The 72,089-nt window shown below is 34.9% G+C and overlaps 3 protein-coding genes and 2 long non-coding RNA genes across 12 annotated transcripts; 3 read left to right on the top strand and 2 right to left on the bottom strand.

The window, feature by feature from the left end:
• Positions 1–5,015: 5,015 nt before the first annotated feature.
• LOC104884949 (uncharacterized) lies at positions 5,016–13,997 on the bottom strand. The gene is made up of 5 exons (XR_007269923.2): positions 13,188–13,997; positions 12,941–13,092; positions 12,728–12,781; positions 12,083–12,137; positions 5,016–5,340 (listed from the first exon to the last, which is right to left on the bottom strand). It is a non-coding gene; the product is annotated as an uncharacterized LOC104884949 (long non-coding RNA).
• A 3,694-nt stretch (positions 13,998–17,691) lies between these two features.
• On the top strand, positions 17,692–21,431 carry LOC104884950 (uncharacterized). Of its 5 annotated transcripts, none has more exons than XR_007269971.2 (5): positions 17,692–17,797; positions 18,531–18,569; positions 18,779–19,015; positions 19,604–19,655; positions 20,973–21,431. XR_007269971.2 is itself a non-coding variant. In XM_010669659.4 (2 exons), the coding sequence occupies exons 1-2, from the start codon at positions 19,474–19,476 to the stop codon at positions 21,148–21,150; spliced, it is 360 nt and encodes a 119-aa protein (XP_010667961.1). In that variant the 5' UTR covers positions 19,413–19,473; the 3' UTR covers positions 21,151–21,345. The 5 variants fall into 5 exon arrangements, 1 of the variants encoding a protein (XP_010667961.1); XR_007269970.2 differs by adding an exon at positions 19,182–19,255 and having other exon boundaries at positions 18,531–19,015; XR_007269968.2 differs by having other exon boundaries at positions 18,531–19,015.
• A 1,891-nt stretch (positions 21,432–23,322) lies between these two features.
• LOC104903146 (uncharacterized) lies at positions 23,323–24,883 on the top strand. Its single transcript, XM_010691146.1, has 4 exons — positions 23,323–23,458; positions 23,553–23,788; positions 23,890–24,233; positions 24,337–24,883. The coding sequence occupies exons 1-4, from the start codon at positions 23,323–23,325 to the stop codon at positions 24,881–24,883; spliced, it is 1,263 nt and encodes a 420-aa protein (XP_010689448.1).
• Positions 24,884–28,840: 3,957 nt separating this feature from the next.
• Positions 28,841–37,941, top strand: LOC104903112 (uncharacterized). Of its 4 annotated transcripts, none has more exons than XR_008967502.1 (4): positions 28,883–30,167; positions 30,741–30,784; positions 36,633–36,697; positions 37,764–37,941. It is a non-coding gene; the product is annotated as an uncharacterized LOC104903112 (long non-coding RNA). The 4 variants fall into 4 exon arrangements; XR_008967501.1 differs by lacking the exon at positions 30,741–30,784 and having other exon boundaries at positions 28,888–29,510; positions 30,081–30,167; XR_008967500.1 differs by lacking the exon at positions 30,741–30,784 and having other exon boundaries at positions 28,885–30,167.
• Positions 37,942–45,999: 8,058 nt separating this feature from the next.
• On the bottom strand, positions 46,000–51,247 carry LOC104903147 (cyclic nucleotide-gated ion channel 18). The gene is made up of 6 exons (XM_010691147.1): positions 50,777–51,247; positions 48,998–49,210; positions 48,290–48,597; positions 47,512–47,623; positions 47,064–47,300; positions 46,000–46,737 (listed from the first exon to the last, which is right to left on the bottom strand). The coding sequence occupies exons 1-6, from the start codon at positions 51,245–51,247 to the stop codon at positions 46,000–46,002; spliced, it is 2,079 nt and encodes a 692-aa protein (XP_010689449.1).
• Positions 51,248–72,089: the final 20,842 nt, after the last annotated feature.

Genomic DNA, 72,089 nt, shown 5'->3' with positions numbered 1-72,089 from the left:
TGGTCAATCGCCGTTTTTCCTCATATGGACAAGAAGGTGAGAGAGAACGACGGTGCAAAAGAGGATGAGGGAGAACGACAGTGAGACAGAGGATGAGAGAGAACGACGGTGAGAGAGAAGAAGATTTTAGGGTTAATGAAAGCGGAGAGAGAACGACGGTGAGACAGAGGATGAGAGAGAAACAAGGGTGAGAGAGAAGAAGATTTTAGGGTTAATGAAAGAGGAGAGAGAATGAGGAGAAGGGAGGAGGGTGAGAGAGAGGATATGGACGTGGGAGAGATATGGACGTGGGCTGATTCATTTCAATTTTTTATAAAAACAAAAGCCCAAAAAGGGCTGCGTTTTTTTAAAAAACGCAGCCTTATAAGCCATAAAGGGCTGCATTTTTTAACAAACGCAACCCTTTATTAAAAAGGTACTCTAGAATTGATCTCAAAACACCATATGGGATGTGGTCAGATAAGCCTGCAGATTACTCAGATATGTGAGTTATTGGTTGTAATGTTACTATCATGAAAATGAGGGTAAGTTGGAACCAAGGGATAAAACGGAAGTGTTTGTAGGATATGAGGATGGAGCAAAAAGGTTATAGAATTTGATCCCCCTTTGAGGGTAGGGTTATACTGAGTAGAAATATTATCTTTGATGAAAATTATATGTTTAATCCTACTATGAAGTCTATTGTTGTAGCATATAGTGGTAGTGTTGATAAACAAGTGGAGCAGCGAGTCACTCATGATGAGAGTGATGATTATCAATACATTGTTTCTGAAGCACCACCATCTTTAATACCAAATGAAGAGGTGCCCAGCGTGGCTCGGGAGCATCCTATGAGGACAAAATTTGAACCCCCAAACAGGTATGGATTTGAAGATATGATGGCTTATACACTACAGGTTGCTGAGGAGGTGGATGTCTATGAGCCATCCACATACAAGGAGGCAGTTACATGTACGGAGTCTACCCATTAGCTTGCTCCAATGAGGGATGAGATGGAGTCACTTCATAAGAACGAGACTTGGGAGCTTGGCCTAAGCTTCCAGGGAGAAAAATTGTTACTTGTAAATGGGTTTTTAAGAAAAAGAAGGGGATAACATCTGCAGAGGGGGTCAAGTATAAGGTTCGGCTGGTTTTAAGAGGGTTCAAAAAAAGGGAGGGTGTATACTACAATGAGATATTTTCACCTGTAGTCAGACATACTTCTATCACGGTGCTACTAGTAATAGTTGCACATCAGGATTTTGAGCTTGAGCAACTAGATGTGAAAATAACTTTTCTACATGGAGAGTTGGAGGAGGAGATATACATGGCTCAACCAGATGGTTTCTAGGTTTCAGGAAAGGAAAATTGTGTTTGCAAGTTGAAGAAGTCCTTATATGGGTTAAAGCAGTCTCCGAGGCAGTGGTACAAGAAGTTTGGTAGCTACTGATGAAGCCAGGCTACAACAGGAGTTCATATGATTGTTGTGTGTATCGCAACAAGCTGACAGATGGATCTTTCATCTACTTAGTGTTGTAGATGATATGTTAATAGCTGCTAGGAACAAGTCGGATGTTCAGGAGTTGACGGAGCTTCTCAGTGCTGAATTTGAAATGAAATATTTGGTGCAGCTCTCAAAATTTTGGGTGTGGAGATTTATATGGAGAGGGCTCAGAAAAGCTTTTCTTGTCACGGAAAGGCTACATTGAGAATATATTGTCAAGGTTTGACATGTCAACAACAAAACCTATAGATACTCCAAGTGTTTCCAATAGTCATTTGTCTGTTACGTTTGCATCTAAGTCTACTGAGGAGAAGGAGTACATGAGTTAGGTTCCTTATGCTAGTGCAGTAGGAGCTTGATGTATATTATGGTTTGCACTAGGCCGGATCTTGTGCATGCAGTAAGTGTTGTTAGTAGGTTTATGGGTGATCATAGTAAGGAGCATTGGTAGGCAATCAAGAGGATCTTTCTGTATCTTAGAGGTACGTAAGATGTTGGTCTCATTTACGGAGGTGATATGACAAGTTTAGTTGCATGTTATTCTGATTCTGATTATGCCAGGAATGTGGATGGTAGGAGATCTATGACTTGTTATGTGTTCACTCTTGTTGGTTCTATTGTGAGTTGGAAAGCGACTTTGCAACCTACAGTGACTTTCTCAACTACTAAGTCAGAGTATATGACCTTGACAGAAGCAGCTGAGGATGGGAATCTGGTAAAAGGGGCTAGTCAGTGATTTGGGTCTAGATCGTGATCAGGCGACGATGTATTGTGACAGTTTGAGTGCAATATGCTTGGCCAAGGATCAAGTCCGTCATGAGAGGAATAAACATATCTATGTCAGGTATCATTATTAGAGGAGTTAGACAAGAATTAAGGTGAAGAAGGTAGGTACAACCGATAATCCTGCTGATATGTTCACCAAACCGGTTCCGCATAGTAAGTTTCAACATTGTTTAAACTTGCTCAAAGTTCGTGATTGTTAGTTGCTCTTGTGGGTATTTTGAGATAAATTTGTTCGCAGGGAGAATCTGGACGTTGTGATTAATGCATCTGTTTCTGGTTTATTGTGAGAGGATTCAAGTCAAGATGGAGATTTGTAGAAATCATGCCTTGAATCTGTTCGACAAAATGCGTCGAAAAGGCAAGTCTAGAGGTTCTCCAGATCGGGTCGGGCAGAGCCGCCTGATCAGGCCCGATACAAAAGTTTCAGCTGGTTGGTTTTGTAGGGCGCTCGATGGCGTCAGGCGTGTTTGCGCGATAGAATTAGCGAATAATGACTAGATATGGTCGGCCGATCGAACCCACGACTATTATGGGGTTTTGGGAATTACCGCCTGATCGAGCGAATGTCGCCAGACCCAATGGAACGATGGCTCGTTTTGACGCGAAAACGCGTTTTTGACGCGGGGGTATAAGTATGTTGTTAACCTAATTGTTTTAGACTACGAATTAAGTCTAATTCTCTCTGTAATCTGGTTTTCCTCACATAATAAAATATTCTCTCTTTCTCTGTCCGTGATCAAGCCAAATTGGTGAACCACGTAAATCTATTGTGCGTTTTTCATTGTTTTACATTCGGTTATTTCTTTCTGTCTCATGTCCATTACAACATGAACTATAAAAAGTTTTCACTAGAGGAAAAAAAGGACACAAGTGCTACGTATTTTGACCGTAGCCTTGGCATTTAAGAAGGGCTTCAGTTTTTAGCGCGTTAAGGGTTGCGGTCAAGACAAAAAGCCGCAGCCATCGGCACGTTAAGGGCTGCGGTTAGGACAAAAACCAAAACCCTTGGTGAGTAAAAGGCTATAGTTAAGGGCCAAAAACTCAACCCTTGGTGAGTTAAGGGCTGCGGTTTTGGCCCTTAACTGCAACCCTTTACCCACCAAGCAATTTTTGCCCAAACTTTTAGCCCTTGTGGGCCTGTGGCCCCAAAAAAATAATTTATTTTTTTTGCACTTCTAGCCTAAAATGATTCCCAAATAATTATATATATAGAAAAGTATCAATTATCATTGCAAATTATATATTTTATACAAATATATAGGATGTTACAAAAATATGGTACTGGAATTCAATTTGAGATCTCCATATTTTCTCTTATTGAGGAACAACATCCTCTTGTACATCCCATCCGGATCAATTTTCAATAACCTATATTTCTTATTAACCCGAAAACATATGGAAGCCATCAGACTCAACTCTATACTGAAATGAAAATTAAGGAGCAGGAGATGGCAGTTTGAGGATAACACATGTTCCTAAATTGAATTCATCAACCTATTTTAGGAACTCATTGAGTTGTTATCTTATTCCCAACAGTCTTGTTATCTAAACACAAAGGAATTAAAAAATATTAACTCGGAAGACAAATGACTTTTCATACACTAAAATAAAGGGAAAGACAAATCACTTTTCATACACTAGATACTAGAATTTTTTTTCGAAATAGAAACTCGATTTTCTTCAGCATAAGAGTCGAAATTTGAACATTAGACATACAAACTATAATTTTTTTTAGTTGCAAAATTTGATTGGTTAGTTTCTGTCACTTAAGTCTTTCGCCATTCTTTTTGTTTTTTTTTTTTTAATTTTGAAAGTTAAATTCTATGAACACAATAGAAATTTTATTGAATTTATTTATGATTTCTAATATTATAATTTTTTAGTTGATTTTTGAATTAAGGACAATACTTCATAAATTGTAAGTGGACACTTTGATTTCAAGTCAATTTTTTCATAGGTTGTAGTTTGTAAGGGATTGTTATAATTATATTTTTGGTATTTGTATTTGATGCCCCCTTTGATTTGTAAGTAAATTTGTAATTTAGAATGGGAATGGGGTAACATAATCTCTTCATTCGGGGACACCATAGCTCCCTCCTTCTCTTATATAATAGAAATATGTTGTACTTTAATTCTTGAATGATATTTTACATAAACCTTTTTACCTTGATAATTAACCGCTATTATATAATAGAAAAAAATAGGTCCAAATATATGTAAAAGTTTTATTATATATACGAAACACTATAAAAAAAGTAAATAAATTTTTTCATTGTCTAACTTCTAACTAATTTCACTACAAATACACCTTTATTTTTTATCATGGCCCACCATTAATTGTGAATGATTCTTGAGAATAGTGATTTGTAAGTAAATTTTTGTAAATGTTTTTGTATGTATTGACATTCTAGGTTAGTAGTTTTAGTTTGTATGTTAGTTTTAATTAGTTTTAATAAAGTTTCCTGCTTATTTGAGTGATTTGCATGATTTTTATAACATGATTTTCTCAATTGTATGAATGATTTGTAAAGTTTCTTCTTTTAAGTGATTTGTGAGTAAGTGTTGTAGATTAATTTTCGGTAGTTTTCTTTGAGTGTCGATTTTGATTTTGACATTCAATTTGCAATTTAGAAAGAGAAAGGGGGCAAAATAGGTATTTCAAAAGAGGACACCATTGCTCCCCCTTCCCTTATATAATAGAGATAAATGGAAAGGGGGGTGGGGGAGGTGAGAAGAAGCTGATTAATAGAAGATCAACCAACATCATAAATTAAAATATATTTGTTCAGCCACAAGTTTATGAGAGATACTCAAAGATGTAAATCACCTGATCAAAGGAAGAACCAATGCTGCACTCAATATGGTTAAGAATGTGCAAAACATTAGATCTAACTATTTCAGGTGGTAGTTCCTGTAGTATATGATGAACAACAAGTGAGACTGAAGAGCATTAGCCAAACAACTCTGCCAAATTCCTAGCTAGTCCAAGATCGATTCATTAGATCTCTTTGCAAACACCCTTCGTATCTGATGTACCATTTGCATTTTAGTTGTGCATTTTCCTGAACCAGCTATGTTTGAAAATCAACTTAGAGAGATCGATGAAATAATAAAAGAACAAACACATGCATGTTAATAGGACCTAGTAACCAACTCAACACGAGAAAGCAGATATGAATGGTGTTAGCACTAGCACGAGAAGAACGAAAAAAACAGATCAATGGAGGGAGGGGCGTGCTCCTCAAAGACAAAAAAAAAAGGTTGAATTTTGATACAGTTTCCAATGCTGAAATTTTTGTCAAAATACTCCTCAAAAACAAAAAAAAAAAAAGGTTAAATTTTGATCCAAATATTACAACACAACCAACTTGAACAGATAAGTACACAACATCAAACTGGATAGCAAGTTTGATAATTATTTTTGCAGCCCACAACTAAATGAACGTATGAAAATAATACAGATAACTAAATTATGAACTCCAAAATGTCGAATTTAATAGCCAAAACTGACATGAAATCAAATGATAAAGAACATAATCCAAAACTGACCACTTTAATCTAATTGACAACGACAAACTGACAAAAACAATAACTAAATGGTGTTTTATTATTCGCTCACTTGGACATAACTCTACTACCAATACTACTACTTATCACCGGAAGAATCTCTTATCACTCACGAGAGATCACAATACTGATCAAGAAGGGAACTAGAAAAAAACTACCTAAAAAACTACGTACCAATCTCCAATAAATAACAGTAGTCTAAATAAGCCCTTCCCAATGTCAAGCCTCTTGAAACTCTCTCCCACATAATCCCATGAGAATGCGCCCCAAACTAAATAAATAAATGTAAAATCAGAAGATATTCAAAGATAACTAATAAATAAGAAAAACACTAATCAAAACCTTTTCAAAAAAAAAAAGAAAAATTCAAAAGTCAATAAGAGACTTAACAGAGGAACCAAAGACCATGTATGAAATCACAGTGTTTCAAACACACAAAACATTAAACAGTTAGTGTGTTGGGTTAGATATACTCATATGTTTATATTTGTATATGTTGTTTAGCTTGGCCCATATCTTGTAAGGCTTAGGGGCCCAATGTATAGCTAGTTTTAGGTTGTAATACAAAAACTGATCTAAGGGAGCGGAAGGCAATACACAAAAATCACCATTAACCCCAAATCATACGACGACTGCCGCTGTAGTCGTGTCATGGTATCAGATCCACTCCGGTGAGCGGTGGCTGTGCGTAATCTTTTTCCGACGAACCTTGTCTGAGCCTCTGCCTTACTCGCGTGAGCATCGAGGGACCATCTCAGCCATGGGGGACGAAAAATCTCTGACAAAGGGAGCGAATGGGGAGTGGCAGGTGAACACCACCTCCCTGTTTTATCTAGGGTCCGGCGATCAGCCGGGAAACACGATAAGCCAAGTGGTTTTGCGAGAATTACGCGGCTTCGACGAGCCAAAATGACGGTAGAGCGGCTGGAGGCTCGGCCTCGGCTGCTGCTGGTGGTCAGCACGATGATGCTGCCGGTGCGGTTGGGCAGGTTCGGGGGACAGGGGGGTCCGCGCGAATGCAGTTCAAGAGGGTGTTTTTCATGCTGTTGGTCAAGTTATGAAAAACCTTGGCAATCTCACTTCCTCACAAATACAAACTCTTGGTGGCCCTTATCAACAATGAAGATAATAAGGGTGACCGAACGACTGGTGAGTTTGGTGATATGGGTTGGATAATTGATATAGGAGCTTCACACCACATCACTGGGGCTTTGTCTTGGTTGAGTAATGTGCGTGATGTGGATGGACGACCCGTCGGACTTCCCGATTGTCATACTGCCGTCGCAACAAAACTTTGCGATGTTTATCTTACACATCATCTTGTTCTACGCGATGTTTTTTTTGTTCCTGAATTCACTTGTAACTTGATTTCTGTATCGCATTTGGTTTCTGATAATCAATGCATTGTTCTATTCACTCCTTCTTTGTGTGCTATACAGGACCTACCTTCAGTGACTCTGATTGGAGCAGGTGAACGGCGAGGGGGACTCTATTTCTTTCGCTAGGTAGTTATGGTTCATGCTGTGGGTGACTCAGATTTCAGCTTGTTTGATCTCTGGCATCAAAGGTTAGATCATCCTTCGGAGAAAGTTGTTAAGATGCTTCCTGCTATTCGTTCTAGTCATCATAGGAAGAAATTGAATAAAGTTTGTGATGTTTGTCCTATGGCAAAACAGACGCGGGATAGCTTCCCTGTTAGTTCAAATAAAGCTAGTCGTGTGTTTGAACTAGTACATTGTGATTTGTGGGGGCCATATCGTGTGCCTTCTTCTTGTTGTGCAACTTATTTTTTGATTCTAGTTGATGACTATTCCCGTGCTGTGTGGGTTTATTTGTTGCAAAATAAAACTGAGGTTTCTAAATACTTTCTCTCTTTCTTAGCTATGGTGCATCGTCAATTTGATACTACAGTTAAAATGGTTAGGAGTGATAATGGCACTGAGTTTAACCGTATGCGTGGATTTTTCCAAGAAAGTGGGATTCTTTTTCAAACCTCTTGTACTGGTACCCCTCAACAAAATGGGAAAGTGGAACGAAAACATTAACATATCTTGAATGTGAGTAGAGCTTTGATGTTTCAAGCTCACTTGCATATCCAATTTTGGGGTGAATGTGTCCTTACTGCTATTCATGTCATTAATCGAACCCCCTAGGAGTGTTAGACAACAAAACCCCGTATGAGATGCTTTTTGGGCAGGCTCCTGAATTTGATTTGCTTCGTGTGTTTGGGTGTCTGTGTTTTGCTCATAATCAAAAAGCCAACGGAGATAAGTTTGCTCCTCGTAGTCGAAAATGCATTTTTGTTGGGTACCCCACGGGAAAGAAAAGGTGGAAGTTATATGACTTGGAGACGAGTGAAATTTTTGTGTCCCAGATGTGTTGTTTTTTGAGCAAAATTTTCCTTATGCCTCCTCTTCTATTTCGGTTGATCCTGCCCACGAGCCTTCTAGCTCATCTCCTTCTTTTCCCCTTGCTGCGTCTGATGAGCCCAGCTTGACGCCCCCTTCTAGCTCTTCTTCGGCCCAGACCTAGATCCCTGACCCAGATCCCACTGACCCTGCTAGACCCCCTATGACCGCATCTACTAGGACTCCTCTCACTGGCTCTGCTGACCAGCTCCCTCCTCTCACTAACTCTGCTCACTGCTGGCCCAGCTCCCTCCTCCAGCGCTGATGGTACCCTCCCATCTCTCGCTGATCCGGTCCCCTTGAACTCTCCTAGGCCCGTGTCCCGTGTCTTCTACTGCACCTCTTATGGGTCGTGGTCACCGTACTAAGGAACCAAGTGTGTTGTTGCGTGATTTTGCTGTTAACTCTGTGACGTCAGCGAGTCCCTCTCCAGGTTCACAACATGCTTCACGTCCCTCAGGTACTACTCCTTACTCTATAGCTCACAATGTGAATTGTGATAATTTTTCTCTCTGTCCCATCGTGCTTTGCTTGCATCTGTTGATAAGGGGGTTGAGCCCCGTAGTTTTAAGGAGGCTATGGCGTCTTCAGGCTGGCGTGAGGCTATGCAAAAAGAATTTGGTGCTTTAGAGAATAATCAGACTTGGGTAATGACTTCTCTTCCTCCTGGGAAGAAAGCTTTGGGGTGCAAGTGGGTCTACAAAATTAAGTATAACTCTGACGGCAGTGTTGAATGTCTCAAAGCTCGTTTAGTTATTCTTAGTAATCATCAGGTGGAGGGGATTGACTACACCGAGACATTTGCTCCTGTAGCTAAGGTAGTTATTGTTCGTGTTTTTCTTGTCGTTGGTGCAGCTCGTAATTGGGAAGTACATCAAATGGATGTACATAATGCTTTTCAGCATGGTGATCATGACGAGGAAGTGTACATGAAACTTCCCCCCGATTTCACTCCTAGCCGTCCAGGACAGGTTTGTCGGCTACAGAAATCTCTTTATGGTCTTCGTCAAGCACCTCGTTGTTGGTTTGCCAAGCTTGCTGCGTCTCTTCGCCAATATGGTTTCTCTCATTCATACTCAGACTACTCTCTTTTTACTTACTGTCGTGTTGGTGTCCGTCTGAATGTCCTTGTGTATGTTGACGATCTCATCATCTCTGGTAATGATTCTGGTGCTTTGGCTCTATTCAAACAATATCTTGGTGATTGCTTTTGAATGAAAGATCTTGGTCCTTTGAAATATTTTCTTGGTATTGAAGTTGCACGGAGTTCCGACGGGTTCTTCCTTTCTCAAAGGAAGTACATTCTTGATATCATCTCTGAAGCCGGTTTACTTCGTGCTAAGCCTGCTGATACCCCTCTCGAACAGAATCACAACTTAGCTAGGGCCGATGGCCCCTTATACTCTGACGCCTCTCAGTATCGCCGCCTCATGGGGCGTCTCATTTACTTGGCTTTCACTCGTCCGGATTTGGGTTATGTGGTTCACGTTCTTGCTCAATTTATGCATGCACCCCGTCAGCAACACTGGGAGGCCGCTCTTCGAGTTGTCCGCTACCTGAAAGGGTCTCCAGGGCAAGGTATTGTCCTGTCTTCTGTTTGTGACTTACATTCAACTGCCTGGTGTGATTCTGACTGGGCCAGCTGTCCTTTGACTCGTCAATTGGTCACTGGTTGGATTGTCTTCCTTGGTTCCTCTCCTATTTCCTGGAAGACTCGGAAACAACATACTATTTCTCGTTCCTCTGCGGAAGCTGAGTATCGTTCCATGGCTGATGTGACCGCCGAGCTCAAATGGTTACGTGCTCTTCTTGGTAGTATTGGTGTTTCTCATTCTGGAGCTTGCTCTCTTTTCTGTGATAGGAAGTATGCTCTCTACATTGCCCATAACACTGTCTTTCATGAGCGAACGAAACACATTGAGGTTGATTGTCACTACATTCGCGATGCTATCCATGCCGGGCTCGTGTCTACTACTCATGTCCCTAATACTGAACAACTGGCTGACATTTTTACTAAGGCCCTTGACACTCGTCAGTTTCTCTATTTGCTTGGCAAGTTGGGCATTGTTAATCCCCATGCTCCAACTTGAGGGGGTGTTGGGTTAGATATACTCATATGTTTATATTTGTATATGTTGTTTAGCTTGGCCCATATCTTGTAAGGCTTGGGGGCCCAATGTATAGCTAGTTTTAGGTTGTAATACAAAAACTGATCTAAGGGAGCGGAAGGCAATACACAAAAATCACCATGAACCCCAAATCATACGACGACTAGTAATCCCAAGATCAAAACTTTAGATTAAAATCCAAATAATGTTCAAACATAAACTTTCATCCAAAATACATCAAAATCAAACCGATAAAAGTACAGTTAGAAGCAAAAGGTATGAACCTCAACCGGAAGTCGAAGAAAGGTCAAAAGCTAGAATTTTACGTTGACATTTTATACAAAGATTCAGGTATCTAATAATGAGTGAAAAAAACTAATGCAGAAATTGTATAAGATTTGAATGAAAACTGTGGAACTTTGAAATCATATTATGCGATAATTATAAGTATAGTATAAGCCACAAATTAAGCAACAATGAAATAGACATATGAATGAAATATCAACAAGGAACGGCAAGGTATGTATTCTTGTTATGCAGACTAGTTGAGAGTTAGCGATGCATTCAGACATGGATTGGGCTAGGATTAAAAAAAAAATGACAACATGTGAAAAGTATTTGAGTCCTGGGAGAATTAAGCATGAATTAAGTAAGGAGAATTAAGCGATTAAGCATGAATTAAGCGAGGAGAATTAACCCAGAGAAACAAAGCCTGGGAGACACATCAATACCTTTTAAGGGTCAAGAAATCAGTCCACAATGACTATAGTAAATCATTTTACCAGCAAATCAGAGCAGGAATACAGTACTAAGTACTAAGAACAGCATATTTTTTCAAATATAAACTATATGAATGTTAAAAGAGGTCATAGAGTTCTCTTTAACAAAAATTTGGTGCCAATAACATTGTACATCAAGGCCCCATAAGGTAAAAGGGAGGCCAAAACAAGTAGCTACATGCCTACATCCAACATAAGCCTTACTATGGAAAACCAGGTGAATCTACTATACCCACAACACCCACAGGATACGGCAAGTAGGAAACATGGTAATGAATCGGAATCTAGAAGTAGTTATTTTATGCCAAGATAATCTTGTGTTGCATTGTTTTTGACTATTTTTCAATATCTCCAACTTTTTTTTTTCTCATTACAAACTCCTCATATTTACTATCTCCTTGTTTTATTTTGAAGCAATATATATCATAAGCACGTATCCATCCTAATTACTTATAAGACAGCAAGCTACAACTATGAGTATGCTTGTCACAATACATTTTTTTACTTTTTGAGTTCAAAAAAGAGCTTTGTTTTTTTAGCTTGAAAGACTGGGTGTTTAGTTTCATTGTAGTAGAATTAATTTGACAATAGTATGGAGTTTTAGATAGATGATCAAGAAATTAAAGTCTAAAAAACAAACACTTAACCATGGATGAACTTAAAGGCATATTAGGCCAAGAAATCCCACAAATATCAATAACTCACTAAATTCACAGACCTTAAGCATGAAGCAAACAATGACGACCAAGAATAATTGAACAAAACCAGCACCATGATCCCAAAGGGGGGCTACAATGCCCATACTAATTCCTGGAACGGTCATTTTCAACTAAGGGGGAAAAGGGGGATAAATAAGGTTCATTCTCGAACAATCAACTTCGGATAAAAGGGTTCTAATTTCCAAAACATAACTCAATAAAAAGCAGAAAATAGAGTGAGAATAAGACATACCTTTTCTCATACTCCAAATACACATTACAAGTTAATATGTAACGCCGAACAACACCTGCATTGTAACCAACCCCAAAATTCAATCACTTTTGTTTAATTCAACAGAAAGAACATATTCAATATCAGGGCCAGTTTTTAGTTTTCGAATCTGAAATTTCATGTTATACATTATAAGTCATATACTAGTTAACTTAATCATAGATAACACATACTAATCATGTTAATATTGAACACTAAAACATATATACTACCCTAATATAAAATCACTACTTTCAGATTCCGAAACCCAAAAGATTAACAAAGGAACACAATGCCTTTATATCCGCGTATAGATGGACATTTCAAGTGTATAGGGCATAAATAAACAAACTAGTCAAGTGTATAGATGGACATGCGTTTCTAATGAATCATTTTTCCGGAACAAATAATTAAAATGAAAATTAATCCACTGATGTATAAACTTGGATGCAATAGCTTGGATACCAACCAGCATAATGAAAAGCTCAAGACTTATCACAATTACATCAATAATAATGTCAAAAAAAGCAATCTCTATCTCAATGAGACGGATTTGCATGTTAAATTTTTGAAAAGAGAGATTATGCTCAACTAATGATAAACCCATGGTTGGTTTTCAGCAATTACCTTCGATTGTGCCCAACAAATCAACCGATATATCTGGCAACAAAGATACATCCCCTGCCAAACCAAGTACCGTCACGTTAACTTCCATAACCAATCTAATCTAATACAAAAAACTTCCTTAGCAAGAGCAATCAAGTAAGTTTGTTTTACCAGCTTTATGAACTTTCTAAAAGACATTAATGTTAAAAACGCCTGAAAACCTCCCACTCTCACCTATAATGAGCAGTAAATACATGATCATCGACAAAATAAAGTAAGATCAAGTAAAATCTCCAGCCCTAGGAGAGCCAAAAAGCTTCCATCATCATCTTTGACATCATTTCTCTTCAAAGCCTCATCTTATAACTCTTTCAATCCGTCAATTGCTACAAAAAAAATTAAGAAACAAACAAATATATATAATTCGCAGTTGAAAATTGAAAAATAAACGGAATTCGATTACGGAGAATTAAAAACTAACTCGGAAGCGCCAAGGAATTAACAGGAGGATTTGAAAGAGTGATAAGAGCAAATCCATCATTTCCAACCTCCATTGAAACTCGGGGTTTCGCCATTTTTACACTTTGTAATTAGGTATTTTTCTTCGGAGATTTTGCAGAGAGAGTAGAAAATGAATCATGAGAGTAATGAGATCAGCACGGCGAGCGCCGGGAGGAGGTGGAGCACCGGTGAACTAAAGTGTGTAGGAACGAGAAAACTGGTAACAAAATAATCTCACTTATCTGATAATCGTGGCGTGGGAACATCACTGCCCTAAAGTTGAATTTGCCCTGCAACAACACACAAACTCCTAGCAATCAACCTCCAGGGATACACAGTTTCTGTGTTTCCAGTGTTCATGGGAAAACAGATTGAGAAGAAAGAAAGCGGAGAAGAAGAAAGTGTTGCATTTTTCTGTGTTTTAATCAAACAATAAACCTCTGGATTTATAGAGAGAAGAAAACCAGAATGAGACTGAAAACGTGGGTACAAATGGTCACTTAGTGGGAAGAAAATGGCAGCAGCTATGGCATGAAATTAGGAAGGAAAATTCTACATGGTAGCCTCCTACTTTGAGTTTTTCTATTTGGTGACAAGCAAAAAAAAAAAAAATATACAAAGTGACATCATACTTTAAACAATTATACATAGTAACCCTAATCCACTTAAAACCTAGTTAACCACCCAATCAAAAGTGATTTACTAATCTACCCCTAAGTTAATTATCCTAATTCCTAACCCAAAATCCTTTTATCCCTTGTGTTTTTTTATCATCCTAATTTCTTCAACTTTTTCCGGCTACTGTGATCCCTCTGATCTCTCCTTTTTTTTCGATACAAACTCTATAGCATTATTATCAATCTGAGATTCCAATTGAGGTAAACTCGCTGCCTGCTACTATATCAATACGAAATTCTTTGTTGTCGTAAATTTGCTACTGCCTGCTACTAACGTTTTGCACCATGTTTTGAAGTTGTAATTTCATGAATGATCTCTTTTGAGAGCTAAAGGGTTAAAAGCGTTTTGTGTTAGTGATTTTCGTTGATCTTCCTTGAAGTTCAATTGAGTTTTCTGTTATCTTTCGATGCAATATTGGGTTCCCCTGTTTTGGATAGTTTTCCATTTTCGTGCTACATAGCAAAGGTGTACATTGTGTTTTACATTATACTCATCAACAACAATAAATACCACTGATCTTGATATCATCGGCTTTTTATGCCTAAAATTACAATCTTTATGCTTTTGGTTTTATATTTTGAATTGTCATGAATGCTGGATGATTGTGCATGATGCTAATAAAAAGTGATGCTGGATAATAATTTCATATTGGAGATGCTACAGTACACTTGTAAAAAAAATTAAAACTAATTTTTGGTCACTAGTGGAAAAAACTACTTTTGCTACTTATCAAATGCTTTGGTTGTCTAATCAACCCGAGCATTTGTGAAAATTTTAATAAAAAAAATTCACAAATGCTCGTGTTGATTAATCAACCGGAGCATTTGATGTCAAATGCTCCGGTTGATTAATCAACACAAGCCGTTGTGAATAACTGCTCCGTGCCTCTAGTCAATCAACCCGAGCATTTGGATGTCCTTTTTTTATTACTAATTAATTCCCCCTACTTCCGTGCCTCTTCTAATGAAATTACTGCTCTTCCCCAGTATTTCACCTTTTCGTTTTCTCCCTCCCTTCACTGGTTTCTCTTTCTCTCTCATACTATCTACATCTCCCTCCATACTCGGCCACCGAAACGCCATTTACTCCATTTCTGCCCTCCTTCTCTCCGTCTCCTTATCGTCACCTTGGTTTTCATGCTAAAATCCCTAATATGTTTGTAGAAGCTCTGAATTCGGATGGATCCCCCATTTCTAGGGTTTCCAGTTCAATTTTCACTCGCATACTAAAGTGATTCTAGATTGTTCTAACTCCTCTCTCTATTCTTGTTTTCTCTCCTTTTTAGATCTCAAACCATAATTCCCTAATCCTTCTCGCTTCTCTTTGAAATCAAGAATTAGGGAGGATGTTTGGCGAAGTTAAATCAAGAGGAAGATAAGGGCGAGGATGTTCGGCATTTAGAAATGACCGAGGTTCGATTTTTTTTTGGTAATTTCTTCCTTGTTTCTTTTATCTCGTTCTTGGTTCTTCATTTCCGGCTTTAGATCTATGTTCGATTCGTTAATTCACACAACACTTAGAACCTAATTTTTGATTTTAGGCTTTTAATTTCAGTACTTTCCTTTGAATTTTATTATGTCGAATTTGAGTTGAGGTTCGTTTCATACTTTGATGTTCGTCTGTATCTGAATGCAGCTGCTTAATGGCTAGTACTAGCATCAACGAAACCTACGTCCCTCCTCCTTCGTCCTTTACTCTTTCTTTCCCTCTTCAACAAAACTGCTTCTATGTCTCTCTCTTCCCCTCTTCACTCTCAGTCCGCTCCTTCGAATGCATGTCCAGGTAATTTCATTCGAAATTTGTTGCTGTAATTTATATTGCTGTATTTTGGGTTCCTTTTTTTGGTTTTCTAGATTTGGGGATTTTTTTAGGGTTTTCTTTGATTTCGTTTTGGGTTTTGTTTGTCAAAAACTTTATCACTTACCTTGATTCCCATTTCGGCCACTGCAGCAAAACCACTGCTGTTCCCATGCTGTTGTTCCAGAGCATGCCAAAAGACGGAAGTAATTGAGCTCATGCTGATGCTATTAGAGATGTGTTTAAATTGGAGTTTAATGATGAATGATTGAATGTAATGTGAGGTTTCATAGTACTTCTTTATTTGGCCTTTATGGATCTTTCTATTTTCTTAATTTGAATTTCTAGCATCCCAGAAAAATATGAAGTTTGGGGGTTGTTTTTGCATTTGATTGTTACTATTGAATTTAAGAACAAAAAGCAATAACCAAGCTAGGAGGTAAGTACCGAGAGAACTAAAAGCAAGGAGATGTGGAGATAGTTTAGAACAGAGTTAATTTTAGTCCATAGTGTGATTTAGCAAAGAGGTTTAGTGAGGAGGTTAAAGGACAGAATTGTCAAATTTATAATGATAAATTGACAAATATATGTGGGATGCCAAGGGAGGCAGAAGTGCGTCTTCTTCTTAAGTATCCATCAGTGTTTTGAAGTATATTGCTATTTTTCGGTAATCAACGAAGCATTAGTATGTGTCATCCTAATTTGACTTAGAACTATGTAGTTAATATTACGAATACTATTTCTTCTTTCTCTGATGCCTCTGAACTATCTATTTCTTCTTTCTCGGCCATTAGCTTACCTTTAATCTTTCATAGAGCTTTGGTTTGATAAGGTCAATATGGCTTTCTGTAATCTTTTTCCAAACAGTTTGAAGAAGGTCTTCAGTTTTTCGTCCTAGTTTTTTAGATCTAATCTAACGATGGTCAGTTCAATTGGACTCAACAGAATTGACAAATTTAATTTGTTAGTAAATCATTTGTCGCTGCAAACTCTGTTTTGTCGTCTTCTTCCGACAGCTGATATCCTGAGGACGGTATCGAGTATCGACTGTTGATGAAAAATTTTAGCCTATTGCTTTATAAGTTTACCTGTCACATTTTCGTTTGCCTGGAATATTATTTCTGAATATTACTGAATAACTATTTTGAATAACAAATTTTGATATTCTTGGCTAGTGTATTGCAATCCATGGTAGTTAATTACAAAACTGCACTCGAAATTTGCTAACATGTGCCAATTACTGAGATTCCTTCTTAAAATTATATTAATTAGATAATGCACCCCTATATGCTAAAGGATCTCTGCTTAGTAAACTGGAAGAACTTCAAGAGGAATATGACTTATGCCAATGGAAAATTCTGCTTGTAGGACTCTGTTTCTATGTGTCTGTAGTCTGTACTTTGAGTGAGTTTTTGTGTCAAGTTCGTTATCGCTTGCCTATTCTAATAAGCGATTATTTTTTTTAGCTGCATCCGAATTGAGTCCTATTTTTGGTTTCTAAATTCTTTGAATGACAGCAATTGTCGGCGAGTATGTCACTTTTGGTGTTTTTGAATTATATGGTGACAAGGCCCTTGATGATGCTCTTGATATTGCTATGAAGATGATTCTCTCAGTTCCTCTGACTGATTTATTAGCATATAAGAAGGTACGTGTAGATGTGTTGCTGTGCTGTATCAAATTTTCAGACTTTCTGTTTTCCCCCTTTTTCCCTCCTTTAACCTCTTTTTAAAATCAGATTATTAGTAGGTTGAAAAAATTCTATTTAGGTATCTGATGAATCTTTCTGTTGAGCATGCTTTTTCACATAACTGTTTATAGTTTGTTGTCATTTTCCTGCCAAAATTTCATGCTTCTCCGTGTTGAATTATTTCTATTGTTACCGTGATCATCATGTCGAATGTTGGATAATATTTATTTTCTGCTTTTACTTATGAATGAATCTTTAGAGACTATTGTTTTATGAGCGTGCACTGTGAATTCATCGGTGTACTATCTTTATGTTGATCAGATGTTGAAGGCCATCTTCGATAATATATATATATGTTTGAACACTTTCCCAACCAATTCTCTCTTAGCAGACCTATGCTCAGCTTGATTCTCCTAAGTGAAGAAGTAATGATCGCTTCTCTCTTTTCTTTTATATATTTTACCACTGTGATTGCATCAATGATTATAGGACTAAGTGCTAGACCTGGCAAAGTTGGTCCTGATCCGAAAATCCGGTCCGAAATATCCGATCCGTGGTCCGATCTGGGTCCGAATGAGACGGTCCGAAACTTGATCCGAATCCGAAACGGTCCCGATCCGGTCCGAATCCCGATCCGAAATAATCTTGATCCGAAACTCATCCGAAATCCGAATGATCCGATATAATCTTACCCGATCCGAAACCGACCCGACTCGATCTAAAACTGACCCGAACCGAAGGCAAACCGATCCGAAATTATTGGTTTCGATTAGGCTTTGATCCGAAATACCCGAAACTTACCCGTTTTTTTATAAAAAAAAAATATCATTGGCATAAGTATTCCATTCATTCCACCATAGTCCGATTCCGATCCGAAATAATAGTCCGAACGATGACCCAATCCGAAATGATCCGATCCGGTCCGATCCCGGTCCGAATTTAACTTGACCCGAAAATGGTCCGATCTGAATTGGTCCGGTCCGATTCCGATCCGAAATAATAGTCCGAACGATGACCCAATCCGAAACGGTCCGATCCGGTCCGATCCGAGTCCGAATGTAACTTGATCCGAAAACGGTCCGATCTGAATTGGTCCGGTCCGAATCCGATCCAATTGGTCCGATTGCCAGGTCTACTAAGTGCTAACATTCTTTGCAGACGTACGCAAAATTTAAAACTCAAGTAGCAGCATCACAGGTGAGCTTGTTATCTTAGGATTGAACATCTCGATCGGGCACTCCCCCTGCCCCATCTTAGCTACACAGTTAAACTTTTAACTTTCTCAATGCTAATATATATTGTATTTTGAATATACACAGTAAGATAAATATATATTGTATATTTTTGAAATTGGACAATAAAGGACAAAGGGAGTGACTTGTTATTGGTATTCTTGTGTGAATCAGCCCGTCGATCAACAGCTGCGCACTCTTGACTTGTTTGATATGCTTATGCAAGATGTAAATCGAGGTTAGATAGAGCTAATAGAGAAAGGTTCAATCACAATCTTGCAGAGTTCAAGAAAGAAGTCACTGGAAAGTCGATTTGTTTCTCTGAGCATACTGATGTCGAAACGATGAACTAATTTTTTCACCCTCTTGTGTCTATGTGATGGCTTACTTGCAGCTCCGCAAAGACAAGAGGTATGCCTTATCATTTACTTTGTGTTTCCCCATAACTTTCCTTCTATGGGTCACTCCGGAGTTGTTAAATTTGGCGTTAAATCATAAAATTAGATCTATTATTCCACATTTGTCATCTTTCATGGCCATTAGCTTAGCATGTAAAAGGCTCTTGTGGTTTGCCTAGGCCTGATAAACTCATAAGCAGTGAAATGCCAACTTCATCCCATCAAGCAATCCTGGCGCAATCTAGACAATGAGGTGCACCCTTCTCTTCATTCTTCCCCCTATTTATTTACCTTTTCTCATTTCTCTTGATACTACTACTTTAAACATAATCTTCCTACCTTCTCAATATGAGCTTTTAATGGAAATTTCAAGTGAAAGTCAATGTAATCATTCTTGCATAATTGATTGTTGGACTTTGTGTGCTTGATGTGCATGCCTTAAGACAACACCTCACGTCTCTGGAAACCTTAATGTCTTGGAGCACCTTGCGGCTTGCGCTTTTTAAACTATGGGCCCTTTCTGTGTGCTATATCTATCTATATTTGTGTGCTAAACTGCTTATAAGGTTTCTAGCCTTACAATACTCCATACTTGTGGCAGGCATCCATGTCATGCCAGAGATAGATGTTCCTAGTCATCATGCTGAATCATGGTATGTAATTTCCTTGTACGGCCTTTATCTTTTGTATATAATAAGCTTGAACCTCCATAAGTGAAGCTAGCCGGATAAGGAAAGTCCCGTTTCTGTTAATGCTATCCAGGCTATCAATTTACTTGCAACTGTTGGAAGCATATATATCTTCTGAAATATTCATATGATGTTTGGTTCTTTTTGTCAATTTAAATTGAAAGAATGACCCTTGTGATTTATTTTCCTTTTGGTTACTTAGTCTCCTACGTGACCTGGCTCAGTATCTTTTGTAGTTGCTTTAAACTGCCTCTGATGTATCCTTCCTTTCTTGTAGCTTTTAATTATATGACGAAATTAGAACCCATGAAAATACTTCCCTGCCATATATTATTTTGTGAAGATGCTTGTAGATGTTGTGTCTGTGCTGATAAGCTCAAAGTCTATCACTTGGGTTAATTATGATGATTATCAGTAGTTCTTATACAGTTGAATTCCAATCCCAATACCAGGACTTGTTCCTCTATGCATGGGTGTTTGCTATCCTGATCTCTGGCCTTCTTCTTGTAAAGAGCCATTTGATGTTTCTAAAAATTTTACTTTCGATGTGGTTTCTAGCATTTCGACAGGTCAGATCTTCAACTCACACTCTCATAGATATGACCTATAATAAGTCTAAATGATTGACTCTAGACCCTTAAATCTCACTTTAAGTCAGCATCCTCAGATGATTATCAGTAGTTCTCTAAGATCTTTTAACATATTCAGTAATGTTACTGAACCGGTTTCTAGTCTATGCTCTGTAGCTCATGCAGTCCAGTAGGATTTCGATTCGCATGAACGCTAGGACTTAGTGCTTTATTTAACCCCTAATATCCCGCTAATAAGCATCATCACTTCTTTGTTTTAAACAAATTTCTGTTGTGCCACCTTTTGGAAAGTTGATCCATCTTATTTTTTATCATGTTTCTCAGGTCTCTGCTCTTATCATCATTGAATGATCTTTTTGTTTTTTTAAAAATATGTCTAGAGTTAGTTGAGAAATTTTCGGAGTAGTTTTACATGTCAACAACTCAATATGTTCCTACTTATTATGTAATTATGTCAGCTTATATACTTCTATATTTTATTCGATTTTTAGCGTAATAAATAGTCTCCATTCAGGACTTTACTTGCTGATTATTAGGTCTTTCTGGATTTGGCTGAAAAGGACTAGAGAATGGTAGCATATCTTCGTGATCTAAGATACATGCTTTCATAATTTTGGTATTGTTTATTACTTTATTTTCGAACGTTATCTTAGGATTGTTGATTTAATTGTAAATTTATAATGTCTAACAGGTTGGTCCTGATTGGAAACGAAAGCAGTTTGCAAAGTATTGGTGATAGGATAGCCACTGGACAACATTTGAGGATGTTTGATGCACTTTACAGTTGCTTATATATTGCTTTGCGTTGCGTTTCTTGCGCTAGGATTTTGGATATGGTTTCAGGAGACAAAGGACCAGTGAGGATATGAGTAGGATGAATAAGTCTATGTTTATGGTATTTACTATACACTTTTAACTAATTATTGGTCTATAAGATGTAGATTCTCACATTAATTGCTACCCGGCTAAAGAAATTTATGTGATTGTTGGCATCAGTATTGGTTTGGCTATTTTAGTAAATTTTATGAGTGTGACATATATTGTATGTCATTTTCTCTGTGTAATTGGATGCTTCGTGGGTTCGCACAACTGCTCATATAAGTTTACTAGAAGCCTTAGAGGAAGGCATGGATAGTATCTCTGAAAGCAATAGAGAATGGCAGTACGTATGCTGCTGGCTGACAGTAGCTAGCTAAATTTTTTTTTATTATTCAAAAGTTGCAAATGCTCCGGTTGTTTAGGAAAACCGGAGCATTTGTAGCATCAAATGCTTCGGTTTTACATAATAACCGGAGCATTTGTTGATTTGTACCCATATAAAAAAGCTCAAATGCTCCGGTTTTACTCACAACCGGAGCATTTTAGAAACTAAATGCTCCGGTTTACAACCGGAGCATTTGTAAAATGCTCAAATGCTCGTATGACGTCTGCTACGCGTCAAATACGGAGCATTTGTGGGCTTTTTAACCGGAGCATTTGATGATTTTTCCACTAGTGGGTGCAATTAAAATAAATATGCTATTTGCTAATGTTGATATTGTGTTTTGCAGAATGGATGAAATTATGTTGAAATTCAGTTGTATGGGTAACACTGTTGATTTGATGATTGACGACATTGATAAAGTAATGTGGATTGATCTAATAAATGACTATGATGATGAGTTTAGGAAGAAAAACTATAAGATGCCTGAATTTCCTACCTTTCACTACAATTATAAGCAAGACGGAGTCAAAATTCATAATGATAATGATTTGATGAAAATGTTGCAGAGATTTAGTAAAAGTAAAGTGATATATATATATATATATATATATATATATATATATAATATATTATATTATATATATATATATATATATGTTGATTACCTAGATAAGCTAAGTGATTGTGTTCAAGCTGCTAGGAAATTGAAGTTTGATCAGGGGTTAGGAAAGGGTAAGAATGTCTTCGGGGCAACAAACACTGATCATAGTAATCCAGTTCCTTCCCCTGATCCAATTCCTTCCTCTAATCCCTTGCCTATTGTGAACAATGATGATATGGACAGGATAAACCATGCCACTGATGAAACTTGGGAAGATATCCAAAATTACTTGGATGAACACCCTAAACTAAAAAAAGCTTTGAGCAAAAACCCAAAGAAACTTCAACCTTGGAGGAATAAGAAAACCAGTACAAGACAAAATGTTGGTCAATCAGAACCACGTGTGATATCTCAAATAACATCTTTCTCAAATGCGCCACCTATCCTTCGACCTATCATCCCTCCACAGTCAAATAAGTCCAATACTTCAACCATTTTTTTGAAAAAGATACCTAAAACGACAGCTATTAGGAAAGGAATTGTCATCCAACCTACTCCTCACCTCACAGAACCCCATGAAGCAAAAAGTTTAGAAGATTTGGAAAATGATAATGATGATCAAACTTGGTGATGACTGATGGTGGTAGGAATATGAACAAAGGAAAAGGAGACCCTTTAGATGATTATGAGCATGACTCTCTAGAGACAGATGATGAGGAGAATTATGGTGATGATGAACATATAAGAATTGATGATAGCTATGATCCGAATGAAGATGAATTCTGGCAAAATGATGTGGACAATGATGAGTCATACTTGAAGAGAATTTACGAGAATGGAGAGTATTTTAGAGGGGATGAAGAATGGGGCAACATTGTGTTGAAACCTTGGATGTTGTTTAGTGACAAACAACATTTTAAGGGGGTATTGAGGGACTACTGCATTCAATGTGCGTTTGGGATAGTTGTTGAGAGGTCAACACCTAGGAGATTAACTGTAACTTGTCAGGACTTCAACTACTATTGGAGGCTGCATAGTAGCATACTCCCTGATGGTAAGACTTGGGCCATCAAGAGTATCAAGAACTGTGAGCACACCTGCAGGGGCTTAGATGATAGGAATCAATTGGTCAATGTGGCTTGGGCAGCTGAGAAGTTAATGGATAACATTAGGGCAAATAATGACATTCCTGGGAGGACTTTGAATGGGCTTATTTGGTAGAGGTATGCAGTTCAAATGGCTACTAGCACACTCTACAAGATGAGAACTGTGGCTTTGAGGGAAATGAATGGTGGCCATGATGAGTCTTATGCTTGGTTGCCCAAGTACTATGAGGTGGTTAGGAGCACAAACCCTGGTTCCATAGCCAACTGTGCATGGAAAACTAGACAAGGGCCACATAGGGGTCTAATATTCTCTAGTATTATTCATTAGCTTCAAGGGAGCAATTGATGGATTGGCTACAGGGTGTAGGAGCTTGGTTGGAGTGGATGGAGCTCATTTGAAGGGTAACTTCGGGGGAGTCTTGCTATCTGTAGTTGCCATTGATGCCAATAATGAGCTTTTCCCTTTTGCTTGGGCCATAGTCAATGCTGAAGATGAGGAGAGTTGGAGATTCTTTGTTTGGCATTTGAAGAGAGTACTGCAATCTTGCAAAAGGGGTGATGGGGATGAGTGGTGCATTATATCTGATAGACAAAAGGTATTCACTTTATTATGCTATTAATTTGGCATTTGATCATAACAGTTGCATTTCTATTTAACTAATATGTTTCCTTTGCTTGTAACAATTGTTCAATGTAGGGAATTGATGCTGCCGTTACTGCTTTATGGCCTACAACAGGGAGGCGATACTGTTGCAAACATCTTGCTAAGAACTGGAAGGGTGCATTCCCTGGGCCCCTCATGTACGCACTTTTTTGGAAGGCTTGTAGTGCAACAAGTCCATTTACCTTCAAGAAAGCCATGGAACAAATACAAAGGACTAATCCCTTAGCTTTGGTGTGGTTGTCTAAAATTGGAGATCAAGCAAGGTGGTCTCGACACCAGTTTGATCCCAATATATGCTCTGAAGAGAACAAGACCAACTTCGTGGAGAGTTTTAATGCTACTCTAGGAGTTGATAGAGCAAGACCTGTATTGACTTTGTTAGAAGGTAGTGGTATTCAATTGTTTACCTTGATTTATGTGTGTCTGTGTGTGTGTTTATTTTACGCATAACAATTTTGTGTTTTTATGTGTATGTATTAGGAGGGTGTGTATGGTTAGAATGTCTAAAAGAAGACAAGCTTGTGCCAATTGGAACGACAATGAACCTTGCCCTAACATAGTTAGAAGAATCCAGAAGTTTGTGTTAGACTCAAGAATGTGCAAAGCATATGAGAGTGGTCCAGGGGAGTTTGAGATCAGAGATGGGAAGTCCATGTTGCCAGTGAGTTTGAACAAGAGAACTTGCATTTGTGGTTTGTGGCAAATATCAGGCTTGCCTTGTAAGCATGCAATAAGAGCATTATTATATGCTAAAGAAGATCCATACATGTACACTAGCACCTGGTACTATGGGGGAGTCTACAAGCAGACTTATGGTCAGACCATTAAGTCAATTCCAGATCAAGATAATTGGCCAGAGATTGACCAGCCAAAGATTTTGCCACCAACATTGAGAAGGGGTGTAGATAGGCCCCCAAGAAACAGGAGAAGGGAAATTGGTGAGGAAGAAAAGGGAAAAAGGTCCACAACTATTAGATGCACCAACTGTCATGAGTTTGGTCACAACAGGTTGACATGCAAAGGATGATTTACTGCCAAGGAGAAAAAGAGGATTGCTTCACAGGGATATGCGTCCACATCTGGTACTAAGAAGAAGAAGGTGGTACAATCTGCAACTCAACCTACCCCTGAACCAGTGCAATCACAAGGAACAAACACTAGGAGCAAGAAGAAACAACAAGCATCATCATCACAACTAGTGAGAAAATCAACAAGACTTAACTAGTAGTTGCTAATATTAAATTAGAATGATGAATGATTAACTTTTATGTTCTTGGAAATAATGTGGGTCTTTAGTTGTCGATGAATGATGAATTAATTTGGTATATTTTAGTTGTTCTATTTAGGGTGTTTCAGGCAAGATATTTTAGTTGTTATATTTAGGGACATGATTTGTTTTGTAATTGCGTTTGTAAGTCTGGAAGGAAGCAGGTATGAGTGAAGAAAAACCACATTAGCTCTATCAAATGGTGACTTAATCTGATGAGTTGAAGTTGCTGCTCTTTTTGTTTGCACCCACATATTGGTTTAGTTCACCAGTTTCAATTTTGAATCTGTGGATGTAGCAAATTGAAGAATTTTGGCTGCTGGTGGTGATGTGTTGTTAGTCTGTATCTTGTCTACGAGATGATTAGATTATAGTCATGCTTGAAATTTGCCTATGTAGGAGTTGAACCTACATCTTTGCGTGTTGCCAATGCTCTCCCATATTGAGCTAATAGGCATATATAAACAACCCCTGGTCTAAGAAACTCTTCCTTACAGCTCTTATTATCTACTGATATTGGAACAAGTTCTTTACTGGTTTGTTGTAACTGGTTCCCTGAATTTTCTATGCCTGTGGTTACTATAGCATACTTTTCCGTTTCTGGTTCATTCTTGATTTTGTCTTGTCTGAACTGTTCAAGTTCTTCTAGTAAAGCATTAGCCCATGATTCAGAATCACGAAAGTGTCGTAATTACTGAGGCCGAGACCAGAGATAGCCAACTGCATATAGTTTTCTGCTTCTGAAAGCTCATTGAGCTGCACTTTAAGCTCAGCTACTCTAGAAGCCATTTGCCCATATTTGATTCTCCATGACTGAAGTTCACCATCACTTAAAACCAGTATATCTTTCAACATCTTGTTTTCCTTTTCCACGGTGCACACCCTCTCGACAAGTCTCTTTGCATTTACAAAATCATGCAACTATGCAAGATACAGAAAACATGTTATCCTTGAGGCACTAAGGAACCATTTCCAGTGGTTAGCTCCATATCAACCAATTCAATGCCATAAACTAAGATACTCGAACACAATAAAATCTTCGGCGTACCGGTGTCGACACAACCCGACAAAGATACGCGTACAGAGACACAACCTTGTTTCCATATCAGATATTTCTTGGACGTTATATTATTCTTTAATTCTGTCATTGTTTCGATTGGGATGGCCTTTTATTTCATTGAAGTTTAGGAAGTGACATTTGCGAGTTGGCAGATTGAACATGTGAGTTTTAGTAAATTGCATTTAGAAGAACGAGAGTTTAACACATGTGAACTAGTGATTGCTGATTGATCTGGGGTTTTTACAAGTTTCCTATGTACGTGCACCAAATAGTTAGGCTATGAATCTAGAATTATCCTCATTCTGACTCTTTCAGTTCCTGGCACCATTGAGGAAGGGCTGATATTTGATTGAGTTCCTTCCATGTATACTTGCTCAAGCTATTAAAAAGTTTAGTCAGAACCTATCATTAGTTAACATTTGGGTAAGTGTATGGCAATCAAGGAAATCTTTTTATTTTGTGGCTGTCTTGCAGTTAGAGTAATGAGAGTTCTGAACGTTCAAAGAAGTCTAAATGAGCCACGTAGTTTACATACTCATTCATATAATTTGGATAGAGCTCAAATTTAGGAGAATTTTAGGTTACTGCTAATTTCTTTGTTCGAGACCTGTTCATGTAATCATAATTCAGAAGAGCTTGAGCTTGTTTTCAAACTTAAGTAGCTTTTGAAAAGTTTTAATTGGAATCTGTATATAGAATAATGGAAGATTTATGGAATATCATCAATCTACATGCAGAAATTACATCAAAAGAATCTATGCATATTTTTCTGTGCAGATTGTGTGATGAATCTAAGAATAAAAATTAGTTGAGCACTGTGCTTGTCTACTGAGCTTGAAATCTTTTTGCATATGATTGCTTCTGTATTTCCTCTGTCCCTAAAATCTTTTGCTTCTTTCTTTTTTCTTCTTGGGTTGTCTTTCTTTGCGCCACTTCCTACACAACACTTACATCTACCTAAATGATTCCAAATCCAAACAATCATCCATATTGTTAATTCAGACCACATTCCAAATCCAAACAATCATCCATTTTATCAGCCAAAAACAAAATGACAGTTTAAAAAAAATAAACACTTACATTCACCTAAATGATTATGATACTAAAAATATAGCTGAAATGAGTGAAAAAAAATGAAATTCAGAACCTGAAAAGCACGATTTTTGTGGAAGAATCGGCCCAATTTCTCTTCACCTTTTCCATTTCCCTTCACCTTCGACTCAATCATAAAACACAGTTTTTGTGGAAGACGTTGTTATGTGAGAATTGGAAATTCTAGGTTAAATTTGGGGATTCTTTTTTAATTGTTCAATTAGATAAATTACGGATAATAATTCCAATCTCTTCAAACACGATCATGCTGCAAGCCATCAAACGTGATTTTTAGGTAGAGGATGGATTGGTAGGGAGAAGAGTGGAGGAGAGAGAGAGTTTTCAGTTTGAGAATGAAAACGTGATTTTTAATCAATAGGAGAGGGTTTTTTTTTTGGGTTTTAGGATAATTAACTAGAGGGTAAGTTAGTAAATTTACTTAAAATTATGATTAGCTAGGTTTTAAGTTAATTAAGGTCACTGAATACAATTAGTTAAAGTTGAAGGTCACTTGATGTAAAATTTTTTTTGGCCTACCACCAAGTAGAAAAACTCAAAATAGAAGGCCGCCATGTAGAACTTCCCAATTAGGAATAACGACACATTAAGGGAGAAACGATAACTTAATACTGGCTTAAAACGGTCATAAATTTGACAGAATGTTGACCCAGATGTTTAGTTAAGTTAAGTTTATTCCCCATGGCCCATGGCCCTGGCCCAGTCTGGGCAGGCACGCGCGTGTGGTAACTCCACTCACCACATACCCATTGAAAGTCTCTTTGCTACACGACTCAAAGGGTAGAGGAAGAGTAATGGTTATAAACCTTTATACTTTCTTTTATTCTTTCAATGTGGGACAAGAGACTCTTCACATTCTTTTGAAGCAAACTTTTGAGTTTCTTAAAAAACTTCTTTAAACTCCAACAATCTCCCACATGATTCAAAAGAAGAAAACAGAAAGAATCAAGGCTGAAAACAGATGATCTGGGCAATAGATAATGAGTTTTGAAGTATCAATGTTTTATGGACTTTAATTGACACTCAGTGCATACAAATAAGTCTTACTGTCGTAAGAGGTAGATTTCTCTTTGAACCTTTCACGAAGTTAGCAAAGCATAATTGCTCACTCAACCTTTTTAAAATCAAGAGACGTTCTCGCAAATATAATATAGGTGCCCCACAATTGACCTGGATTGTCATGAATGCTCTAGAGAGCCTAAGCCTTGGACTCTCATAGGGAATTGGGCGTGACCCTTACATTTACATAGGTAAGTTAATCAAGTTTGTACTGTTACAAACCCCTACATTTTCATTGTAGATTTGGCAATACATGTTTGTTTTGATGATTTTCATGATGTAGCTCCTCTAGCAAGAGTGAAACCATAACCGCTAGTAGATTGAATCTCATCATTATCTGACACCCAATTAGCATCACAAAATCCTTCAAGAATACATGGTCTCTGTAATAGCCCGTGTATTTTAAGCAGATTTAATTAAGGGCTAATTATTTATCTTAAATGAATTACGATATTTTGGTATAAGTTGACGGGATTTTCTTAAAGGAATTTAGTGTTTTAAGACAAAAGGAAAACTATCTTTTATATGGTATTTGCTTATATGATTTAGGATTGGTATTTTGAGTAAAAAAAAAAAAAAATGGTACTCTTCCTCAACTTAGTTAGGTGTCAAAAATATACAAAGATTCAAATAAACTCTTCTCTCTCCTTTGATCTCTGTCATCGTGTCCAAACAAAATGAGGACAACAAAACTCAAATACTTGAGTTGTCAAATTTCCAATACTTAATCTGATGCTTAAGTTTATAACTAGCAAATCCATCTCAAAAATTCTTTTGATTCAGCACTAGAAACTTTAAAGAAAACCCCAATTCTCAGTTTTCATTCTTACATTTTCTTTCTCAAAGAGTTGTTCTCCTCTCAAATTCTATTGCTGTGCTCATTCTCCGTCGGTAGGCCTTTGTCGGCGTTCTGCTGGTGCTGTGGCGCTGCCACTACCATCAACTGGGCTGCTACCCTTCTTTCTTTTTCCTTCTGTTCTGTCGATGCTGTTACTGTTTTCAGTGCTCGTTGCCGGCGAGTTGTCATCGTTGTCCTGGTGTGTTGCTGTTGTGGTCGGCCGTGTTGTGATGTTGGTTGTGGACGCTGCTTCTTGGTATTATTGTTGGTGTTTTTCTCATTCTTCAGAATCCTGATTCACATAAACCCAATTGGTGCAGGTTTTAGTTCAGCTTCTCTTTCTTTCTTTCTTTATGTATCAAGTTCAAGTGGTTATGAATAGAAAACTATGTTCTAAAAATTGAATCTTTATTCCTTGATTAGTACAGAGAGATAGTTTATTTTAAAGCTTTCCAATTCAAAGTTCTGATTTTGATTAAGTTAGTTACTAGATCATATTTTAAGAAGAAGTCATGTTCCAAATAATTAACTTACTGTATTTCTTTTCAATGGATTCAAGTGAGTTTTATAAGAGTAAATTGATGATCTTGTTTACAGAAATACGTTTTTCTTTGATTGGTTTACTCTCATGTGGGCAAATTGGTTCAAGAAGTACTTTATTGCTTTAGGAAATGATCTGTCATGAAGGTTTTTAGAATTTACATTGCAATTTGACTAGTTGGTGTCTAAATTAAAGTGATCAATATTATATATATATATATATATATATATATGGGTGTTCAATTAGTAGTATATGGAAGTGTTATAAAAATATTAATCGAATAAGTTATGGGTTTCTAATTAAGCCATAAGGTGTATTCACTATTCTAATGATAATTATTGTTGTTGAGGTGAATTATTGTGGAGTTCAAGCCAGAGTCGATGATCGAGTATCTATGATCTTGGAAGTTATTAATTGAGAATTAGTTGTGGTTGAGGTAACCTTTATGTTCAGCAAACTGAATTTACATGCCCATGTTATATTGTGTTTTCAATATCATACATTGCTTATAGTCATGGCCATGGTTATAGATGCATATCTATAAGTTAATTGTGAATTGATATTTGATGGTTATGAAAGAACAATATTTTGGTTATGTTATTGGAATTGTTCGGAAACTATGAAGTATTCTAGAAATGTGATTTGAGTATGATAATGAGAAAATGTTTTCGAAATGGTTTTAGCTGGCTTAGTTATGAACTGAGATGAATAGTGGGCAAGGTACAGGTGGAGTAAAATGATTCGTATATGAGTTAAGACTAGATAAGGTCGAATATTATGTTAAGTTATGTTATAAGCCTGTACTTGCCAGCGATTTATGTAATGTGATTAAGCTATGCCAGCGATGCATTTAAAAGATGAATTATTTCCGAACAATTACCAAGTTTGTTTCTGATATGAAAAATGTTTACGAACCAAAACCGTTCTGACGGGCTGAAGTAAAGTTACTGAGTTTTTCGCTCATTTTAGTTTTTGTTTTTGTTTTGTATTTTTCCTCTATAATTTGCAGGTGTATGTTCGGATTTCTGGATGAATCAAGAGAAAAAGTTTTCAGTTAAGAGATGGAAATTAAATTAGATTCGAAGTTAGATTTAGAATATATAATTGTTGAATATTAAGTTCTTATATGATGTTTAAGTATTGTATTGTCTTGGGAATCGAGTAAAGTATTATAAAATCAGGTATTGGTTTTGAGGATGATGTGTTGTGGGCCTTGACCCACAGGTCCAGGATCGTGTAAAAAGGTTTTGTTTCCGCTGCGAGTAAATAGTTAATTTTAGGTTATTAAGTGTTAATTGAGTTTAATGAATGGTAAGTATGATTAGCTAACAGCTCGGAAGTGCGGGCTGTTACAGTCTCCTTTGATAATGTAGACCCCAATTGGTAGTGCCATTTAGATACTTCAACAATCTAATCAAGGGAACCCAGTGCTTCCGATTAGGATTGTGAGTATACATGCTCAATCTACTAACAGCATAAGCTATATCAGGTATAGTATAATTCATCAAGAACATTACACTACCAATTATTTTTGCATATTGTTCTTGTGATATACTTCATCTTTTTCTTTTTCAAATGAATTTAGAATCATATGTGGTTTTCAAAGGAACACAATCAAATTGATCAAACTTCTTTAATATTTTCTCAATATAATGAGAATGATTTAAAGATATCCCATATGAAGTTCTAGTAATCTTTATTCCAAGAATAACATCCTAAATCCTTCATCTCAAAGCAAGAATTTAGGAAACTCTTCGTTGCCATCCTGGGAAAGACTATAAGGGAGAGCTAGTGATTAGTAACTACTGCCAAAAGAAGGGTCATAGGGAGTACGTACGAGTCCTACTCTAAGCATGGTAAGGAACATAAAAGCTAGGGGAGTGGTAATCAGGTTAGATCAGGTAACAACCAGTCAGGAAACCAAGGTCCTAAGCCTCGAGGACATCAGTGTAATCAAGGGAACTATAGTTAGCCTTCAAGTGAGCACCCCAACCAGTGTAAGCCTGCGGGAAAGATGTACGTGATGAGTCGAAAGGAGGCTGAGAAATCTGTCGACGTAGTTTTTGGTAATTTTTCTATTAACTCAGTCCTTGTTAAAACATTATTTTATTCGGGGGCAACTTATTCTTTTATATCATCATCTGTCCTAAAGAGTCTGGGGTGAGTAGATTATGAAGAAATTGACTTGTCTATTAGTATTCTAACCGGAAAAATCATAAGGTGTACCAAGTTGTTTAGAAATCTGCCTTTGAAGATAGGAGGCTGTGTATTTCCGTCTGACTTAATAGAATTTAATTTGGGAGACCTGGATGTGATTCTAGGAATGAACTGGTTAAGTGTTTACAAGCCCAATATCGATTGTGAGATCCAGAAGGTAGGGATAAGAAACCCTTTAGGAAAATTGACCTCCTATAGACGTTTTGGGAAACCCAAGAAGTTTGGAGTTATTTCTATTATGCAAGTGAGGAAGTTGGTGAAAAGTGGGTGTGAGTTATTCTTCTATAGTGTGCAGGATGTGAGTAAGGAAGTTGAATTAAAACTCTAGCATGTTCCAATTGTGAACGAGTTTATGGATGCGTTTCCAAGTGAGATTTCAGGTATGCCACCTGCTAGAGCTGTTTTGTTCACCATAGACTTAGTTCGTGGAACTGCACTTATATCTAAGGCACCCTATAGAATGACACCTCCTGAGATGAGTGAGCTGAAAATGCAACTGCAAGAACTATTGGATAAAGGTTATATTAGGCCTAGTGCATCACCTTAGGGAGCTCCCGTGTTTTTTGTGAAGAAAAAGGATGGTAGCATGAGGCTATGTATGGATTATAGGGAGTTGAATAATGTAACCATCAAAAACAAATATCCTTTGCCTAGAATAGATGACCTATTCGACCAGTTGAAGGGAGCGAGTGTCTTCTCAAAGATTGACTTACGTGCAGGATATCACCAAATGAGAATAGCTGATAAGGATGTACCTAAGACTGCCTTTAGAATGCGTTATAGTCACTATGAGTTCACTGTAATGCCATTTGGGTTAACCAATGCTCCTGCTATATTTATGGATTTAATGAATAGGATCTTTCATGAGTTTCTAGATAAGTTTGTAGTAGTTTTCATTGATGACATACTAATATATTCGAGGAATGAGGCTGAGCATGATGAGCACTTGAGGATCATTTTGGAGAAATTGAGGAAAAATAAATTATATGCCAAGTTCTCTAAGTGTGAGTTCCTTTTGGAGAAAGTAGCATTTTTGGGTCACTATGTGTCCAAGGAAGGAGTCTTAGTAGATGCCACTAAGATTCAAGCTGTGAGTGAGTGGCCAACCCCAAAGAGTGTGTCTAATATCAGAAGTTTCCTAGGTCTAGCTGGCTATTATAGGATATTTGTGAGAGATTTCTCGAAGATAGCGAGGCTTTATGAGCAACTTGATGAAAAATGGGTCAAAATTTGAGTGGAGTGAAAAGTGTGAAGAAGCCTTTCAGATTTTGGAAGATCGTTTAACCTCTGCACCTGTTTTAACCCTGCCTGATGGGAATAAGGGATTTGAGGTATATAGTGATGCTTCAAAAAATGTTCTAGGATGTGTGTTACAACAGAATGGGAAGGTAATTGCGTATGCGTCGCGTCATTTGAAACCTTATGAGGCTAATTACCCTACCCATGACCTAGAGTTAGTGGACATAGTGTTTGCATTGAAAATTTAGAGACATTACCTCTATGGAACGACTTGTAAGATACTCACAGACCATAAGAACTTGAAGTACATTTTCACCCAAAAAGACCTGTATATGAGGCAAAGAAGATGGCTAGAGTTAAGTAAGGATTATGACTTAGATATCCAATATCATGAGGGGAAAGCAAATATGGTTGCTGATGCCTTGAGAAGAAAATCGAGTCATAGCTTGAGTGCCTTGATAGTCCCTGAGGAGTTGTGCCGAGATATGCAAAGGCTGAGCTTAGAGATCTTAAATCCTGGGTAAAGTGAGGCAAAATTTAGCGCTCTTTCTTTGGGTTTGTCAGTTTTTGATGAGATCAAAGAGGGCCAAGTTGGGATGAGCATCTAGATAAGATCAAGGAGAAAATTAAGCAAGGTAAGGAAGCTGACTTTAAGATTCGTGATGATTGGAGTCTAAGGTTTAAAGGGAGGTGGTGTGTACCACAGAAGTGTATTGACCTTAAGAGACGTCTTGTGGATGAGGGGCATAATACTCCATATTTTGTGCACCCTGGGGGTGATAAATTGTATGAAGACCTTAAGGTTATCTATTGGTGGCCAAATATGAAGCGAGAGGTAGTTGAGTATGTGCCTAAGTGCCTAACCTGTCAGAAGGTGAAGATAGATCATAAGAGACCCATGGGGAATAAGGTTCAATCCTTAGAAGTTCCTGAATAGAAGAGGGATTCTATTTCTATGGACTTTGTGACTGCCTTACCTAAAACGATGAGTGGAAATAACACTATTTGGGTTATTGTGGATAGATTGACTAAATCCGCTGTGTTTATACCTATTAAGGAGACATGGAAAAAGAAGCAACTTGTTAAGACTTACATTAGGCATGTGGTGAGACTACATGGAGTTCCAAAAGATATCATTTCTGACTATGATTCTAGGTTTCTTTCGAAATTTTGGAAAAAGTTCCAATTAAATCTTGGGACAACATTGAAAATGAGTACAACCTTTCACCCTGTGACTAATGGTCAGACAGAGAGGACTAACCAGACTATGGAGGACATGTTGAGAGAATGTGTAATTGACTTTTAAGGTAGTTGGGAGGACCAATTAGATCTGATTGAGTTTTCCTACAATAATAGTTATCATACGAGCATTAAGATGGCACCTTTTGAGGCGTTATATGGACGGAAATGTAGGAGTCCCATTTGTTGGAATGACTTTAGTGAAAATTTAGTCTTAGGGACAGAATTAATTGAGGAAACCGTAAAAAATGTCAGATTAATTCAGGATAGAATCCAAGCTGCGCAAGATAGGCAAAAGAGTTACGCTGACTTGAAACAACACGAGGATGAGTTCGCCATAGGTGATAAGGTGTTCCTGAAAGTATCACCCACTAAGGGCGTCATGAGATTTGAGAAAAAGGGCAAGTTAAGTGCTAAGTATGTAGGCCCATATGAGATTTTAGAGCGAATTGGGAAAGTAGCCTATAGATTGGCATTGCCAATGGAGTTCGAGAAGATGCTTGACGTGTTCCATATTTTCCAACTTAAGCGCTATATCCCTGATTGAGCGTCATGTCCTAGAGCCTGAATGAATTCAGATCGATAGTAGCATCACGTATGAGGAAAAACCTCTCAAGATTCTCGACAGGAAAGTGCGTAGTACACGCAATAAGGACATCCACATCGCGAAGATACTTTGGCCTAACCACGAGTCTGAAGAGGCAACGTGGGAAGCCGAAGATGATATGAGAAAGAAGTATCCAAACTTATTCCTTAAGGTGAGTTACGAGGGCGTAACTCGTTTTCTTTAAGGGGGCTAGAATGCGATAAATTTCGCTCTCGTTGTCTATTTTGTGAGATTTTCATGCATATGTACGCCTATGTTGGGCAATTTGCACGTGCTAGTGCTAAAGAAGTAGATTATTCGCATAAGAAAACATGTTCATAAGTAACACAAGTATTTTAAGCTAGCAAAAGTGTGCACAAGTGGCACAATTCTTTTAAACTTTTGAAAAAGACGAGTTCAAGCTTTTGAAAGTATATGAGTCTTTCTGTCAAGTTTCGGGACGAAACTTCTTTTAAGGGGGGTAGATTGTAATTTCCCATAATTTTAAAGGATTTTATAAATATATTTTAGTATTTATATATTTATATTTAAATATAATTCAGTTTTAAATGATTTGATCATTTTAAAGAAGGTTGACTATTTTAAAAAGTCAAATGAAATTATTTTAAGGAATCAAGAAAGTTAAAAATATTTTAATTAAGCATGCTTTGATAAAATTTTAAATACTTATTTATATTGGAAAAGAAGTCTAAGTGGACTTGAGGAATCCAATTTTAAGTAGATTAGGAAAAAGGAGTTATATTGATATTAGGAGTTCTAAATTATTTATCCTAATCATCATCAATTTTAATTGAGCCCAATCTCCTTTTCCTAAGCCCAAAAGGAAGCCTTCTTATAAATATCCTAATAACCAATTATTTTACCCCACACAAATAATATTTTCTCTCTCCTCTTTCTCAAACCACACAACATTCTCTCTCTCTCCCTTAACGGTTTTTTTTTCTCTCTTCCAAGTTCTTTCTTTCTTCTTCTTCAAGTAACCTTTCTTCTTCAACAAGAAACGTCACAAAGCCTTCAAAATCTCCAAGATTCGTGCGCCGATGCTGCTGTCGTGGGTCCTCTGTTTCGGCGCCATTGGTTAATTTCTTTTTTTCTGCCTCAAGATTCCATTAAAGATTATGTGTTTATGCTTTATTTTAATGTTAATCATGATTATTAATCTTTATTTACTGTTTTAATAAATAATCTAGATATATATATCATATATATTATAAGAATAAAAATTCAGATTGGTTTATTATTGTTAGATTGAAGTTTTAATCATTAAAGCATGGATTTTTATGGTGTTAATTACTAGAAAACCATAATAGCATGTTGTATACTATGAGATTGGTTTAGATTATGAATTTAACCATGTTTACATATGTTTAAAAAAAGTTTTATGATTTTATAAGTTGCTGGAATTTCAGAAAAGATTTTATTAATGGAGTTTTAAGAATTTTAATTACTAGTATGATAGTACTATGCTAGGAATTAAAAGTAATTGAAGTTTTGATAGAAAAATTAACTTTTTAATATATTTAAAGGGGATTTTTAAATATTTTAAAGTTGTTGTACTTTTATTTAAGAGTATTGATTTTAGTTTATATTAATTTCTAGGCGGAGAATATTTTGTAGGAGACTTTTAAAGAATTAAAAGTGGTCTGCCGACTAGTTTACACAAGGTACGTACATGCCTGTGTGCTATGTGAGTAGTATCATGAGTTAAGGAGAAAGACATTTTAGTATCATGTATATGGACTTTATAAGTTCATATGTGATTTCTAGTATGATTGTTTTTTACATGTTTTATGCCTGTGTGCAAGCATGTTAATTATTAGATTTATTATGAGTAAAGATTGTCATGTTTGTATGGAATGTATGGATTAAATGCAAGCATGTGGATGGATACTTTATTTATTAATTCACATGGGGGAATTAATATAATTATTGAGATCGAATCATATTTATTCATGTGTTCCCTTACAAGTTTTATTTTCACTACTTTATGAGGATTGTGGGCCTTATTTGGTAAGTTGATAAGTTATGCCTTTTCAAAGGTAAGTTTCATTGTTGGCTAGGTTCAACAAATAAGAAAGTTGAGATCAAAAGAAAGTAAGTCTTGGATTGTAAGTTGTGATCACTTATTAAATCGTAAGATAAAATAAGTTCAGTTGTGCATGTTTGCTTTGTAGTTCTGTGTTACTTGTATGTGTGTCATAACAAGTAATAACTTGTAAAGAACGTAAAGTGTAACGAGGATATTTATAGACTTTAGACTGGTGCACGTCTAGAGTTGGACATTAGGAGTTGGAGTACATGGTGGTAGCCCATGTCCTTTTCTAGGAGATGGATCGATCACCATCCCTATTTATATTTAGCAAAAGTTCATCGATATCGCAGGTTCTAAAATGCGTTGTAGTGCCTAGTAGCACCCGTATTTCGTCTTCCTAGGTGAGGGCATTAGTAGATAAGACAACTCAAGTCCAATAACTATTCCATTTGAGTAATAAAAAGATGTTTAGAGTTTAGTTCAGTTAAAGTTATATGCAGAATGTTATATGATTATATTATTATTTATCCCTGCATGTTATTTATTAAGTATCATGTTAGGATTGCTTATGTTTTAGTATGTAGTAATCAGCTTAGCTGATTACGTACTTTGATTGTGATTGTCATCATGGCATTGCCTTATTGATCCTGTGATGACCCATTTTGGTGAGCATATTCATTAAAGCATTGACAATACAGGTTCGCAGATGTGCATCAATGGGAATCTGCAATGGAGAGAATGTGTAACTAGTATATTTTATTTTTTCTGCATTAGTAGGAACATAATTTATTAAGTTTGTTTGAGTAGACTCATTTAGATTGTTTGATTTCTATATACTTATTTATTTATTTATAATAAAAGTTTAAAGTTTAGTTATATGTTTTCCGCTACAAAATTCTGAATAAGCCGATATGTTATCACACGGGATAATACCTGGGTAATTCTCTACTTTTATATTATAAGGGTATTTCTGAAAAGAGAAAATTATCGGGGTGTTACAGTGTTCAACAGAATATATAGAGTAATCCAATTGGTAGAAGATATATAAGTTTCAAAAAACTCATACAATAATATAAGTGTACTTGCCGATTATGGGATGAAAGTATGTGACAAGGAAGCATCCCTATGTTCCTGGGTGAAGATTACTTAGATGATGATGATCCTGATGTTGATGAAGATGAGGAACCACAAATCATTATTAGTTTCGCCCATCTCAGTGCTTGATAGATCAAGCAATGTTTTAAATGTCTTAGTAATTCTAGTAATAGTGTGTAGATGGGATAATCCTTAGGAAACTACGTATCTATTTGAATTTAGTTAATAAATATCTTCTTAGAGATATTTCATGATTAAGCTTTATTATTTCATAATGAAGTAATTTTTATCCTATTATTCATTTTGATCTTTATATATATACATCTAGATCGCATTAACAAATTGTGAGCTTGAATATCGTTCATTGTTCATAAAATGAACAATAAACCCAAGGAATTAATCTTAATGAAAAGTCGTAGAGTTGTCAATATATTGATAATTTTAAAACAAATTACAATTAAAGAAAAGTATAAATTTTTTTTGAAAAAGGAGGTAAATAAAAGTACTTAACTATTAACTGAACCCAAAAGTTATTATAAAAATAACCATTGAACAAATTGGCTGATTATTTAAAGAAGCACAGCCATATCATACTAGCATAACGTTTTCATTTCAAAAAATCAAAATAAATAATGAAGCATATTCAAATATGGTGGCTGAATTTGATGATGATTGTTTAGGTCATCGTTTCACCTTCAAAGGCATAGAAGAAGACAAGGGAGCTTTTATTATAAATGAAAGAGTCAGATGAGTAGAAAAGATGGCATGGGTTTTTGGAGATGAACATGTGGTGGAGCCAAAAGATCCTAATCTAGTTGAATCAAGCAATACGAAGGTTGGTTATAACATAGACCTCTTATCCATCTATATGTGGCCTAAATTGGAACAGGAATCACAAGACAAACTGCTAACAGTTTGCAAAACGTGAGGAAAGGAGGTCTCCACCATCTTCAGCTTCCCAAAACCTCCAAGAATGAACTGGATCTATGCAAATAGTTTAGTTTTTTCTTGTACCAAGTCATCCCTCAAAGTGGTAAGGATGTAAGAGGGTCAAGATGAACATCATGAGAAAATAATTCACTTTAAGTGTCTGTGTGAATTATGGAACTTGTTAGTCCAAGAAAACTTCCTTTCTTGGATGTATGTTGCACTGGTCGATATGAGATATACTTGGGATAATAGTTACCAAAGCAATCTCTTCGAAGCAAAGTTCAAGTATTCCCTTGAAGATAACGACTATTTCGGAATTACCAAGAGCAAGGCAGGGTATGGGTCAGAAGCCAGCTAATACGGGGCTATGGTAAAGACATTGTGCAGGGAACACTTCAAAATGTTGTCTCTAAACGCAGTTCTTTTTTAAATAAAACGTTATTAATGACTTTATCTTCATAAAAGACAAGTCATAATACAAATGTAACAAAGGTACCTCAAATGGTAATCTTATCAATAATATATTTTCAATGATTCAATTGCTTTCACATAAGTTTATGATTCACAGAATTGAAGTAAGACGTTCATATGTCCATTTTTCTAATTATACTCCCTAAAAATTTGTTTCTAGTTCCCCATGAAATTAGGCACTTAGGAAAGAATTATGGGACGGACGAATGTATATATATATATGTGTGTGTGTGTGTGTGTGTGTGTGTGTGTGTGTGTGTGTGTGCGCGCGCGCGCGCGTGTGTGTTTGTGTGTGATCTCCAAAAGATTCTAAACTTAAATCAAAATGGATTACACATATCTCCCCATGTTTCATTAACCTGGTCCATACAATATGCCATATCCATCAAAATGCCCAAATCACAACAAGGCATTGAATGTCATATCTAGAGACAATGATGATTTTATCAAAAATGAATCTACTAGATGGATCTCCTCTATCCAAAAATAATTTGGAGATAATCCTGTTATGCAACAGAATTTGGAGAATAAAAGAGAACTCAAGGTCATCGAAAAAGGGTCCAATCTAGATCTCACAAGAGAACTAATATTTCCTAAACTCGAAAGGACTGATCAGGTTATATCTCTTCTAGTTTGTAAATCATGGGGCAAAGTCATCACAAAAGCGATATGGAAGCCTAACATTCTTTGGAAATATATCTCAAAAGGCTCTTAGACAAAGGAATGAAGAAGGAGTTTAAAGTCTATAGGATGGTGGATGGATCATCATCAAGAGTCTTAATACAAGACAAATCTGCGTGTCGGATATGGTATGATCTCATGATCTATGATTTAAATCCTTGCTGGTTATTATTAAATGAGCTGGCAAATGTGAATGTTGAGGAAACTTTAATAGATTTCACAGCATCATTACTACAAACAAAGGACAAAGATAACTGTTAAATAAGGCTTTACATAACAGTTTTGAGGTGTTATCCAAGCCAATGTAATGTAAACTAAACATAACAACTGATGAAAGTGTTATGTTTGCCAGAGAAAACATAACAGTCATTTATAATACACGTTATACCGCTAGATAACACGTTTTGTAAATAAGTGTTATGTTTGCTATTTATATGAGAAATTGAAAGAAGGAAAATTTAACACTTATCTTGAATAACTGTTATGTTTTCCTATAACATATATAACATATATTACCAATAACGGTTATCTATGATATTATTTTAAAAAAATAATAAAACTATCATTTCACACATATATTGTCCATAGGCCTTGCAGCACGCAGCACAACAATGTCCTTTTTTTTACAGGACAATACTATACCTGTATCTGTTGTATAATTAATACTCAACCCATACCAATAAATTGAATATGATATTCCAAACTTTTAAAATTTTTTATATCACAAAATAATTCAACTAATATTCATAATTTTAAACTTCTAAAAAAACTACTTTATATACATATCAATATCAATTTAAATCATAAACAAGATCAAATCTAGCCTATAGCCACATCCACATGATATCAGTATCCAAATCCGAAAACATAATGTATGTACAAAAGTGGATTAAGGTAAAAAAAAATTAGGCGGAAAGTTAAAACTCATTCATCATTTATGCTTTGTGTGGATCTCCGACATATGTAATGTAGAAGTCCCTAAGTTCATCAATTTTCTCTTGAGAATAGGTTGGACTAGTGCCTTCATAGTACTACAGTAAAGGTAATTACAAAATAAGTATTCATATATAAAAACTTGAAAAGTATTTAAACTTAAAATACAGATCGAAGAGAGTAAAAAAAAAAATAGCTTTAGCCAAATTCTTCTAATTAAATATAGTTTTTGTGTACGCCATACTCGTGCACTCAATTTCAATGGCCAACAACCTGAAGTTTACCATATTTGAAAACAACCAACAAAATGCCAAGTAAATGGCACACAAACCAAACTGTAATAGGAGTGGCCATAACATATATGCAAACAAGAAAGTAAAAGCTTTAAGTGAAAAAGGCGAGAAAACTAAGGTGAATTGAATATTTCATGACCCTTGAACCTGAAATCATGACCCCATTCTGATATGCAATGTGCTTCATCAAACGCAAAAAGACATATTCCAGCCTTGAGCAGTTTTGACCAAAAGCTACAAAGATGAGACAATAGCATAGATTTAGATTCAGACAAGTAGCATTTATTCAGTTTTCACAAGAAGGAAGATAAATGGGTTGGTCAAATATTTGAGCTTGTTCATGTAAGTCATAATAAACAACAAGGAGAAGTCTCCCTTTCTCTATAAATTATGCACCTTGAATAGAATTCAAAGATAGTAGCTTATGTCCAGAATGAATATGAGTAAGATGACGATAGGGGAAGAAAGAAAGATAGATAACATAAAAGAATACAAAACACATGATAGAAAGGGTATGAAACAAGAAAACTAATAGTAGCATCAATAGACAAACAAGTGATAAAAGTTCAAATGACATTGGAAATAACAAGCCCGATAGCTGATACATGCAATGGACCACATACAAGGTTAATAATGTAGTTTTAAAAAACTAAAAAACAAAAGAGAATCTTGTAAATTACCTGAGAAAAGACTATGATATCGCAAAAAAAAAACCCTATTGCTTGTTAAGAATTAAAGAAAAGCACAAATATAATCAACTATCTTTTAAAAATCACTAGACAAGCACTATATTTAATGTCAGAAAAAGCTAAGACAATTGTGTGGGTATGATCAGCAAAAAAGTTATACACAATAATCAAAATTTCAGTATAAGATATGAGTATAAAGAACCAAATTGTGATAGAAATAACAAAAAAATTTCATGTTACTCAAACTCAAGTACTTGGATCAGATAGGAGTTGTCCAAAGTGTAAGACTTGGCTATTAGATGTATCCTTTGCTTCTTTTTGTCTAAAATGAAGTATCAAGACTACATAACCATGTCAGAGTCTTGCATATCTGACAAAGGTATTTCATATTTGAGGTGATATGAGTAGCAAAAACGTCATGACATTCAGCAAATACCATTCTCTCATCTGGAAATCGCATAATACACACATAAAATTATGAAATGCCATATGTGATGCAAAAAGCACCTGTTTGCGATCGCACATGCTTTCTCTGGAGTCATGAACAACAAACTATAGAAGCCAGACTCAGCTTTGCTTTGCACGGTTTTATCAGTTTGAGTAGAGCCTTAGGTACTCCACTTGGATGCCACGTTGTTTTAAAGCCATTACCTATCAGTCATTGGTCAACAACTTATCAACTTATCAACAAATTGTCTGAAACTTGTATCTGGTAATGAGGAGAAGGAATATTGGAGCCAAATTCAAGGAAGTCAAAGTAGATTACGTGACAACATGGGAGGACACAAAGGAAGGGGAGGAAGACACTACAACAGAGGTGGAAGGCATGGGCGATCCCGGGACAGAGATTCACCTGATGGCCGTGCGAACAAAGTTCAGAAAGTAGCCACATAAGATTTTTGATACGATAATCTTCAAAAAATACTTGGATAGTATTTTAGCAGTCTTGATCTCAATTTTGGTTCAACATTTTGAAGTTATCTATTGTCTTATGATATTGTGTAATGACAGTTCACATTTGTAGTAAAGTGAACTTCCTAAAATTTTTCTAAAAAAAAAACTAGATGCCCCCATAGTATAGAATGAGGAAGACACGTAATCATCAAGAAGATCACCTGATCTTGCATCAAAGATAAAAGAGGGATGACCACAATGCATGTACTCCCGACAATCAAAGGGGGAACTTGATAGATGTATTGTGACTCAAGCAAAAAATTAAATAGTACTTGAAAGAACCAAAAACGTATACAAGGCATATAAAGTCACATATATCGACGTTTGCTTTGAATAAACCATGGACTGCAAATACTATTTAAATTTCCTGCTACGACCACAACACACTAACAACTGAACAATCATCAATGCAGCATCAAATCCCACACTTCCACCCAAAGAAGAACCTCTCGTGCCAATTTTCGAGCTAAAGGTGTAAACTTTCCGAACTAACATGTTAAGTTAATGAACATAAACTAGTAACACAAATAAGTACATTAACAACTCACGCAATTAAATTTCGATAATGAACTGATATTATGAAATAGGTTCCTCTTAAATTCAGCAACACATGTACTAACAAGCACCTTAAGCTAATTTTAACACTCCCATCTCATGTTTTTTTACAGTGTACCCCGGATTACAATATCAAAACCCACTCCACTTCAAGATCCTAAATCTGAAATACATAAAAAAAGTTCCCAACTTTATATAAATTGAACTAAGACCCTATAATTATATGTGAAGAACAAAAAACGCCAGAATAAAAAGAAATGTAACCTGAAATTCGAAACAGAGGAAAATTGGAGCTTGAATTCACTGGAGCTTTAGTTCGATTGTTCGAGCTTGAATTTGCTAGCCTTAGAGAAGAGTGAAGAACGGAGAAGACGCAGTAGAGGAGAGTGGAGGGTGGAGAGATGCAGTAAAGAAGGCAAGGGTATTCGCCGAGCTTCTTTATAAAAATTTGTGCTTTGGCTTTGACTGTGACCGGCGAAACATCGTCGGAGATTGAGAGCCGGAGGTAGAAACCTTGAGGGGGAACCAGAGATAGAAACCTTGAGGGGGAACCGGAGGTAGAAACCGTGAGGGGAACTAAGGGTACGAGTTACAGCAACCAAATAACCGTTCATAAGGAAGAAAAAGGGTTTACAACAACTTAGAACTTAAAAAGGGCAGTTTAGAGCAAAAATTCAAGGATACGCAGTAAGTGCTCCTAATCTTTAGTCATGACAGTTTTTTTTTCAATTTAATTATTATGACAGTTTTATTATTATTAATAATAAGCAAAGATAAGAGTTGTTATTATTCTCAAAAAAAAAAAAATTAAAGCATCACATAATAATTTCATAGCAAAGATAACACACATTAAGATAAGTGTTAAGTGATATATTATCAATACAACCTAAGATAACAGTTCTACGGCAAAAACGTTAAATTTATACTTTACATGACGGTTGCTTAAATAAGAGTTAATTTAGGGGTGTTATGTTTGCCCTTTTTTGTAGTAGTGACAGCTAGAAACAAAGTTGAAGGAATACATGAAAGGTTATTCTTCTCAACTAATTTTAGTCATTCTAAAAGGAGTTCATTGACCATCTTAGAACAATGGAAGAAGTCACATTCAGAATACTACTGGATTATATTGGCTATAACCATGATAAGTCCCTCTCTGTTCATAATTTGTGTAGTAGTGCTTAGTACAACACCCCATTAATCAGGAGGGCAATTTGTTACTATCATTTTCTGATTTCAAGTAACATTTGATGTGGTCAATCGAATCAAATCTCAAAAGATTTAATTTATGCTCTAACATAAGGGCCCAATGTAAGTATAAAGCCCATTAAGTGAGAATAATAGAGTTAAAAGTCAACAAGACCCAAAGGAGGGCCCTCCAAATTATCAGGAGATGAAAGTGAGATGTAATAGAAGAATAACAATCAAAAGAAGATAATCAAGAGGGGGATTCAACATGAAAACGAACGTTCATTAGAGGACAATAGTTATTCAGCGCAAGAAAATGGTTAAGGTGTGAATCAAATATGATTCAAATATTTTCCCTTCCTAAGCATTGCCGAAAGTTACATATTATGATTCTCAATAAATAGAGAAATCATAATCAAGCAGAAGACAACAAAACAACGCATCAAACTGCATTTCTTAATTCCCTAGCATAGCCTAGCTTTAGCATAGCCAACCCCCTTTTGGGGTTATAGTTTAGTTCTCTAGATTTTGCTTTGGCATCCGAGCATGTTTTGAAGCCATTAGACAAGGTCTCAAACTCTCCAATTGAACCAAAGAACCATGGAGGTAATGGCCTTCGTGTCTCCTTTTTAGTTATCCAACCCGACTTATCCTTTTGTGTGTTGTAACATTCATCTTAAGGTTTGTGGCATGTATGAGAATTTTATACTTTAATTAAGTGATCAGTAATTGTTTGCTCTATTTATTGCTTTTCGCCTGAAATTAATTTGTTGTAGTGTGATCATTAATTAAATTGGAAAAGAGTGCGTTAATAAAGTTTTATCCAATTAAAAATGGTAACCCCCATGGATTAAATTAAATCTCCCAAGGCATTCAATGCCACACTATTGAGTGTCCAGCCGGCCATTAACTTGTTTGCAAGGTCGACGAACTGATTTTGCACCAACACATTGATAATTAAATTTAAATTTGACTACAAAAGATAAAAAGTTCAAATTCAGAATTACCATTGAGAATTTCCTATATATTAGAAGCAAAGAAAAAATTACATATATAGTTTGTCCAAACCAATGATACGTGACATTCAAGGATTGTTGCCTTCCTCAATAGTTTGAACAACTATGAACTACTAAATTTCATAAACCAATTCAGCAAAAGTCAGGCATATCAGGTTTGAACATCTTTGGCATCTTCAAATCATCCGTTGAAGAATGCTCAATCGATTCCTTTTGGTTGAGATCTCTTTTAGTATCAGCAGCAAACTTGGAAGCCAAATCCGTCGCCCTTAGAGTTTGAGGATTATAAGAGTTGTCTCTACTAGAAATAATGTTACTAGTATCTCGTCCTTGATTATAGTAATCATCATCTGACGTATTTCCAAACATGTTTTCATGCAAAATCAACTCCTTTTCCAATTTTCTTTTCCTATACCTTCTCCATGCAGATTGAATATAGCAAGCCCCCCACATCCTCCATTGATGTGAATTGTACCTAAATGCATCTTGTAAGGCTTTACTATGAAGACGCTTAAATTGAGTGGAGAAAAATCGAAGATCCTCAGCTCCGAGTGCGAAAGCTTCAACTTCACTCAATGCCTTTACAGTTCTTGTAGATGAAGGAAGGTTGAGGTTTGAATTCGGCAATAATGCCCATGTTAACAATTCCTCTCCACAAAAATCACCTGGTCTTAGAGTGATGGAGTTGAAGAATCCAGACCTTCCACCACCTGTTGTTGAGCTTTCAAGTTGTCCTCTGATGATAAACAACATTTCATCCACAGGATCATCCTCTCTAAATATGTATGTTCCTTGCGTACTTAGAGTTGCAACAAGACGCTCACAAATAGCATCAAGTAGTAGTTCATCCATTTTGGAGAAAAAAGGTACCTATTAAGTTCAAACCATTGCAATATAGTTAAATTACATATAGAACTTTTAAAGTTTTTCTTATAACATAAACTTAGAAAAATTCCAATTTAATAAATGTAAGTATCAAAAAATTACAATGATCTTTTTAAATCAATTTCAAAATATCTTTGCATATATACATGTGTTTAAATTCCATTAAAATAGAACATAGTATATGCTATGATATGTTTTGAGGACATATTAAAAGTCGTCCAATTTATTAGAATATCTTATTGTAATTAAACAACATGAACCCTTGAATAATAATAGCACAAAGAAAGATAGATATACCAAGAAAGACATACACGTCGAACAAGGTTGAGGCATAAGTGACGTTGTACTTCTCGTCGAAGATCCAAAGGCAATGAGCATAAAATGGAAGCTTCATTAACCCCTCTTGTGGCTAACCATTTATATTGAACAAATCGATGAACCCTTTGTTGCAAAGCTAGTGGCAATTGACGATGTCTCATCCACTCCTCAGTATCTCTTCGTTTTATTCGCCATTCCTCAACTCTAACCGTCAATGATTGTAGATATGTCTTCAGTCAAAATGTAATATTAGTAGGCATAATTTTTAGAATTATGTGCAAAAAATTGGATTAGAATCAATGTTAGGGCTTAATAGTTAAATTTAGCTAGTAATTATCAATTTGCTTTATTCATGTTTATCATTTGATTTCACAAATGAATTACAATGATAAGGGTGATTAATGTATCCTATTTTAAGAGAAAAAATGGAACAAGATGAACCTGCATGTTGCCAATCAATAGGCAGAATAAGAACAATCCTCCAATGCAGACACAAATTGCAAAAAGTGTCTCCCCAATAAACGTGGTTGTTTCCAAATTTTGTCCATAAGAGCTGCAAAAAGTATTTACTATAACTAGCGAGCTTCAAAGAGGGGCAACAATTATCAATGACTTTTCTAATGTTTACCCATGATTCCATGAATACATGTTAGATTATAAGTAAATCAATTACTGGCAATTTGGCTTCTAGGCTCAAAGAAAAATCCAAAACATTTGCTTGTAATTAAGGGCATAGTCAACTTTGAGGAAAAGCTATTGATTTCATAGTGTAAGTATTACAATAAAAATCATGGTATAACAACCCACAAACCATCGTTTTTTTGGTAAGAGAACTCAAATGATATGAAATAAATGAGAAAATGACATGACATTCATATCATTATTGTTAAAGCCTATATCATTATACATGTTACACAATAAGTTATAGTATATTAGTACATGTTACATCCAAGATGCACTCATTTATATTAGTTGAGTGCAGACAATTTCATTTTTTTTATTTGTATAAAAAATGACATTGATATGAAATCTAGTAAATATTATTGTATTTTCAGAGTCATATATTTGAAAATCCTATAACAATTTTTCAATGTCGACAAAATTGTTTTTAATTAATACTACACATATGAAGGGAAATAAACTATACATGATAAAAAAAAAAGTGATGGTAGGTAGTGGTTAGAGATGGTGATAATAATTTCTTAAGCTGATTACGTACCTTAAATTCTTGAGGCCAAACCATAGACAATAAAGATATTTGGGAACAAAATTTGAGGAACCAACACCACTAGTAAAAGCTTCTTGAAACATTCCAAATTTGAAAGATGATTCATCATTTCTTGGGTCGCAATTCGTAACCAAGCTAGTATTATTTAACCAATATTGTCTATCCACGTCAGGCACCGTCGAACAATCAAGATATTTAGTTAGACATGCGGGAAAACGTTTTTTCTCTTCAATACATTGTGATCTCCAACATGAGTACTGCCGGCTGATAGCTGCTGTATACCAAATAGATCCCAAAACCTGCACTATCAAATCATACTAATAATCAGTTGGATTATCTATTGACCAACATATATATTGGGAGAAGTATCAGAGTAAACACATAAATTGAGAAAAGTATAAGAGTAAAGGCTTGTTACTTGACGTCACTTGATTTAACTTAATCATCCCATCCATTTCTTACCTTAAAAAATATATATAGTATAGTAACGTTTATAAATTCTTATACATCAATTTAGCATATTTTAGATTACGAAACTCAGTTTTAAGAAATAATAATTTATAAATTCATATGAGAGATTTAAACCCCATGGTATCAACAAAAGCAAATTTAGTTTGTCCAAAATTTTTTTAGTCGAGTACAGAGAAATATTGAATAAATTTTATCTCTTTAGAAAGAAAAATGAGTTTATATGCTTACATGACTGGCTAGCATGTAGAGGAGAAGGTTATATGCTGCTCCGGACCAAGCAGTCTTAGCGACAACCCCTGTAGTCTTAATTATTCGCTTATTTAAAGGGAACATGAGAAAAAATCTAGGAACATATTGAAATAATACAATAAGGGAGAGTGTATAGTTTGCTTGATCTGATTTTGTTCTCTTCATTTTCGGTATGATGAACCAATTCATTATCTGCACACATACTAGCAATTGCTCATTATACATAGGAGATATGGATAGTAATTTCAATCAAACAAACAATGTTTATGAAATAAAAGGTAAGAGTATCCATTGATACAAATACTAACTTCTTCATAAACTATCATACACTATGGAGGCTGCCACCAAAGATGGTTCTCTTCTAAATTTCCCTCCTAACTTAATAAATGAGTAAGAGATGAGTTGATTCGAGATTTAAGTAGGACCTTTAGTTGGACAATCGTATTATACATTTATAATTAATACTTTGTTTATTAGTGCCTAAAGTATCAATGATTGTATTACTCTATATCTGAAATCTTTCCCCAATTTCTCCGTCTCCGAATAAACTTATGACCATTCATATCCTTAATTATGTGTCAACTAATATTATACAAAGTTCTAATAAATACACAAGTTCCCTTATTATAAATTTGTTTATATTCCTTCATTTTAAAATAAGTGAAACAATTCTTTTTTTGTATGTGAGAGATTTTTAGGAGAAGTGTTTCATTTATTTTAGAGAGGGGCAAATATATATTAGTTAGATAATCGCATCAATATTAATTAATTTTAACCAAATAAAGTAAATAGGGAAAAAAATTATAAGGCTTAGGGAGTATACATTACATTTTAACAAACAACGGGCATTCTTCATTTATTAATTTTCTAATCTTCCACGACTCAAGTATTTCCTAGTTTAGGGTAATACTCCATCCATTTTCTAATTTCACACATTTTATTATTCAATTAGTCTATTTCAAAATTTTAGCCCATATTTTTCTGATATATAAATAGGAAAAAATATTATGATGTGTAATCTTGTGAAACATGGTACAATGTGAATTATTTTTGTAAATTTTGATAGTATGTAATTACAGATAATAATGATCATATGTGTGCGTTAGAGATCCTGCAAATATACAAGTGAGTAGAAATATGGGTGGGGTACCGCTCAGCCTCAATACCAACGATATGCAAGAAGACAACCCACGTAGGGAAAGTAAGGTAAAGGGCTCAGAACGAATAAATTTGTAGTCCATCCAAAACAAAAAAAGAACACTTCACCTTAAGATCGCTCTATTTTCATTTTTTAAGAACTTTTTTTAAGAGTTGTATTGGAAGGAACGTATGCTAAAGGGTAGAGAAGTAGAGAGACATGATAGGATATTAGTAATTAGTATATCGACTTAAAAGGAATTGAGACAATAATTTAGCGACAAACAAAAATGGAAAATGACCAATGTTTTAAAATCGAGACAACGACTAGCCTCGACATTCATCTCCATAAAAAATTAAAAATGAAAAATATGGAAGAAGTATTCATGTTATAAAAAATATATCATGAAATTTAATTTAGTCCCTTCCTATACAACATATTACGATTTACAAAATCATTCACCATACAACACGGTGTAATTCATGACCTTTTTTTTCTCATTTGCAGCACTACCTATTATGTGAATTTTACTTATTTAAAACACTTCAAATGAGGAATAGATGTGACAATTAACCCAAATCAATGGCGATGCCTATTAAAAAAGGTAGAAATGTTGATACCTGAGGGAGAGGCAAGGAAGCAGCAAAATCAATGACAAAATCTGACTTGAGATATTTCCAAGCAATCTCGTAAGGATCCATTACCAATTCTCCCCTCCCAAAAACCCTAGACCTACGAGAAACAAAAGCTGTGCGAAATTTGATTGCAATATGGAGGACATAGAAGAGATCGGCGAGGCTTCGAAAAACGGTCACCGAAGCAAGGAGGGAGGTGTCAGCGGTGAGGCATGCATGATCTGCTCCAACAGAGGGGAGAAAAAAATAGAGAGGGTCTATGAAAAGGGCAATGACACAAGTGAGGAGAAAAATATAGTTCCAACGTGTTACAATGTCGGAATTTGGGTCTAGGATTTGGTATCTCCATAGTAGTTGGTAATGGAGCTTTTGATCGTCCACGGAGGAGGATGAAGAGCCATTGACTAGTGGATGAGAAATCCGACGAATCCCACGAGTTGAAAGGAGTTTGTTCATGGAGGAACAATATCATGGAAATAAGGGAGATTTTCATAAACAAGGAGATAAGCAAAAAGTTTTCTAATTGTGAAGAGTACTATTGATGCGCATATAATGTATGTGAATATGACATCAAATTAACATTTGGAAGTCAGATATAGAATTATAATAAAGGATTTGAGGAAGTTTTGAGAAGATCTCTCTATCAAATTATATTAAACTTGAAGAAACAACGATAAAGTATTGTAAAAAGGATGGTTAGTCTAGATTTTGATCTTACAAAATGTGGGTATTAACTATTAACACGGGTGTATGCCTGTGAAGAGAAAGGGAAAAATATATGCATTAAAATTAAAGGTTTGGAGAAAAAATAGGACAGATATCTCAAGATAAAAAAAAGGTAGTTAGGCTTTTTGACACTTTTAGCTTTTATAAGAAACATCAAACGTAAAGTTCAATGAAGTATTGATATGAACAAACTTTTATACTACAAAATGGGGAATGTGAATTAAATGAAGAGGGATTGAAACATAAAACAAAATATGAAACAGATCATAGTCAAATTTCATATTTTTATATCTAGTGAGAAATATTGGAGAATCAACAAATAGAAAAACTACATATATTCTAGACAGTACACGTGAACAAATGTTATAAATAGTCACTCGGGTTCGATGATATAATTATATTAAAACAAGCTTTTATATATAATAAGGTTGATCACACTTTGAACAAATGGTGTGGCTAGCTAATATAAAGGTCCAAGCACGCCTAGTCATTTTACGGAGTCTAATCGCGCCTAGTGAAATTGTAACACCTCGACAATTCTCTCTTTCCGAAACTACCTTTTCAATATAAAATATAGAGAATTACCAAAGCATTATCGCCCGTGTGATAATGTATTGACTTATTCAGAATTTTGCAGCGAAAACATATAACTAAACTTCATACTTTAATATAATAAATAAATAAGTACTTAAAACCAAACACACTATTAATGTCTACTTCAAAACCAAACTTAATATAATATGTTCATACTAAAGTAATAGATATAACAATTTGTTACACAAGCTCTCCATTCCTAGATCCCCATGATGCAATATCTGCAAACTTTTAGATGTCAATGCTCTAAAAAATCTGCTCACCAAAATGGGTCATTACAGGATCAATAAGGCTAAGCCATGATCAACAATCACAAAAAAAGCACGTAATCAGCAAAGTTGAGTGTTACATAGTCTTACATAAACATTCCTAACATGATACTAATAATTAACATGCAGGGATCAATAATAATATAAAAATATAATATTCTGCAGATAACTTCTACTGAACTAAACTTTAATCATCTTTTTATTACTTTAATGGAATAGTTATCGGACCGAGTTGTCTAACTAAACTTCCCTTCACCTAGGAAAATGAAATACGGGAGCGACTCCATATTCCAGAATGACCTGTGTTATCGAGGAACCTTTGAAAAATAAGAATGGTGATCAATCCATTTCCCAGAAAAAGTCATGGGCTACCACCATGTACTCCAACTCCTGATTGTCCAACTCTAGACGTGCACCAGTCTAAAGTTTATTTCTATCCAAGTTACATTTTACGTGATTTATAATTTATTACTTGTTATGACCTACAAGTAATACAAAAATATGAAATCAAACATTCACAACTGAACTTCCTTTTTTATCTTAGGATTTAATAAGTGATCACACAACTTACCAACCAAGATTTCTTTCTCTTTATTCCAATCTTTCTTATTTGTTGAACCTAGCCAACAATCAATCTTACCTTTCAAAGGCATAAATCATCAACGTTCTAAATTATACCCACAATACTTATAAAGTAGTGAAAATAATACTGTAATGAAACACATGATTTAACATGATTCAATCTCAACAAATATATTAATTCCACCATGTGAATTAATAGCTAACGTTCCCATCTAACATGCTTGTATCAATATTCCATACAAACATGAAAATCTACTCATAATCAACATGTTTGAACACACGCATAAAACATGTAAAATCCAATCATACTAGAAATTACATATGAACTTACAAAGTTCCTATACATGATACTACAACTTTTCCTTCTTAAATCATGATAATATATCATATAACACATAGGTATATACGTACCTTGTGTAAATAAACTGATAGGCCACCTTTAATCACTTTAAAAGTCACCTACTGAATAATTTCCGCCTAAATCAACCAATATAAATCAAAGTCAATACTCGAAATAAAATCTAGCAACTTTAAAATATTTTAAATCCTCTTTAAAAATATTTAAAAGTTGTTTTTACCATTGAAACTTCAATAACATATTTTATCTAGCATAGTACTACTATACTAGTAATTAAAATCCACAAAACTCCATTATTGAAGCCCTTTATAAAATTCCAGCAACTTATAAAATTATAAAACTCTCTTTAAACATACTTAAACATGCTTAAATTCATAACCTAAATCAATATCATAGTTTATGACATGCTACTATGAACACCCTAAAAATCCATGCTTTGATAATTAGAAACTCACTCTAAAAATAATAATCAGATCTGAAATTTTATTATTTTAATACATAATATATACATAATCCAAGATTAATCATCAAAATAGTAAATTAAAGTTATTAATCATGATTAATACTAAAATAAAACATAAAAACAAGATCTTAAATTAAACCTTGAGGATGAAGAAAAGAAATAACCAACGAACCAAAGAACCAAAGAACCAAAGAGAACAAGGTGCTGGAAAATACAACAGTACTGACGGCAGTAAACATGCGGCAATAAGGAGGAGGTTTTGGTGTTCGTGACGTTTCTCGGCAAAGAAGAAAACGTTACTTGAACAAGAAGAAAGGAAACTTGGAAGGAAAAAAAACAGAAAACCGTGAGGAGAGAAAGATTAAGGGGGTCGACAACTTTGAATAATAAGGAGAGAGAATAGTTCTTTGTGTGGTAAAATAATTGGGTTAAAGTATTTATAAAGAGGCTTTTCCTTTTGGGCTTAGGAAAAGGAGATTGGGTTCAAATAAAGTTTAATGATGAATAGGATTGATGAAATAGAACGCCTAACATCAATAGAAATCCTTTTCCTAATCCACTCAGTGTTTTGGGTTCCTCAAGCCCATTTAAAATTCTTTTCCAAATCCAATTAGTATTTCAAACATTCATTAGTAGAATAAATGCTTATTGCTGCGGTCAAAAAGTGGCCTATTGCTGCGATTTTGGGCGCGCATCAATTAAGGGGGCAGCAATAGGTAAATAATATATTGCTGCAGTTTCCAGCGTAAACCGCAGCAATATTATTATCTTATATCCGAAAAATCCAATATATTGTTGCGGTTTCTAGTCAAAACCACAGCAATATTATTATTTTATATTAGAAAAATTAAGTATATTGCTGCGGTTTTTAGCCAAAATCGCAGCAATATGTCGTGATACTGGTAAAAACTTTTTTTTCATTTGGAAATTAAATTTGAAATATTAAAATCAGACAACTAACCCATTCATTATCCAATAAATTAGCAGACAAACTGAAAATAAATGCTATAAATTTCATTAATATATAAAGATAAAAAACCTAATTACATCAATATTACAAAACAATAAAATGACAAATGAAAAGGCAATGAAAAAATCCTAAAAAAAAGCTGTAAACAAATATAATAAAGCGCGAGATCTGTCGAATTTAAACGGAAAAAAAACGATCTAAAAAAAAAAAAAAAAGCAACCGAAAAAAAACACTATCTAAAACATAAGCTACAAACAGATTAAAAAAAATGAAAAAAAAAACTATCGAAAACGAAAAATGAAAAAGCAAACAAAAAATGAAAAAAAGCAACAAACAGATCCAAATAAATGGAAAAAATGGAAAAAAAAACGAAAAAGGAAACAAATCTAGAGAAGAATGCTTCGTCGGAGGCCGAAAACAAACGAGAAACAAATCTTGCGAGAACACGAACGCCGGCGAGCAGGTCTTCTTGGCGATTCTTTAAAGACGTCGGCGAGGATTTTACAATTGTTGAAACAAGAGAAAAAGACGTCGCCAGTGAGAATTAGGGGTCGTTTTCGCCAAATTGAGTGTCGTCTTCGCCAACTTGAGTGTCTCGAACAATCTGGGTCGTCGTTTTCGAACGTCGTCGCCGATTGCGAGGATGAGTGAGGTGAGAGGCGTGTGAGGGTGAGAGTGAAAAAGTGAGGTGAGAGCATGAGAGAGATGAAAATGGCGTATGCGGGTGAGAGGTGAGAGGTGAGAGGTGAGAGGATAGAGAGGAGACAGGAGAGAGATAACGGTCGAGAGAGATGGGTAAAGGGTGTGAAAAGCCTAAATGACTAAAAGAAGAGTGAGAAGGGTAAAAGGGAGAGAACCCTAACTGCCACTTGGATGCATGTGTTTTACTAAATTTAAAAGGTTATTGTTGCGGTTTTTTCTCAAAACCGCAGCAATATATTATAATAATTATTTTTTAATACTCTTTTAATATATTGCTGCGGTTTTTTCACAAAACCGCAGCGATTTATTAAAATAATATTTTTTTAATACTCCTTTAATATATTGTTGCGGTTTTTCTTAGAAACCACAACAATATGTCCTGGTCAAAGGGTCAACATTTTTCAAAAAATATGGTGATTTATATTTTTCTTTTTCTTTTTACGTGATATATTGTTGCGTATGGGAAAAACCGCAGCAATAAGCAATTATTCTACTAGTGATTTTTCAAAGCATGCCTAAACCAAATATTTTAACTTCCTTAAATCCTAAAAATTATTCCTCAAACTTTCAAAATAGTCAACCTTCTTTAAATAAATAAATCATTTCAAACTAAATTATGTTTAAATATGAATGTATAGATACTAAAATATATTTATAAAATCTATAAAATTACGGCGGATTACAAAAATAACATAGCCCAACTGAATAACGGAGCCCGAGTGCTAGTGATATAACAAAGCCCAAGTCCTAGCGAAATAACGCAGCCCAAAGGCTTTTTCTCTCTCTGATCTCTTTTTTTCTTCTTTCTTTTGCAACGCGTGTTTTGTGGAACACACCACACTAAAACGAAATATTGCAGCCATGCGCATCACTGAAAAACAAACGAAGCTGCGTGTTAAATATAACAGAATCCGTTTTACGTGTGTCACTATAGCTCCTCGCTCCATCATTTGTTCTCACTCTTTACTTCTTTCCTCGCTCCTCGATGCTTATTGCTTTCTCTCTCTCTCAAAACCCTAAACCTAATCTTCTCTTGATCAATATCAATGTTGAAACTAGCAAATTCAAAATCAATATTAACACCAGATAATTTAAAACAATCTAACGAATCATTGGACGATTTAAACACAATTTTCTTCAGATCTCGTGAATCTCAAGAATCAATATGATCCATCTGAATCAAACAAATCAAAGATTCATTGCAACATCTTAGTCTGAAATATCATGAAAAACATCAACATGAAGATGATATTATCGATAAATTCTTATAAACATGTATCATTTTCTTTTTTGAAACTTTCTCGAACATAAATAAGTGACCCCTGCATAAATCTAAGGTAACTCCTACTAAAGTATAAAATAACTCCATCATAAATCAAAACTAACCCTTGCTTAAGTGCAAATTGAGGCCTTGTATAAACTGCAAAGTGAGCCCTGGATATATATAAAGTAACCATATAATAAATGAAAAAGTTACTCCTTCCAAAAAATATAAAATAATTCCCAACATACAACAACAATAACCCTTACGTAAGTGTAAAGTAATCCCTGCATAAATATTAAGTAACCACCTATAATTAATATAAAAGTAACCCCTTGCATAAATCTAAGGTAACTGCTACTAAAGTATAAAGTAACTCCATCATAAATCAAAACTAATCCCTGTTTAAGTGTAAATTAAGGCTTTGTATAAACTCCAAAGTGAGCCCTGGATATATATAAAGTAACCCTATAATAAATGAAAAAGTTACTCCTTCCAAAAAATATACAATAATTCTCAACATACAACAACAATAACCCTTACATAAGTGTAAAGTAATCACTGCATAAATATTAAGTAACCACCTTATAATTAATATGAGAGCAACCCTTGCATAAATCTAAGGTAACTGCTACTGAAGTATAAAGTAACTTCATTATTAATCTAAAGTAACCCCTACATAAGTGTAAATCAAGGCCTTGTATAAACTCTAAAGTAAATCCTTGATAAGTATAAATCAACCCTCCAAAAAATGAAAAAGTAAACACTGCACAAAATATAAAGTTACACAACAGTAACCCCTGCATAAGTGTAAAGTAACTCCTGCACAAAACTTAGAATAATCCACGATCAATATTAAGTAACCACATTATATATATAAAGTTACCCTACTGAAGATAACTGCTATTAAAGTATAAAGTAACTCCATCGTTAATTTAAAGTAACCCCTGCATAAGGCATTACTACAAAAACACCTAACACAACATGCCTCTTGTCGCCTCTATGAAATGTATGACACATAAAGCTAACGTGTCACATTTATGTATAAAGTTAGATGCGATATGGTTGGAAAAATTATGAAATGGCCTATCGCGTCCCCTCTAACATAATAGGCGACGCGTAAAGTTTTCGTGTCAGGTTATATTATAAGTTTGATGCGGTAGGGGGCGGCTATTGCGTCTCCTCTAATATAACCAGTGATGCAAAAAGCTATTGTGTCACCACTGATGTAACCGGTGACGCGTCAGGTGATATGCTTCCGATATTAGTTATACGCTACACATTAGAATTGTTCCAAATATAATCGGAAAGTACTTATTGCATCTGCCTGATAAATATAGGCAACACATTAGTAATGGTAGAGCCACATAATAAAAATGCTACATTTGCTTTTTAACTGAAAAATCAAGACAAATCCTAAATGGCAGTTTCCTTTCAATCTCTCTCTCAAACTCAAACATTGCTTTCACTCTCTCACTCTCTATCTCTCTCAGTTCTTATCGTCGGTCAGCGTCGATCGACATTGGCCGCCTTGAGTCGTCGGTTCTCGTCGGCTTCCAAGGATTACTTTTTATGAAGATGAGCACACCCCTTAAATCCTCATCAACCATTCAAGTTCTCTCTCCTCATTTGGCCAAATCTCTCCCCTCTCTTGTGGCGGTGCCCATGTCATTGCTCTCACTTCACGTGCAGAAAGAATCCTATCTTTCAATATTTTTCTCAATATATTTGTAAGATTTTTAAATTTTTAACTTTTCTTTTGTTTTTAAATTGTGGGCAGGTGGGAAAGTGTTGAGTTGGGGAAGAGGAGCATCTAGGCATTTGGGAAAGCGAAAATTGCACCTAATTATTTGTACGCTAAGCTAGTGGATTCATTTGCAAACTTTAATATTTCTTATATTTCACTAGTAGACAAATGATTATATGCGTCGTATGTATGAGGATCTGATGCAAATGCCCAGGTGAAGCCGATTTGCATCGGATACCAGCCAATATGCGATGCAAATAATCACAGCATATGAATGGCAGGATAATTTACGTCGCAAGGTGAAGAGAACGTGACGCAAATGATGACTGAGATTTGCGTTGGATGGGCTAGAGGTGTGGTGCAAATAGTTGGATCCCAGAATTTACATCGCGTGCTTATGAGATTCGACACACATGAGTTGAGATAATGCGCATCTAAACACTCCTATTTGCATCACATTTTACTAAGGTGTGCGATGCAAAAGATCAAATGCGTCGGTCTTTAGGGTCCACCTGACACATATGTTAAGTCCCAAATCGCGTTACTCTTAGCGCTCTTTAAAAGGCCCATCACTGAACTCACTCTTACTTCTCCTTTTTCTCAACTCTCCTTAACTCTCCTTAACTCTCATCATCTTTCCCAGCAAACCGAACACCAAATCGCGTTTCCAACTATTTCGCTCATCTCCTCACCTCTCCCAGCACCGAACATCAACCTCCCTCCTCCACTCCGCTCTAATCTCCACCTTTGTTCGCTCCGCTCTCGACTTCCCCACATCTCTCTCTACATTATTCGAACTCCGAAGATGAGATTTTGTTGTTTTTTTGGGTGAAGATTATTGCTTAATTATTGCAGAAAAAATTATATCTGACATTTTTACAAGATGAAGGGTACAGGAGAACAAGAAACACCATCAATTTAAACGGCGACTAGGGTTTTCCTGTTTTTCGTCCCCTATCACAAGAGCTGCCTCCTGCTCTCGCCGCCACAAACTAGCGATGCTAGCTGTAACTTTTTTCGTTGGTGGTGCTTGAAATACATTGTATTTTTTAGTAAGTTAACATTTATATTTTTAGAAAAAAATTAGTTTTAAAAAGGTTTTATTTACGAAAAAGACTTGTTATTTACTAATTTTTTTTTTTAAAAAGGCTTTTATAAAAAAGTTTATGGGTATTTAAAAATAAATTGTAGTCCAAATAGATGTTGAGCCTGTTGGAAATGATTCAAACGTGGGTTAGTGGGTTAGTGGGTTAGTTTGCTAAGTTAGTGGGTATATTAGGCTTAAGAATAGGAGTTAGTTACTTAGCATGATGTTACTATTTATATCTTCTTTGTATTGGATTTTATTAGAGTGAAATTATTGAAGTAGTCTGTTGTTTTTTTTTTTTCACCATTGCTTTGCTTTCTTAATATTTACTTCAACATGGTATCAAGAGCCGATGGTTTTGATCCTGAGACAAAAACAGATCAAATAAGTTGTCGTGGTTTGTGTGTGGGTTGTTTAAAAAAAAAAAAAAAAAAAAAAAAAAAAAATGTCGTCTGTAGTTCGAAGTTTGGGTGAAATTTTTTAGAGAGTGTTTTGTTATGTTTAAGCAGAAAAGAAATGGGTGTTTTTTGTTTGTTTAATGTGTCGATGGATTCCTGTTTATTGGATTGTCGAGATCGTGAATATGCAAGTGGTCATTGTCATGGTCGAGGTAGAGATGGTCGTGGTCGTGGTTATGGTCGAGGTGGTAGTGATCGCCGTATGAAGAGGGTCGAGGTCGTGGTGGTTATAAACGCGTGAAGCGAGTTCATCATGGTCGTAAGAAAGTCGAAGAGGTCTTGATTATGCAAGAGTCAAGTGTTGTGATTGCGTGTGCAATATTTTGTTTTGGTGTCGAGATGAAGCCGTGTTCATGTCGAGGTTGTAAGTTCATGGTGGTGTTTGTGGTCGAGTTCAAGTCGAAGTTCGTCGTTGTATGGTAGCGTGTTCGTGGTAGTGTGTTCGTGGTAGTTAAATTTCATGGCAATATGAAATCATTGAAGAAGCTGTGGCATGAGAGTTTGAATCAAAGGGGAGTGTTGGAAATGATTCAAACGTGGGTTAGTGGGTTAGTGGGTTAGTTTGCTAAGTTAGTGGGTATATTAGGCTTAAGAATAGGAGTTAGTTACTTAGCATGATGTTACTATTTATATCTTCTTTGTATTGGATTTTATTAGAGTGAAATTATTGAAGTAGTCTGTTGTTTTTATTTTTTTCACCATTGCTTTGCTTTCTTAATATTTACTTCAACATGGTATCAAGAGCCGATGGTTTTGATCCTGAGACAAAAACAGATCAAATAAGTTGTCGTGGTTTGTGTGTGGGTTGTTAAAAAAAAAAAAAAATGTCGTCTGTAGTTCGAAGTTTGGGTGAAATTTTTTAGAGAGTGTTTTGTTATGTTTAAGCAGAAAAGAAATGGGTGTTTTTTGTTTGTTTAATGTGTCGATGGATTCCTGTTTATTGGATTGTCGAGATCGTGAATATGCAAGTGGTCATTGTCATGGTCGAGGTAGAGATGGTCGTGGTCGTGGTTATGGTCGAGGTGTAGTGATCGCCGTATGAAGAGGGTCGAGGTCGTGGTGGTTATAAACGCGTGAAGCGAGTTCATCATGGTCGTAAGAAAGTCGAAGAGGTCTTGATTATGCAAGAGTCAAGTGTTGTGATTGCGTGTGCAATATTTTGTTTGGTGTCGAGATGAAGCCGTGTTCATGTCGAGGTTGTAAGTTCATGGTGGTGTTTGTGGTCGAGTTCAAGTCGAAGTTCGTCGTTGTATGGTAGCGTGTTCGTGGTAGTGTGTTCGTGGTAGTTAAATTTCATGGCAATATGAAATCATTGAAGAAGCTGTGGCATGAGAGTTTGAATCAAAGGGGAGTGTTGGAAATGATTCAAACGTGGGTTAGTGGGTTAGTGGGTTAGTTTGCTAAGTTAGTGGGTATATTAGGCTTAAGAATAGGAGTTAGTTACTTAGCATGATGTTACTATTTATATCTTCTTTGTATTGGATTTTATTAGAGTGAAATTATTGAAGTAGTCTGTTGTTTTTATTTTTTTCACCATTGCTTTGCTTTCTTAATATTTACTTCAACAGAGCCTAAGTTTACTAGTGTTAAAACCCAAATATTTTGGTTCAAAATAAAATTAAAAATGTTTTGAAGAGAATCTAAAAAGGTTTAGAAAAGAAGAATAAAATTAAGATTTTACAAAAAGAAAAAAAAGATTTATAAAAAGAAAAAGAAAAAATTCCGGCCACGCATCTCATGCGGTTGTTTCATGAAGTTTTGGTTTTTACGAAGGTTTGGTTAGTTTTGGTTTTTGCTTCCTTTTGCTAATATTTTTTAATTATTTTACCTTATATACATATGTATTCTGAGATATTTTATATCTTTTCCTAATCTTAGTTGGATAAGCGTAAATATTAGTTATATCTTAGCTAGATTAGTTTATCCTTTTCTCTATATTTATCTTTTGGTTTCCTATTCATATTCCGATTCTACTTTTCCAACTAGTATAAATAGGGGTCTCCACTCATCATATTTTTCACACCAAATTTGAGAAATACATCTCTTTTCTCAAGTTTTAACTCTCTTTTCCTCTTAGCCTACCTTTTCTCTTCCCCTAGTATTATTAATTTTCAAGGTGCGTGTATTTGTAGATATTTAATAATTATTTTGTAAGTGTAGTATCATATTTTTTAGGAAAATATTTTGGATTGTAATACATGTTTTATGAGTTTTATTGTAACTGCATCTGTTTATTAACATGTTTGAATGTTTACAAATTTTATTTATGAACTTTGAATTATGTCTTTCGTTTAATATATTTATAAAGTTTGATCTTTGAATTTATATTCAAATATTTTAGAAGGAGTTTGATCTTTTGATTCATGTTTAAATATTTAAAAAGGAGTGTTTTTGAACTACTATTATTTTTCAAAGGTTAACCCTTGAGCAAGTTATTTTATTTATGCCTTTATATGGCTAAGTTTTAAGAATTATTATTCTTTTTAAAGGAGGATTATTTCAGAAGGATTTTTATTAGATATATGATCTTTTATGATCACAATTATAAAGAGGCAATGGCTTGTTATTTATTAGCAAGAACGGTAGCCATTATATTATTTACCGATGTACTTTTTGTATAAGTCATGTGGACAAGGTAGTAATCCCTCGTAATAGACTCAGTAAGGAATACTAAACTTGGGGGTGTGCACACTTTAGGCAAGGTACCTAGGCAAGGAAAAAGGATTTTTATTAAAGGTTATATACTTTATATTATACAAGTATTTCAAGACCAAAAGGTTTTTTTGAAATTAAATTTTCAAAAGTTTAATTAAATAAAGTGTTTAATATTCCGCATATACATGTACTCAGTATTTTTACTGACACGCTTTTGTTTGTTTTGTTTTATGGCTTTGTCCATGTGATGACCATAGTTTGGCGAGCATATTTTACAGCATACTTCATATGGGGGAGCTAGTGAGGAATCATAATTAGTCAAGGAGTTGTTATTTTATTTTCTTTATTCCATTGTTATATAGTTGTACAATAAAGTTTATATTAATAAAGAGAAGTTATTTAAGTTATTTCCGCTGCATTAGTTTAAAGTTCAGTTAGTAGTTAGTATTAAAGCCTTTAACGTTATCACGTGGCAGTAATACTCTCAAGTTTCTCAAGGAGTTTTATATTAAAATAATTTTTCCAAAAAAGGGAAATTTGGGGGTGTTACAAAGTGGTATCATTTTTCAGGTTCTTTTTGAAAATAAAATAAATAGTCAATGAGAGTATGGGTAGATCTAGGAAGGGAATATAAGATAGAGTTTTGCATTCTATTTGCATTTTTTTTTGACATTTGATAGTATGTGAAAAAATCCTTCTTTCTTTTTAAGCAAATATTTTTTTTTTTGAGGTATAAATATTTTCTGATTTATAATTTGAAGAATGGAATAGATATGTGGATTTATTTTTCTGAGGAAAGTTCTGGCTAGGGAAAGATTTGGTACTTAAGTTGGCTGTTTGTGCTGCACCTCTCTTTCTTGGGAACTCACTCGACTAATTATTCATACACTAAGCCTAGTACTCAAATAAACAACTCTTTTGTCATATACATACATACATATATATATATGTATTTTTCAAGAATATCAAACAAATTTTTTTTTATATAAGAATTTCAAATATTTTTTCGATTCATTTGAAATTATAGTTCAAATGTTATTTTAATTTTGGCTATTATTTCAACATGCAATTCTTATTTATCTTATAAATCTATATATATTTATTCGAATTATAAAGCTGAAACTTTATTGATTTTTTTGTTTAGTGTTTATTATTCTATTGGTAATATGATTATTTTGAATATGTTTTAAGGAAGTTTGACTTATTGTCAAGTTAATATGAAAAATCTTCGTATTTTTCATAAGCAAAAGAAAGAGTTTATTGTTTATTATAAGAATTGAGTTATTATTTTGTCTTTCATGACATGTTATTAAGAAGCTACTTGCAAGTTGTGAGATTACTATCTCTTACGATATTTTTTTTTGCATGTATATTTTCTATGAGATGAACTTGGTTATTTAATGTCTTATGTGACATGTATGCATGTGATCTAATTCATAAAGTGATTTATATACATTGTGTAAAGCATCAGTATGTTTATTTCTGTGTATTTATAAGTGTTAGGAGAACCTATGAGTTCAAAGTAAGCCAAGTTGACTATTTGAGATCCATTAAAGGTGAAGACTATTCTGGTTTATTCCTTTGAAGGAAAGAAGTTTATTAGTTATTTTTTTTAGTAGGAGTGAAGAAGGCAATACATTATGTTATGTGCTAAGAATTGTGAAATTAGTCATTTGAAGTTTTATGTAGTTGGATGATCTTTAATGTTTAGTGACATGAGTAAGGAAGAGAAATTTCATTATTTTTGGAAACAAGTAGGAGGTCAATGGGTTATATCAGCTTGGAGGAATTATTAAGATTTAGATAAGATATATATTTTGTTTATAGATATAGTCAACACCGTCTTAGCAATGATGTAGAGATAACCTTTGAAAGGTGACAAAATATGGAATATTATGAGGACCTTATATTATGATAACATACTTGAACTTTGATTTAGTTAAGGAATTTTCCCCTATGCTGAATCGCAAATATTTTAAGGAGTTATGATTGTTATAGTTAAGCAAGTTAAAGAAAGTACGAAGTAAGACCATATTTGAAACTTTAGCAGATTCCTTTAGATCATTTTTGTTTTCAAAGGTGAAGTAAGATACTAGAATTCCCCCTTTCAAAAAAAAAAGATACTAGAATTCCCCAAATGTATTCTAAGTTGATTTTGGGGATCATTGAGTGTCAAGAGGAGTATTATTTTTGGGAGTAGTCTTAAACTTTTGCTTGAATGATGGTGTATAGTTGTTGTTTTGGTAGTATGAAAGATAGAGTGATCATAAGGATTGAATATATCACTTATTGAAATAAATAAGTGACTCTAATAATAGAAGAAATATATTCTTTTGGGAAATTTGGAGCTTAATAAAAGAGAAAAAGGGATGAAACTAGTCAATCAAGGTTTGATTTTGGGAAGAATAGTCGTAATTTTATATTATGGATTTAAGCATTGAGTTTATATTATGTGAAGGAATTAATTTTATTGAAATGAAGATTGTATGAATTTTCAGGAAAAGATTGTTTATTTACTATCTCAAGTCGTAGTCGACTATTGTTTATTTTGTGAGAGTATTAATTATGGTACTTTAAGAAAAGTTTGAAGATGAATTTTGACGAGTTTTAGTTTTGAGGACCTAAGTAACGAAGTCTATTTTTCTTCAAGTATATGTTATGTTAGTATATATATACTAACAAGTTTTGCTTGTAAATAATGATAAATTGATTTCATTTTGATTTGCAATAAAGTAGGATCAGGGGTAATTTTTTTATGATATTCATTGTGGGACCTTCATGAGTTATATGAATCTGATAAAATTTTGAGGAGAAAGGAAATGCATTTTACAAACAAAAGGAAATAGTTGTTTGAATATTGTATTTTTGAGTAAAGCTTACTTTATAAATTTCTTTTGTTCTCACTATATTATAGCATTTTGATAATATATTAGTATTTGCTCAAATAGTTTTCCTACAAACTTGTCTTTAGTATTAATATGTAATTCTTGATTTGGAAAATTTTCCTACTCAAATTGTATAAACTTTATAGTTTGTCATAAACTATCTTTTGTACGTATTCAAATAGTTTCTTTATTATGTTGATATACTATTGAAGGCAATTATTTCTAATACCATGAAATAGAGGTTAATATTTTCAAAGTTAAAAAGATATTTTTGAAAGTTTTATCTCTCTAGTGATTTTACTATTACATTTCCAGCAACGATTTTTATATCATCGTTTGCATTACAAAGTTGGTAAATAATTTTAAGTCAACTTTTAAGCCTTAGCGAGTTACGGGGACGTAGCTCCTTTTAAGGGGGGTAGAATGCGATAGAGTTTCGCGCTTTTAACTTAAAACGCTATTTTTGACCGAATTTTTACTTATTTTATGAGTTATTAAATAAGCCAACCTACTTTAATAGAAATTTTTTGCTATATGTTAATTACTTGCTTTACCTCTTACTTGCTTGCTTCAAGTTTCGAGGACGAAACTTCTTTTAAGGGGGTAGTCTGTAATACTCCGTATTTTTTAGTAAGTTAATATTTATATTTTCAGAAAAATTTTAGTTTTAAAAGGTTTTATTTACGAACAAGACTTGTCATTTACTAAAATAGATTTTTAAAAAAGGCTTTTATAAGAAAGGTTTTGGGTATTTAAATAAAAATTCTAGTCCAAATAGATGTTGAGCCTAAGTTTACTAGTTTTAAAACCCAAATATTTTGGTTCAAAATAAAATTAAAAATGTTTTGAAAAGAATCTAAAAAGGTTTAGAAAAGAAGGAAAAAAAAAAATTTTACAAAAAGAAAAAAAAAGACTTATAAAAAGAAAAAGAAAAAATTCTGGTCGCGCATCTGACGCGGTTGTTTTATGAAGTTTTTGTTAGTTTTTGGTTTTTACTTCCTTTTTCTTATCTATTTTTAATTATTTTACCTTATATAAATATGTATTATGAGATAATTTATATCTTTTCCTAATCTTAGTTGGATAAGCGTAAATATTAGTTATATTTTAGCTAGATTAGTTTATCCTTTTCCCTATATTTATCTTTTGGTTTCCTATTCCTATTTCGATTCTACTTCTCCAACTATTATAAATACGAGTCTCCACTCATCATATTTTTCACACCAAATTTGAGAAATACATCTCTTTTCTCAAGTTTTAACTCTCTCTCCCTCTTACCCTAACTTTCTCTTATTCCCTAGTAATTATTAATTTTCAAGATGCGTGTATTTGTAGATCTTTAATAATTGTTTTGTAAGTGTAGTATCATGTTTTTTAGGAAAATATTTTGGATTGAAATACATGTTTTATGAGTTCTATTATGCACTGCATCTGTTTTATATGAACATGTTTGAATGTTCACAAATTTTAATTTATGAACTTTGAAGTATGTCTTTCGTTTAATATATTTATAAAGTTTGATCTTTGAATTTATATTCAAATATTTTAGAAGGAGTTTGATCTTTTGATTCATGTTTAAATATTTAAAAAGGAGTTTTTTTTGAACTACTATTATTTTTCAAAGGTTAACCCTTGAGCAAGGTATTTTATATATGCCTTTATATGACTAAGTTTTGAGAATTATAATTCTTTTTAAAGGAGGATTATTTCAGAAGAATTTTTGTTAGATATATGATATTTTATGATCACAATTATGAAGAGGCAACGGCTTGTTATTTATTAGCAAGAAAGGTAGCCATTATATTATGTACCCATGTACTTTTTGTATAAGTCATGTGGACAAGGTAGTAACCCCTCGTAATAGACTCGGTAAGGAATACTAAACTTGGGGGTGGGGGGGGTGCATCACTTTAGGCAAGGAACTTAGGCAAGGAAAATGAGTTTTTATTAAAGTTATATACTTTATATTTTACAAGTATTTTCAAGTATCCATAAAGGTTGTGTTTTGAAATTAGATATTTCAAAAGTTTAATTAAATAAAGTGTTTAATATGCCGCATATACATGTACTAAGTGTTTTTACTGACACGTTTTTGTTTTTTTTTTTTGTTTTGTTTTATGGCTTTCTCCCTGTGATGACCTTATTTTGGCGAGCATATTTTACAGGTTGATATGATGCATACTTCATATGGGGGAGCTAGTGAGGAATCATAATTAGTCAAGGAGTTGTTATTTTATTTTCTTTATTTCCATTGTTATATAGTTGTACAATAATATATAGATTAATAAAGAGAAGTTATTTAAGTTATTTCCGCTGCATTAGTTAAAGTTCAGTTAGTAGTAAGTATTAAAGCCTTTAACGTTATCACGTGGCGGTAATACTCTCAAGTTTCTCAAGTAGTTTTATATTAAAATAAGTTTTCCAAAAGAGAGAAATTTGGGGGTGTTACAGTGCTGCCTACCGTCTACCACTCACGTTGTTGCGCAGTATTGCCGCTTTGTTGTCCTGTTCTCACACTCTTAATTTTCTAGTTTGTTTGATGTTAGAGCAATTTTGGGCTTCATTGTTTAATTTTGGCAATTGTGTTGATTTTGTAGATCTGATTGTTTGTAAAAACCACTTTGTAAAAGACGATTGTATTCTACTTTGCATTTGATAGGTTTTCGTACACCCGTCAAAGATAATTCCTGCAAAACCTTCTAACAATGTAGTAGGGTAAGTAGGGTCGAATCCACAGAGAGATGGTCGTTTTAATCTAATTTCTAAGGTATAGAGAAACTAAACAAGATCAAGAATATGAATACTAAAGTTCTAAACTAGTCAAATTACGAAAATCAAACTAAAAAGGATCTAGGGCAATGGTTCACCATGTTTATACTTATAAACTATCAAAATATCATCACAGTTCAATTAATCATATATCTAAAGCATAGGTTAATCCTTGGTCAGGCATTAAAGCTCTCAAATCAACATATGCTAGTACGGTCGCTCAACATAATCAGATTTGCTAATTGTAGGTAAGTCTCTAAAGGGTACTATCTCTCGACCTATGACTCGATATTAGCAATATTTAATCAGACAATTGATCAGATTGCAAGATTAACAATAAAACACTAATCAATTAGAGAAATCAATAACTAATCAAACCATGAATAAATATCAATCAAATCATAACATATAAACATGGATTCCCAAAATCCTAGATATAAAAACTACTCTATCATGAAATAAATAATGAAATCTAAAACTATAAAAGAAAACATAATCAAAGAAATCAATGAAAGAAACTAAAAGAAATCATGAATTAATGAAGGAGATGAAAACTAGGGTTTACAACTAAAAACTAGAGAGAAAGAGAAGAGAAAACTAAAACCTAAGAGAATAAAAATAACGTGAGAGGAGAGGAGGAGAGAGAAAAAGAATGAAAACCTATCTAAATAATATTCACCTAATATGACTAGGAAAGTAATTTTACAAGATAAGGAAAGTCTTTATTAAATCATTAATAGGCGGATTAGTGATCCGCGCGTACGCGTGGCAGATTCCAGCAGAAACAGTGCAATCTTCGAAAGCATAACTCCTTGACTAGAAGTGTCCTCGGGGTCTGCCACCTATCGTTGGAAAGCTCTTCAAGTCTAGTTTCTAAATCTGCTAGAATTACTCGATTTTAAGGAGCACATCAAAAGTTATGATCAGAAGAGTAGACATGACTCTTTTTCACATTTCTTCTAATGATTTTCCGCTTCTTTTTGCTCAAACTCGTACTGTGACATATCCATATGATCCTTATGCATTGTTACTTCTTTCCAAGTGCTCCTAATACTCAAGTTTAGTTAATCATACTCCAAATACGTTATCAATGCCTGAAATTCATCAAAAATAAGAAAACATACCGATAGGAGTAGAAAATCATAACTTAAAAATATAATGCAATAATGAACCTAAATATGAAACTAAATGCTCTAAAATGCAACCTAAATGCACCTAAAAACTATATATAAAATGACTTATCAAACTCCCCTAAGCTAAACCATTGCTTGTCCTCAAGCAATAAGACTTAGACATCAAAAAGTTAGACAACCTACAATATAGGATATACAACAGGGCTAAAATCAATTGAGAACACAATAGATATAATCACTACATAAACCAAGTATCGAAATAAGCTTGAACAAAGCCGCATAGCATGTCATGTATCGCAATCGACTCTCCAATCATACCACAGACCATCTTCCCCAAGCTGGATTTAACAAAACATGACAGACCTCACTATAGTTATGTGCACTCAAATCTCTCATGTGTTTAAGGGATAAATAATGACTCTCAACCTAAATAAGTCGACTCAGATGAAGCAAATACTCTTTAACTTTGACTTTTTGACTCACTTAATACTCAACAATACAATACATGATGATCAAGAGGACTTTTAGGGTTGTAATGGGTGGAGGTTAAAGGTATGGAAATAATTTGGAATGGGTGGAAAAACCGAGAAGGGGGAGCATCATATAACTGAAAACATGACCAATATATATCACAACTCCGTGCAACAACCAACAATCTCCAAATATAATCAACAACCTTTTTCACTCAAGAAATTCAATCATAACCCTTTTTATTTCACTTTATTCACAACTCTTTTCACATATTTTTTCATTTCATTTTTCACTTTTTTTTTGTGTTTTTTTTTCACACTTTCAATTCAATTTCAAAGCTCACTAAACATACTTTTCATTCTTCTAACCACAAATAGAGCACTTCAATTCAATACAAACCAAAACAAAACTAATACTCGCTCCCCCAAGCTAGGCTTGGGACAAGAATCAAATAAGGTCAAGGCTTGTAATGTAGGTAACAATCGAACAAAGTCAGAAAAGGCTCAGCGGAGCTAAAGGAAGGATAATATGAAAAGAAGAATAACTCTGGAGCTAAGATCATCAAATGAAACGCCTCAATCATATCAAATGTATGCACTGTCAAATATTAAGGAGTACCAAGTCAAAGTCAAGATCAATGCAACAACGAGGAACTAATCACACATGAAAGAACAGAACTGACACGGATACGTCAGTTTATAGGCACAAAAGCTCACTTAGGTTAAGGTGTCTGCATAGTAATGTTAAATTGAGCCAGGGAGAGATCAATCAATCTTACCACAAACAATCAATTGCGAAACAATCGTGCTATGAAGTATCATGAACAAGATGAGTGACACTTAACAAATGTAGTAAAATATCAACAAGGTTCTCAAAAAGTCTTAGCAGTAGTCCCATAGATGCAACTAAAATGAGATGAAATTTAATATGAGATGAAATATGCTAATGCAACTAAGAAAGCAGTAAATTTTTTTTGGTTACACGTAAACTCCCACTCCTAATAAGCAGTACAAACCGTGCAACATCCTACAAAAGCAATGAAATCTACACTAAAAAGCAATAAAAGATAGAATATTCCTCCCCCAAGCTAGAATTTGCAGTGTCCTCACTGTATAAACCAGTTCAGAAAAGGAAAGAAATCCAAACCCTAAATCACCAAATCACCAAGGTTACCCACCAAAAACCGCAACACCACAAAAACCACACACAAATTCAGACAATCCAATAATTCAATCAATGTCTTCAAAAAGAATTCTCAACAAGATGACATCCAAACAAAAATCCAAGCAAAAATATGAGATGAACATTAATGACAATTTTTTTTTTTTGAGGGGAACATTAATGACAATTAAAAGTGAGAAAAGATGCTTACTACCCAATTAATTGGGGAGAAAAGTCAAATGCGCTCAAAAATCATGTCATAATGCTTCACAAAGGCGAACTTGGACCAATTTGATGCCTATTTGAAAGAATCCTATAAGAATCATTAAGAAAAAAATTTTAGAAAGCCATTGGGAAAAAAAAATATATACTAACAAAAGAAATTAAACACAAAAAAGGAAAAGAAATAGAAAAGAGAAAAGAAAATCGGAATAATATAAAATAAAAGGAAAAGAGAAATAAGAAATAAAATAAAAAGGAGAAACAAAGAAAGAAAGAAACGAAAGAAGAGAAGGGAAAAGGTGCGTGAAACAGGACATGGAAGGATTGGGGCTGGGGGATGGCGGCTGGTGTGTCGAAGGAGGTGATTATGGCGGCGAGTGGGAGCGCATGTGTGTTGCGCCGGTGAGAAGCAGAAGGACGGCAGGAGAGGATGGACTGAGGCAGGGCGGATGTAGGCTGCGAAGGCAATGGATTGCTGCCCAGAGCAGGAGGGAGTCGCGAGTGGTATTGGTGGGTGCCGGCGAGGATAACCGGTGATCGTTGCGCTGTGATGAGAGGGGGGAGAATGCTTGAGGGAGAGTGGCGTGCAGAGGTTTGTGAAGGACGAAAGAAAGAACAGGGGGGAAAAAAAAGTTCGAAGGAGAGGAGTGGGGTGGTGTGCGGTGTGGACGCCGGCGATAGTGCGCCGGTGACAGTGATTGAATGTGAAGATACAGTGCTTGTTATACGAACGGAGGAAGTTTGTGGGTGGAAGTGAGGACAAAGGACATGAGGAAAGGGGGTCA

This window comes from Beta vulgaris, chromosome 9 (genome assembly GCF_026745355.1).
Source record: "Beta vulgaris subsp. vulgaris cultivar EL10 chromosome 9, EL10.2, whole genome shotgun sequence".
NCBI lineage: Eukaryota > Viridiplantae > Streptophyta > Magnoliopsida > Caryophyllales > Amaranthaceae > Beta > Beta vulgaris.
The sequence above is the reverse complement of the archived record's forward strand: the minus strand, read 5'-3'. Positions and strand labels throughout refer to the sequence as shown.

What these genes read in the sequence shown, in the direction of transcription:
- LOC104884950 (XM_010669659.4), top strand. Translation starts at nt 19,474, where the DNA reads ATGTCTTGGAGCACCTTGCGGCTTGCGCTTTTTAAACTATGGGCCCTT. An exon ending in AGTCATCATGCTGAATCATG is followed by an intron (nt 19,656 to 20,972) that starts GTATGTAATTTC and finishes AATGTCTAACAG; the next exon opens with GTTGGTCCTGATTGGAAACG.
- LOC104903146 (XM_010691146.1), top strand. Translation starts at nt 23,323, where the DNA reads ATGGCTACTAGCACACTCTACAAGATGAGAACTGTGGCTTTGAGGGAA. An exon ending in TTATATCTGATAGACAAAAG is followed by an intron (nt 23,789 to 23,889) that starts GTATTCACTTTA and finishes TGTTCAATGTAG; the next exon opens with GGAATTGATGCTGCCGTTAC. An exon ending in GCAAGACCTGTATTGACTTT is followed by an intron (nt 24,234 to 24,336) that starts GTTAGAAGGTAG and finishes TGTATGTATTAG; the next exon opens with GAGGGTGTGTATGGTTAGAA.
- LOC104903147 (XM_010691147.1), bottom strand. Translation starts at nt 51,247, where the DNA reads ATGAACAAACTCCTTTCAACTCGTGGGATTCGTCGGATTTCTCATCCA. An exon ending in TCTACATGCTAGCCAGTCAT is followed by an intron (nt 48,598 to 48,997) that starts GTAAGCATATAA and finishes TTGATAGTGCAG; the next exon opens with GTTTTGGGATCTATTTGGTA. An exon ending in TTTGGCCTCAAGAATTTAAG is followed by an intron (nt 47,624 to 48,289) that starts GTACGTAATCAG and finishes TACTTTTTGCAG; the next exon opens with CTCTTATGGACAAAATTTGG.